We start from the raw sequence: 72089 nt of genomic DNA on the forward strand, positions 1-72089 counted from the left end.
ATATGAATGAATGAAATAAATGCCCACTCTACTATGAGAAAGCAGCTCTCTTCAAAGCTTTGAATTACCATGTCCTTTGGAAGCATCACATGGCTCCTTGAAAAGTTATCTGAAGGTTTGCTTATGTACAGCCGCTTGGGCTTACATGCAGAGTAATTGATGAGTAGGGCAGTTTCTTTAGCACTTAAGCAGGGATACTTTGCTAGTGTTAACAGATTTTCCCAAATAGTTCTTTTGCTTTGTGCAACTTATATTTAGGCAAGGTTGGTTTTTATCTTCAAAACACTTGATTACATTGTTGGGGAGGCTGCTTGAAGAATGATAGTTACTTTAGATGAGTTGATGACTCTTTAAGGCTGTGGTATCTTTTTTAGATTTAGGTAGAAGACTGAAAAATAGGCTGCATTAAGGTATAGAGAAGGGCTCAGATCATATGTGGTCTGAGGTATTTTTTGCAAGTCATTTCTAAAATGCACAGCCCTAACATTTAAATTATGTTTAAAAAAAAAGGATTTAAAACAAACACACATGGGCAATTTATTTATTTGCAATGAAGGAAGAGCTGAATTTCTGTTTCTGAAAACAGCAATGTTCAAAGGTTGATTTATATACTTTTTTGGACAGAGGGATGTAATTGAATGACAGATACAAAAGGAGGGAGCCATGGTTATTATTGCCAAAGTAGAAAACAAAAGGAATGAGGCTTGAGCGCATATTGAAGCAGAAACTAAAAGGAGCCAGGAGTGTACAGTATTTCCAAAGCAAAATAAAACAGCTTGACAGCATTAGAATGCCTTGTTCCTTCAACAACAGAGGTGCTAATAGGTACTGAACTTGAGGCATTGTTACAGTCAGGAAAATGTTAAACCAATTAACTCTAACATGGTGAAAAACTTAAAAGTCAGGAAAGGAAGGAGAATTACAAAGCGTTCCTGATAAAATAATTGACACGGGAGACCTAACCAAAAATGGAAAGGAAAAAGAGCTCTTTTTTTGGGGGGGGAAAGGGTAGCACATTTATTTTTAGATTTCTTCATTTTATTTCAGTTCAAAATGCAAATATTAATAATCACTTGGATTGACTTTTCCCCCCCACAAAGGCAAAACTATACAGTAACTTATCCCCTTAAAAAAATAATGGAGTTTGAAAAAAGTAGTCAACTGGCTCACAAAATGATCTATGACTTAAAAACGTTTTTAACATGATTAAAAGGACTTAATGAAAGACATAGACGCCTCTATATATTGCCTGCCATAAGGAAAAAAGCAGTGGCCCCAGCTCAGGCTCGATGACGGCTATTCTACAATCAAGATGCAACTAACCTGCCCTCATAATCCTGTTCCTTAGCCATCAGCTGGAAGATCCAACTAAGCCTGCTTTTTGTCCCTGGTTAATTTTCTACTGAAGTTATTTGGGAGGAATTATACTAAGATGGTCCACGTTGCAGAGCCATGTTGGTATGGAAAGCTGATCTTACCCTTGGCACAATTTGGGAAGGGAGGTAGAATTATCACGATCTACAGTAAATCATTACATTTCAGCAACTGAAAGTTACATGGTCCAACAGGTATAAATAACAAACACTAAGAGTATGATGACCGCTGAAAGCGCTACAGTCTTCCGATTCTCATGACGAAGCACTTTGAGCTCTTTCTCTGGAAAGACAGAAAAACAACAAAAAACAAAACACATTGTAAAGACAGGATAGACTCCTCAGAATAAAACGTAATTTGTTTTAAATACTAAGGTTATCGGTCTTAAGCATTTTGCAGTGTTACTAAACCTGATTTTAGGTATTTCTTTAAGTGCCATAGAGCAGGACAGTAAAAGCGGCATTTCTTAATGTTAGCAAGTTTCCCTTGTCTTTGCAGTATCATTATTAATGTTCTATTCTTTTTCCGTAGTAAATTTCCTACTACAGTATAGTTTTCTTTTTCTGTCATGTATTTTGCACATGGGTAAATTTTCCATGGCACTTGACTCGTAACAACCTGAATAGGGCTCAGCATGAAATCTAGGAGCCTTATTCTAAATATTGTGAGCTTCTGGTTTACTTTGTATGTACTGTGTGTCTGACTGGGTATCTTACATCCTGCTCTCAAAAGATGAACAAGGTTAACCGACTGTATTTCATGAAAGGAAATCTCAAGATGTTCAAAGTATCTTTATATAATTAAAGCTGGAATACTGACAAAACTGGGGGCTTCTGCTTAATGCTTTTAAGATTAAGTAGAGAACATTAATAAAAAAAACTACAAAATGTAGTATTTTAATTTAAGCCATTGCATGATTTAAAGAAGACCACTGATTGACTGATAGTAAGATTACTCTGATTTACAGAGAATGTTTACATAATATTCACAGGGTTGAAATTTCAAATGGTTAAAATGTATTTTTAGGGCAGCAACTTAGGGGATGGGAGTAAAATAAAATATAACAAATGATTAAGATGTCCCTCATAAATTTAAACCTTTGAGTCAAGAGTGTTAAGGTTACCAATAGAATAGAATGAGATTCCTAAAAACTTAATAATTGAACATGATTTTTGATCTGAGCTCATTCATACACAAGCATTTTACCTATTCACATGCCACAAACCATCTTGAGTAGGGGGAAAAAAGGTTACTTCAAAAGGAATTATTGTAGGGAGGTGGTTGACTGAACTGTGCAGGCTGATCTATATAATCTAGGTTATGAGGGCTTGCCAAAAGGAAAAAAGAAATCCCATTTTATAGTAATGGTGCTAGATTCCATTCTGTGTATTCGGAGTTCCTCAGAGGAAGGGTGACATACAAAATGTAATAAAAAAGCTACTTTAAAATGAAGTCAAAGGCTATTCAACTTCTGCACTCTACCGTTTTCATATATCTATTTTTCTGCTGCTATACAGCAATCAAGCCCATTCAGAGCCTATTTCAGTGCTTTTGTAATTTCTGGGAGAGGTCAGAGTTTGGGGACGGCTTATTTGACAACAAAATCATTGTTACTGACTGCAGTGGCAGCAGAGGTCAGTGCGGTTCAACCTGGGACTGCCAGAGGAGTATGATTTTAATGGGAAGTCTTGGGTGTTAATATAACAGCTCAGGCAGATGTCCCTTTATATTTGCCAGCTCCCTAAGGGAGGCAGCTTTAGCGAGAGGAGCTCGGTGCATTAAAACATGGGCAAAAGGTCGCTAGCCCTTAGCTGAATGGCAGCTCCAGATTTATTATGGGATGCTTTCTCCGAAGCTTTTGAATGCTGACTCTTTCGCAATGGAGTATTGATTGTGGGCATGAAAATACTGCAAATTAATTGTTAGGAAAAAAAATCCAATCCCAAACTATACCTAGATTGATATTGCAGCAAGGTTATTAATTTTCTTAGGGTTTTTAAAAACAAGTCTTCATATAGCATATATTTACTATTCATCGAGTAGTTTCAGCAAGGACCAGGGCTAAATGTCTTCCTAAGTACGAAATTCCACAGATGAGCAAAAAGAGACAAAGTTACCCATGAAACAAGCAGTGCAATGAAGATAAATGATTGCATAGGAAATATTAAATATTTATTTTTGAAATGTACAGAAACCCAAGGAAGCTTTTATATAGATAGGGGCATGATAAAATACAAAGATGACAAAATTGTACTGTAGATAGATACAAAGAACCATGAGTATATGGAAGAGTAGTGTAAAAAGATTTCATATAGTAGTTGAACTACTAGGAAATCTTGAAAGTAGTTAATTGAGCCCTAGAAAATATTGCTAATGACCAGTAACATGGTTTAAAATGTTACACAAGATGTTTCAGTTAAAATGCCCCAGATGTTGTAATTCAGATGATTAATAACTAATGAATTTTCAGGGAGGCTACGGACATTTATAAATATGGGTGCTACTTCAGATTCTAACATATAATCTTATGTAGTGAAAAATATTTTCAAATGTGAAAAATATACTGAACTTTTCAATATTCCAGCAGGTGGCAGTGCACCCTAAATAGCCAAGGACAGATAGTAGGAAAACACAATTATGCATTGGGACCTTTCCATATAGCAAAGTGAAGCAAGAATTAAGGCAGTATTTACTCTGTCAAAGGTAGTAGCCTAGTGCTGCATCTATGGAGGAACAAAAAGAAAAAAAAGGTAGGTCTGGAAATGAATTTGCTCTGACCTTTTTAAAAAAGAAAACACCACCACAGGACAAATTCATTTTTCTTTGTCTAAATCTTCAACACTTGGTTACTGGGGAAATGCAGCTATTGCTCAATTAGTAATGCATTTTACAATTAAATTTGCTGATTTACAAAGATAAATACCTGACCAATACAGTCTGTGCTCCTGTAGGTATACAAGTTAAAAACTGGTTTAGCCTTTCAAGTACTCTTTCCAGCTGCAGGCAGTGTTAACTAGTCTGTGCCCTTCTGAAATGCAAAAATAAAAATACACTCCCTCGCATGACTACATACACCTTGTGTTAGCGCTCTTCCCTGCAATGCCTTTGAACTGAATTCTGGACTCTAATGCTTTTCTTTGATAATTTCCCGCTATAGAGAGACACTTTTGAAGGAGGGAGATATTTTGTTTCTTCATGGCAACTACTGACTGTGAATTCCTTTCCAGGCATTCTGAGACTTTTCTGTTTCTTCCCAATTAGGCTGTATTGACTTTATCTTTGTACCGCTTGCTGCTGTCGCAGCCAATTACTCAACTCTCTCTCCAATCACCTCTTGATCCTCAGATATTGTGTTCCTTTCTGGGGCAGGAGATTTTAAGATATAGTCTTGATGCAAACGAAAATTTTAGTTTAGCCAGGAGCTGCGAACCCACAGCCCTCCCGATGCAACTGAAGAAGTGCTCTCGGCAATGCCCCCCAGTGTGTCAATGATTAGGAATGCACTAAATTACATTACCCAACTTGTAAAATGATAGCTCCTCTTCAACCATAAAGCTTTACCCTGCGACTTCCTTTTTTAGCTGCAGTCTCCGCAAATGAAAACATGAACACAATTTTGGAAGAAACGGGCTCTTATTTTGTCAGGAGGCTACTCTAGTTATGCTGTTTAATGTTTTATGCAGAACCTAACATAAGTGCAAGAATTTCACCACAGGGGCATCCAGAATTGGGAAGACTCATCACTGTTTCTATTTCTAGTTCTTTATGCTGGACAAATCAAAGCTGATAGAAGTGTACCCTGTACAAACCAGTCTCCCTAAAAGTATCACTAAAACAGCCATTTCCCTTTGTTTGGACAAAAAGAGTGTCAAGATATGACAAGACTATTTTGTACTCCCTTTAGTATAAAGAAGACCCAATGTGGGATTTCTTTGCAGTGAACTTAATTTAGCTTCTGAAGATAGTCTATAGCAGTGATGCCAAAAGGTGGCACGCGAGCCATTGCCCTAGCTCAGCTCTAGCACGCATGTACGCCCTGGCCAGCTGATCTTTGGCTCATACGGAGGCTCTGGGAGGACATTTTTTTGTTTCCGGAGCGCCTCTGGGGGGATAGGGGAGGCCCACCAGGTTGGGAAAAGGGCTGTTTCTGACCTACAGAGGGTCTCGGGGGGGGGAGGCAATTTTCACCCTCCCCAGGCATTGAATTATGGGTGTGGGCACTCACACAGGCGAGATAGTGTGTGTGCACACACTTTTGGCACCCAAGGGAAAAAAGGTTTGCCATCACTGGTCTATAGCCTGTTTTCTCAAGATAGGTTAATGCCCTTAACTTGTAGAAAGCTTTATTAAAATCAACAATTCTCTTCACTTGTATTTTTAGAGCAGGCACACTTATTTCTGATATGGAACTAAAACCACTTCACTACAGAAGAGGTCAAGTGCATCTGGTGGCACACATTATTTCAGATATTGAAGTGTCAAATTACATTTGTCCCGCACAAGTACTCAGAAATGCATTTTAAGTCCGCTCTGGAGCAGTGTAAAAAAAGGAAGAACCAAATAAACGAGACAGATAAAAAGCACCTGTTTTGAATATCATAACACAAGTGAAACTCGAAAAATTTAAATATCGTGCAAATGTCTATTTATTTCAGTAATGCAACTTAAAAGGTGAAACATAATATATGAGAGAGACTCATTATAGGCAAGGCAAGATAGTTCAAGCCGGGATGATTATGGGGTACAGCTCATGAAAACCCCAAATCCCACATTTCAGAAAATTAGAATATTACATGCGATCGATAAAACAAGGATTGTACATAGAGAAATATCGGACCTCTGAAAAGTATAAGCATTCATATGTACTCAGTACTTGGTTTGGGGCCGTTTTGCAGCAATTACAGCCTCAATGCGGCGTGGTGTGGAAGTTATCAGCCTATGGCACTGCTGAGGTATTACATAAGACCAGGATGCTTCAATAGCGGCCTTCAGCTCTTCTGTGTTGTTCAGTCTCATGTCTCATTCTCTTGGCAATGCCTCATAGATTCTCTATGGGTTTCAGGTCAGGAGAATTTGCTGGCCAATCAAGCACAGTAATCCCACAGTCATTGAACCAGGTTTTGGTGCTTTTGGCAGTGTGGGCAGGTCCTGCTGGAAAATTGAAGTTAGCATCCCCATAAAGCTCATCTACAGAAGGAAGCATGAAGTACTCCAAAATCTCCTGGTAGATAGTTGTGTTCCCCAAATCAACGCAAACTGTGGAAACTTCACACTAGATTTCAAGCATCTTGCTGTGTGTGCCTCTCCCTTCTTCCTCCATACTCTGGGTCCTTGGTTTCCAAACCAGATGCAAAAGTTTCCACAGTCTGTGTTGATTTGGGGAGCCATGGCATCTGCTGGTGTTGGTCCACTGTGCTTCATGAAGTCCAGGGTCAACGCAGCCGTCTACCAGGAAATTTTGCAGAGTTCATGCTTCCTTCTGAATCTATGGGGCATTTCCAAGAGAAAGATGGGAGATATGAGACTGAACAATGCAGAAGAGCTGAAGGCCACTATTGAAGCATCCTGGTCTTCCATAACACCTCAGCAGTGCCACAGGCTGATAGCTTCCATGCCACGTCGCATTGAGGCAGTAATTACTGCGAAAGGGGTTCAAACTAAGTACTGAGTAGATATGCATGCTTATACTTTTCCTAGGCTACTGATTCCTGGAACTCTGACACTGAGGTTTTGTGGGCATTACAATGGCTCCAATATGGCACCAAAGTGTTGATTTTAACCCCTGCAGATATTTTTGGCTTGGCATCTGCAGGGCCTTCAGATATATGTTTTGAGCTGGGATATTGAGGGCCCTTCCCTCAATATCCCACCTCAAGGTGGGGAGGACAAAAGCATGATGTTTATCCGTATCATGTTCCATTCCTATGAAACTATCCACAGAGATACTGATGGCATTCTCCCTGATTATATTTAGAAGCACAGTCATAACAGTGTCTATATGGAGATGTTTTATTAAGTAATTTTAAGTGATATTACCAAGGATTTTCAAACAAATGGTGATCATTTGTTGGCATACTGGGACAGATTTTTGTATCTCGCTTTTAGTGATTATAAATTGTCTGTGTATTCTTGTAAGCCTTTGAAAATCCATAGAGACTCACTAGTATACAAATATTGCGTGTAAACAAATAAGAACAGATGATCTTCAAATTCTGCTACTGGGGCACACAGCATAGTGTTTTATCTTTAAATGAATACAAATGATAAAGAAATCACTGCACGTCTCAATCTAAGTAGTCCCGAGAAGTCAATCTTCTCGATTAGGAGACATGCATTTTATTTATATTTTATTTAAATATACTTTGTTTTATACATTGCCCTGGACAGAAGGACAATCAAATTTAAAATGTAATAAAGCCATTTTTAAACAATTCCATTGATGATCTTGAATTTTAACACTTATAATGGCATATTATAAATAAAAAAAGACTTACACTCTGCCTAGATTAAAATGAGTTTCTTGGTGTTGTGGTTAGCTCTGGGCCAGCTCCTGCCCCAAGGACTGTGGATGTGGGAGAGACATCCACATGCTGCAGGCCTGTTTTGCCCCCGGTGGAATCTGCTAATGAAGGCTCCTCTGACCAAGAAGACATGAGTGACAGGGAGGAGGAGAGTGTGGCAGACAGCTCAGAAGGAGATCAATTATCTAGCTCCTCCTTGGATTCAGAACAAGAGTTAATGATACAGCCACGAATGCGGAGAGCGATGCATAGGCAACAACAACTGAGAGATTATTATCAAAGAAAATGAGGCCACCAGTGGTTGGGTGGGGCTGTGGTAATTAGTGAGGCTGCTATAAATAGCAGCCTGTGGGTTTGGCCATTGTGGAGGATTATCTGATTGTTGTGTTTCGTGACTGCTTTACTGATTTGACTTTTTGTGTGCTGATTTTTCCCCGTTTTGAAACTAAACCAGAGCAAAGTGTGTTTCACTTTGTGAAAGAAGAAGGACTGTGAATTGCCTCACAGCTGCAAGCTAAGTATCACAAAACTGATAAGGGACTTGTACAAATTACCAGTTTGTTTGGAGACGAGTGCTCTTTGCTATACCAAAAGAGGGCTTAGTTTAAGTGAATTTTCATGATAAAGAACATTGTTTTGAATTTTCAAACGTGTGTGTGTCTGAAATTTGTACCTGTGAATTTTTGGGAGGAGTCTAGCAGAGAGCCCGACAGAACACTTGGCAAGGGACCCTGATAAGTAGAGCAATGCTGAAGAAAAGGCCCTATGTCACTGGCATCAAACTCGATCGTGTCACGTGGCATATGATATATTGTGACTTTTTTCCCCCTTTGGGCATGACCTGCCCATGACGTATCTGGCCTGCGGGCCACCAGTTTGATGGGCCTACCCTAGATCAAGAATCTCCTCTCAAAGATGAGACACACAGCACAAGCAGTGAGCACAGGTTACGTAGGTATTTCAGTTACAGCAAATTTAGAACAGTTGCTTTCTGCTAGAATAGGCAGAAACCACAAGCTGTCTTCTTTTGCTTCTTCACTGATTTGTGCTGTATATGCTGACAAACCTCCTTACCTGCTTCTGCACCTACAATTTAAATGGAGGGATCGCTTGAACTTTCCAAATGTGACAAAAATAATAATCATTTTAACAGTCTCTTCTGCACCTTTCTGGATTGTAGTTTTTATTTACTTGCAGGGTTTTTTAAAAAAATTAACTACACAAAAGTGTAGGCAGGCAGATATATATGGCCACTATCACAAAGTGTGTGATTTCTAAAGTATCAAGGAATTTGTAAACTTTTAGAAACACATTATAATACTACTATTAAAAACCCCAGGTAACTGGTTTTTCCAAAAGGTAACCAAATCAGGTAACTTTGAATTTTTTTAATTATAAAATTATCTTAATTACTTCCCAAACATGATAGCCTCCAGCAATGCTTGGCTGGGAATTCTGGTGGGTGACATCCAAGGCATCTGAAGAACACCGTAATAGGAAAACTTACTGCAGATATGTCTTACCATAAATTTCGGCCTTGGTTTCTAGCATGTTTTTCTCTTTTTCCAGCGATTCTCTGCAAGGAGGTGGGAGAGACAGATACTTAGTAAAAAAATAAAGGTTTCTGGCCCAGAAAGATCTAGTTAAGGTAGCTTTTATAATGGCAGATGAGATGACAACCTAGTAATTATTTCAGTTTGCTGGAAGATGGGCATATGACTAAGTGTTCCTATGAACATGCTTGCATTTTACTATGTTAATTTCCCCACACTTTAAAAAAAATCAGTATTATGATTCCTTCTCTGATTTAGAAGTGACATAATTGTCTTGTGAATTGTTACAGTATTTGCTACATGTAACAAATTCAAGTTTGTTCATCTTCTTAAAAGAGTTTTTACAAAGCCATTTTGGTCCTGTTCTTTCATTTTTAAACTCTTGGCTGCTCTTACATTACGAAACATTCAACTTGGAATTTTAGTGTTTCTTCATTTTTATAAAACTTGTAGCTAAGTAAAAAGCTCCATTTAAAAAAAAAGGAAAGAATTCAAGATTGATATTGTTAGCAGAAAGCATAAGAACAAAATAAAGCATCTGAAAGTAATATCTCTAGTAACAGATCCATTACAACAAAGAAAACACAGCAGCACTGGTGTAGTTGGAAATAAATATACACTAGCTATTTGTTTGCCAGTTCCAAGTAAGCTCTCTAGTATAGTTCGGAAAAGCAGTAAGCACAATACAGTTTGTCCCTAGAGAATAAAACAAGACCCAGAGTGAAAATGGTGCCAAACTAGATTACAGAATGAATTAAGGGCGAAGTACAGGATAAAGTTATATTGGAAAAGCAAAAGCAGGACTTTTAGAAGTGTAGCTGAAGAAAGAAAACAGACAAGTTCAGACAATTTTAGAATTACTGAGTGTCTCATACACACACACACACACGTATGTATGTATGTTTTTGCATATTCGGGTTTCTTCCAGTGGATCCAACAGAAAAAACATGTAGCCCCTCCCTGGTACAAAGCTGAAGGGATCAGATCTGGTGGCCTAGAGGTTAATTCTCTGCCTTACAAGGCAGAAGCCCCAGGATCAAATCCCAGTAAGGGTATGGCTAGCTGATGAGGCCAGAACAAGGCCGAAATAGCGCTATCCTAGTCTCCCTTAATTTTAAATATTCAGCAAAAATGTTTTATATATATACACATACAGTATATATCAGTACATATATACACACACACGCATGCACACACACACATATGTGTATATATATATGTATGTATGTATATATGTGTGTGTGTGTATGTATGTATGTATGTATGTATGTGTGTGTGTGTGTGTGTGTGTGTGTGTGTGTGTGTGTGTAAATATATACTGTATCTTGAGATGATGAGTAATTTGAGAATTAGAATGAAACAGAATCTCCATTTTGTAGTCTGTATGCCTTCTAACCTGGGCGTCATAGGAGGATTAAATTATTTGTGATGGCTCTGTACTGTTTTCAGTATCACCAAATGCCCCTGAATAAAATTGCTGAGGAACATAAAGAGAGGAAGATTAATTCTGTAACTTTTCCATAATCAGGGAAGCGGAGAGCAGAATAAAGCCTTTAGTCCAAGCCCACAGAATATTTCATTGTGGTGCAGCTACCTTTCAATGTTTGCTAATGCCAAAAGCCATAATCTGTCCTGAGATCTGAATTACAATGGGCAATTTCAACATATCACATTCTTCAATATGAATACTTCGTGGAGAGGAAGCCCACAGTGCCAGCAGCAGTTTTCTTGTCCTGACATAAGAAATTACACCAGGTGACAAGATGCTACTGGTACAATAAGAAGCCTGGGAACAAATAAGAACAGAATAGCTTCTGCTTGGACTGACAGGACTTTAAATCTCTACAATTACTGAGGACCAATTAATTTACTTTTATAGCTTTTCTTCTTTAAAAGTAGCAGTCCCACTTTATTCTATGCTAGCACAAACTTCAATGAAGTATTCGTTCAGTGTGGGGTACTTTAGGACAGATACACTGTATTGTAAATAAATTGGCACAGGTTCAGAGGAAGGTAACAGACATGGTGGAAAATTATGCCAAAATAGAAAAGGAGTTCCTGGGCTTGTATTGTAGGTGAATAGAGCCCCGATAAGCAAAGTCTAGACACTTTATATGGATTAAAAGAAAATGTTTTCTGCTGATTTAGAAGGCAAAACTATGCCTGGTGGGCTTAAGGTATAGGTAGGTTAATTTGGGGGGGGGGGAGGGCACATCAGAGGAAATTTGTATACAAGTAAAAATTTTTTGAAAAGGAAAAATATCTGTCAGGGAAGTTCTAGCTTTGGATTAGTTCCCTTTAATTCCATAGTTTATGTAACATAATCAAGTTTTATTACACTTAGAGGAAATAAAGTGCTGCGAAATTTGAAATTCTAGGCAGCTGAGGGGCAGAAGCCACTTTAAATGGCTTCCAAGTATTAACGGGAACAAAACATCTCAGCAGCAGAAAGATGGGTTTTGAAAAGAAACTGTGAGGGAAAGAGTAGCGTGGTTGAAAGTGCTCTTCTGCACTGGAAAGATGAGTACTGAAGTAGCCCTCTTCTCACCTTCCCAAAGCTGAATTCAGCTGATTTTTCCCTCGCTCCCCACCCTCCTCACGAGAAAAAGGTGTGAGAATGATCATGTCCTGGTTTTGCCAGAAAGGCAAGGAGCTTTGTTGATGGGCTAACCAGCAAAAGCCCATTCACAGGCATTCGTTAACTATATCTCAACCAGCTAGTTGGCCACATCCAGGTCTTCTGACAGGCATAATATGGTATCAAACACAGCTGGCTAGTTTAGTAATACTCCAGCTTGTTCAAAAAGAGGCTGACATCCCCTAACCCAGTGTTTCCCAACTTTGGCAACTTGAAGATATTTGGACTTCAACTCCCAGAATTCACTGGCTGGGGAATTCTGGGAGTTGAAGTCCAAATATCTTCATGTTTCCAAGATTGGGAAACACTGCCCTAACCAACCAGAGTATTCTCAGCTTTCCCCAACCATACCCTCAGCACAAAGTTGATCTACAGATTACACGGGTCAGAGGCAGCGAAGGACTGCCATCTTCAGTGCTACCGGTGTGCCCTCCAAGGCCGTTGAGGGCATGTTCATGCCCGGATGGCATGCGCACACCCATCGGCATGATATTTGGCTTCTGCACATGCTCAGCAAGTGAAATCTTGCGTGAGGACACATGCGTGAAGAAGATGAACTTAATCTGTATAGTCTGGAGGACAGAAGGGAAAGGGGAGACATGATGAAAACATTTAAATATGTTAAAGGCTTAAATAAGGGAAGTGTTTTTAATAGGAAAGTGAACACAAGAACTAGGGGGCACAATCTGACGTTAGTTGGGGGAAAGGTCAGAAGCAACGAGAGAAAATATTATTTTACTGAAAGAGTAGTAGATGCTTGGAACAAACTTCCAGCAGATGTGGCTGGTAAATCTACAGTAACTGAATTTAAACATGCCTGGGATAAACATATATCCATCCTAAGGTAAAATACAGGAAGTAGTATAAGGGCAGACTAAATGGACCATGAGGCCTTTTTCTGCCATCAGCCATCAGTCTTCTATGTTTCTATCTTTCTAAGAGTTTGGCGATTTTCGCAGAAGCAAAAAAGTAGCGAAAATCACCAAAATCTCACTCATGCGAGCATCTTCACACAAGATTTTGCTTGCTGCACATATGCAGAAGCCAAATGTTTGCATTGGGGCGTGCACGCGTGCGTCGAGGACGCGCAACTGTGTGCGCATCCTGAAAATAGCTACCGCAGCGTAGCACCTGACCATTACAGTAGCAGGCCATCTCTGGTCAGAGGGTCAGCAAAAGGAAAGATGCAATGGGATAAGGAACTGGGAAGCAACTGTTGGGCAATTTCAGCAACAACAAGTGCTGATATCCAGCTACAACAGCCACAATAAGCTTGATCCCTGCTAACAGCACAGTCTGGCAATGCAGCCTGATGCTCAGCAGCAACTCTGCTCACAATTTGGCCCCAAGCTTGGCAACAACTTTGCTCTGCAGCGTGACATACCCAAGGAACAACCAAACTGAAGCTGTACAACACATGTGTGCAAGAAATTTTAGAGGGAGACAAAGATTATATCCCATTTTAACCTATGAGAAGTTGCAAAGACAAAAAAGGCCAAGTACACCGAGATCTGGTTATCAGCTCATTAGAACTTGGAGGGCAAAGTGAACAGTATACAACTAGAGCAGAAATCATGCATTGGGAACATGTGGAATATAATACAGTGTTGGGCAAAGTTTTTATTCAACATGTGAAGTGTCCAATCATAACAAAATCAATCTCCCCAGAAACATTTAAATGGACTATCAGCAATTAAAAGTATAAAGCAATATTTCCCAATAAAGAGAATTCAATGAAGTATTTCTGTGTCTTTCTCCAGATTCAATATACTCCTTTTAAAAACAAGTATGAGCTTATTTTTATCTCTGCTTGATCCAGAATAACACACAATAATCAAACCAACATACTGCAAGAGCCACAGATACATGCAGTTAAACCCAATACAGGTTTTACCAGAGTACCTTCGTGCAGATGTTAGTTCTTCTCTACGTAGCTTAAAATCCACCTCTTCCAAGGCTTGCCTGCAAAGCGTCAACTTGTCTTCTAGGCTCTCTACCTGAAATACATTAGACAAGCAGGAATGACAAGATATTTCATCGATGTCCATCCTATTAAGCAGCAGCACTTGACCAGTGAGTGCATCTCTTGCATTTTAGCTGGAGGATCTGCTGCAATTAAATTTCTCACGACCTTCAAATTTTCTGAGCAAAACAGACAAAGCCCTTGAATTGAAAACATCATCCTTACCAAGAAGGCAGAGAATATTGAGTTGAGCCCATAACTTTCCGTTCCACCACCTCTATGTCAAACTGCACTTTCTTTTTAAAAAAATAACTTTTAGAGTTATTTAAATTTAAAAAACAAAATACACAAATTTTTTTACACAAAACAATACATAACCTCTAGGGTTAGTACAGCAACTTATACCAACAATAATCTCATGCTTATATAACCTTTTTCATTTACATACTTAGTTACTATTCATTAATAGAGTTTTCATTTTAATATAGTTGAAAATCATCATTTAATTGTTTACTAATTAAATTATTTTGTTTTACCTTTTTGAGTCAATCATATAATTTGTTCCAAATTTCATAGTATTCTGAGTCCTTTCTTTCATTTAATTCCATCATCATTTTGTCTAATTCAGCACAGTCAATAATTTTCTTAATTATTATATTTTTGGTTGGAGTATCCCTTTGTTTCCAGCATTGTGCAACGCTAATTCTAGTTGCAATGAGTGTGTGTAATATAATGTAATAGTATTTTTTTCTCAATTTTCAGGTCCAGAATTCCCAGCAGAAATATTTCCAGTCTCATAGTTATTTTCTGTTCTCTAATTTCCACTAACCATTTCCAAATTTCTTTTTAACAGGGCAAGTCCACAACACGAGGTAATAAGATCCAATTTTATAGTTACATTTCCAACATTTAAAAGCTAGGTTCAGTGGCGATAAATGCCATTGGTAGTACATTTTATATACAGTGATCCCCCGCTCGTTGCGAGGGTTCCGTTCCAGGAGCCCCCGCAACGAGCGGGTTTTCGCGAAGTAGCGATGCGGAAGTAAAAACACCGTCTGCGCATGTGCAGATGGTGTTTTTACTCCCACAGCGCTAGCGAGGAGCCGAAGATTGGGGGCGGCGCGGCTGTTTGCCGCCGGCATGGAGGGCTTCCTAGCAGCCCCCCAAACCCGGGTTGGGGGTCCGGGGGGCGCTGTCTCTCGGCGCTTTCGAGCCGAGTCCGGGAGCGAACTCGCTCACGGACTCGGCTCGAAAGCGCCGAGAGAGAGCGTGGACAGGCCCGTTCCTTGGCGCTGTCTCTCGCCGCCTTCGAGCCGAGTCCGGGAGCGAACTCGCTCACGGACTCGGCTCGAAAGCGCCGAGAGAGAGCGTGGACAGGCCCGTTCCTTGGCGCTGTCTCTCGCCGCCTTCGAGCCGAGTCCGGGAGCGAACTCGCTCACGGACTCGGCTCGAAAGCGCCGAGAGAGAGCGTGGACATCGCCCGTATCTAGAAGAAGTTGCCACCCGAGCGCTCTTGCCCGGCGGGAGGCGAAGCATATGGGTGGGGGGGCTGTCAGGACACCCTCCCACCCCAGCACTTTGCATCCCGCCGGCAAAGAGCAATAAGGCAGCAGCTTCTGCCGGACACGGGCAATGGGCGGGACAGAGAAGCGGGAAGAATCAGGAGGTTCCTTTGGCGGCTGAAGCCTCCGCTACCCGTGCTCTGAGGAACAGGACAAGCTGATTGAAGAAGCGAACAAGGGGGGTAAGATTTCCCCCGAGTCCTAACGCTCGTCTTTTCTCCCTCTCCCACTCACTCATACGGAGGGGAGGCGAGCGAAGGGCAATAAACAAGAGGAAGCGCCGCGCATCACTCGCCACTCGCTGTCTGCTTCACTATGGACAAAAGCCCCATCCTGCCTTCCTTTTTGGGGAGGTTTGTTTTGGCACTAGGCGACTGGAGGGTGGGGAAATGCGAGTCATTAATAAGACGTTTCTCTACCGGACACCCAGCCCGCCTTGGAAAAGGGAATTGGAAGGTTTTCTCAAAAGCAAAAAGCGATTGAAAGACCGTTTTGTTTTCTGCTCCGCGCCCGCGCCTGTGCGCGCGCGGCGCTGTAGGTATTCCGATGGGTAATTCGCTGCTCTCCGCTCCAGCAGGGAGCCCAGGAAGAGAGAAAGGCAAAAACTGGCGAACCGTTTCTCGTGTGATAACGGCGCTGCTGGCTACGTGTGATCGGGAGGCAGGGCAGGAGAGAATTCAGAGAGAGGGTGGGAGGGAGGGAGACAGAACAATTTTCACTTTTTCCTCAACTGGATTAGGATTGCAGCAGTTAAACTGCGCAACGGAGAGCAACGAACCCTCCTGCTAGGAGCATGAAAGCCTCCGAAATGCCAGGTTTCCAGGGGGCCCATTATTAGATCAAATATTCCAAAAGCGCTAACAGACATTTCCAGGCGAAAATAGTAATTTGCGTCATTATTCACTTAACTTCGGATCGAGCTGGCTGCTTAAATACCTACGCTCGGCAGGCACGCTCGGAGATCGAGACGCGGCGCGCTCCCGGGTTTGAAAGAGTGGGGACAGCAAAGGTGCGCCGGGGAAGGCAAGTTTATAAAGCGGCCGGGTGGCCCCGAACGGCTCAGCAAGCTGGACAGACCTGTTTTATTGGTGACAGCCGCACGCGACTGAAAGGAGGAATTGGAAGTTTATTACTGGTGGCACAACACATCCGCCGCCATCCACTTGTCCGGCGCTCGCTGCATCTCGCTTGCTGGGAATATCTAGAAGAAGTTGCCACCCGAGCGCTCTTGCCCGGCGGGAGGCGAAGCATATGGGTGGGGGGGCTGTCAGGACACCCTCCCACCCCAGCACTTTGCATCCCGCCGGCAAAGAGCAATAAGGCAGCAGCTTCTGCCGGACACGGGCAATGGGCGGGACAGAGAAGCGGGAAGAATCAGGAGGTTCCTTTGGCGGCTGGAGGCTGCCTGGCACCCGCTGCAGCCAAAACAACAAAGCCAGGCAGCCCCCAGCTGCCAAAGGAGCCTCCTGATTCTCCCCGCTTCTCTGTCCCGCCCATTGCCCATGTCCGGCAGAAGCTGCCTCCCGTGCCGATGTTCCCCGCCAAGCCCAATTCGGCTTCCCTGGCTGCTTGGCCGGAGGGGGGGGGGCTCGGCCAAAAGGGGCTGGAGACGCAGCGATTTGCCTCCCGCCCCTCGCCCCTGTGCCACCGGCACGTCATCTTCCCTCCCAGACAAAAAGGCCGGCCTTTGGGGATGAAGGGGTGTGTTCAGCTCTGCGTCTCCAGCTCCTTTCGGCCGAGCCCCCCCCCCGGCCAAGCAGCCAGGGAATCCGAGCCAGGCTTGGCAGGGAACATCGGCACGGGAGGCAGGAGACGATCGGGCGACCGGAGCAGCAGCCAGGGAAGCCGAGCCGCGGGCGGGACCAGGTGGGGGCTGGAATTTCTCCGCCAGGGCGAAGGGCGGGCGAGCGGGTGCTGGGGAGGGCTTCTCGCCCTCCCGACAGCAAGAGGGGGGAGCGAACGGCGTGGGCAGGCGAGCGGCAGCGAGGAGTTTGCGTGGGCGGTGGGGAAACTCCTCGCTGACGCCAGCAAGAGGGGGAAGACCCAGGGAAGCCGCTGCCATCTACGCATGCGTGCCCGGCACGCATGCGTAGATGGTATTTTTGACTTCCGGGTTGAAAAATAGCGAAGTACCCTGTTCGCAATGGTTGGGGACGCAATAAACGGGGGATCACTGTAAATTTTCTTTACAGGTAGTTGCTATTGTAAGTTTATAACTTTTATTCCAGAGTTTGTACCATTGTTCTATAATTATGTTACACCCAAAGTTTTTGGCCCAACTAATCATATTTCCTATTACTGTTTCTTCCTCTATTTTATATTTTAGTAGAAATCTGTATATTTAGTCCCCCCCCCCCCGTACTAATAAAATTGTCTAATTCTGATCGTTCCCTTTGTATACCAAATTGTTTCCTATCCTCATTTAATTTTGATTTAATTTGAAGGTATGGCCACCAATCAATCTTAATTCCTTGTTATTCCAGTTTTTGCGTTGGTTTTAACTTTCCTCTTTCATCTAAAATTTCTGAATACCTCGCCATTTTGTGGAGATCCATTGTGTTTGGGTGTGTCATTGCTTCTATACTTGATAACCAGCTCAGAATTTTCCTATAGTGATTTTTAAAATCCAAATTCTAAATAATGATTCCCTATTCATATGTCTTTGAAAGTATGAATGTGTCTTGTTTTACCCATACTACAGGAATCTGTGCCAGCCTGTTTGTAAATCATATCCCTCAAGCATTAATGTTCTTTTATTTTTTAATTGAATCCAGTCTTTCATCCATGTCAAAGCAGATGCTTGATAATAGAGTTCCCATTTTGGAAGACCAAATCCCCCTTTATTCCTATTATCTTGTAGATGCTTCAATTTAATTCTTGGCTTTCCCCCGCCCATATAAATTTGGATGTTATTTTATTTAAATGCTCAAAATATTTCTGGTCCAATTTGATCGGTACTGGTTAAAATTTCAATGTTTATTAAGTTGACAGCATCCTGGCATGAAGACGTGCCCATGGTATGATAGATAGGCATGATACCATCTTTCCAAGGAGCTGTGACAGTAGAATCAGAGAATCTATCTTCTTGGCCTAAATGTGGCTTACCAATGCCTGCAGACTGGCTTGTCTTTCCAGGGAAAGAAATACTATATATGCTGAAGCATCTATGACTGCTCCCCAGTAGAGCAATCTGATTGTAGGTGAAAAGTGGCTCTTCTCAATGTTTCTTGAGAAGCCATGTTCTTGGAGTACCTGTATTGCTGTTTGTAGATCCTCTCTTGCCTGAGGGTCTGAGGATGACTGGATTAAAATGTCATTCAGCTAAGGCTGCTAACAACTTCATGAATGTCCAGGATGCCTATGAGAGGCTGAATGGCATGGCCCTGTATTGAAAGTGTCGGCTGGCCAGGGGTGGGCTACTGCCCAGACAGGGAAGAACGCAGTGGGGTAGTGAAAATGAAGCTCCACCCCAGAGGACACAATTTGCACTGAAAGATGTTGAAAGAAAATGCAGGGAGTCCTGCCTAAGCCATGCCCACAGTGTGGTAGTAAAAATTTTGGTAGCCCTTCATTGCGGCCGGCATAACAAAATAGAAAGAAACGTCTATGATTTGATAAGATGGGCACGTATAGGCAAGCCTAAGTCAAATCAATTGTTCTCCAGCCCCCTCTTCCCGAGTTCTTTGGGATCATGAATAGGATGGAATAAAACTGGGGAAGAACCAGACAAGGGAGGCGTAGCTAAAAAATGACTTGGTCTTCGAGGAGCAGGCTTACCACCTATTCCTAGATTCTCTTTCCCAATATAACGGAGAACTCTTCCTTCAGATAAGTCTCAATCCGGCCAACAGTGTTAAAGCATAAAATAATGCAGAGCTGATATGGATGCACAGCTGGATCATCATCAGTTTTTCACTTCTGCTCTCCAGATGTTTGGGGATTAAAATACTCAGAACAATTTGTGCATTCAGCTTCTCAGTCCACATTTTTTTGCATCAAAATAAATACTTCTGCTTCTTAAAACCGATAGTATGTGCATATTATCAGCTATAAGGAAATAATTAATAAAACTCCTGTGTTATTATTAATATAAATGTTACAAGATATAGGTATGGAATATAATCATATTCATCAAATAACATACAGGTGGACCAACCTGTGAATGTCCTTGTGGAGTTGGGCAGCATAGAAATCAAATAAGTAAATAAATAAATAATGTTGACATACTTTTCTGCTCAACTGCTTGGTCTTTCCCCTCTCACTGAAATAAGACATCACCTTCACTACCTTTACTGCTTTTTTACATCTTCAGGCAGCCATGTCTTCAAAATAAAAAGCTGACACTGGAAGGGGCCCAGGGACTTGCCCCAGGTGGAGCAGGCAAATTAACTTGGGCAATTCTAAGTCTCAAGTGGATACTTTTAACTGCTGTGATCATCTTGTATTCAGCTAGAGTTGTGGCAGGAAGCAACTGCTGGCTGCTTAAGATAGTCATCTAATTAGTCTGCTAATTTATTTTTCAGTAAAGTGGAAAGACAAGAGAGGGAAGGAACAGCTGAAGCAGGCTGCATAGGCAATCAAGGTTTTGAAGAGGGAAAGAACGTTTCAGAAGAGAAGTCACGCCAAAGGGGAAAGGGCTCTAGGGATTCTCACCGGTTTGGAGCCCAAAGTAAACCACTCTTGTTGTAACTCTGGGTAGAAAGAATGTGGTCTTTGCTGGCAAGGAGAATATTGACTTTTAAATTACTGTCCATCTAGCCACGCAGAGTGCACACAGTCAGACAAATGTTTTGCTCTTTCCCTTTTTTAAAAAAAAAAATATTTCTCTGCTCTGCGCTGTAGTCTGAATACAGAATGGTGTGTTCTCTGTGCAGAAACTAGTCCTTCCCTTGCAGGAGGAATAACGAGGAGAAGATAAGAAAAATGACAAATTCATGCCAGCTTCCTTTCCAATTCATTCTATCTATCTATCTATCTATCTATCTATCTATCTATCTATCTATCTATCTATCTATCTATCTATCTATCTATCTATCCATCTATCTATCTATCTATCTTGACGTCTATGCCGCCTAATCCCGAAGGACTCAGGGCGGCTTACAACAATATAAAATTATAATATAAAATTACAAACAACAATAAAAAGAAGTCAAGAAAAAACAGTCTAATTATTAAGACCCTATCTAAAACTCGTATTGGGACAACTCAACAACATGCGTACATACCATTCATCCACAATCATATTCATACAGATGGTCAAGTTAGTTGTTAATTTAGGGGCCCCTGGGCCTGCCGGCATAGCCATGTCTTTGTGGCCTTACGAAAAGCCAGCAGGGTAAAAGCAGTACAGACATCGGGGGGAGTTGATTCCATAGAGCCGGGGCGGCAACAGAGAAGGCTCTCCCCAGAGGTCCCACCAGTCTATATTTCTTGGCTGATGGGACCTGGAGGAAGCCAACTCTGTGTCTCTAATGGGTCTCTGGGAGATATGTGGTAAGAGACGGTCCCGTAGATAATTCTCCCTTTCATTACATACGGTGTGTCACCCAGGCACCCAGAAATCAAGGGAAAAATGTGATTGTTCACCTGGTCAGCGTCTCCCATCAGCCTGATGAGCAGGGGTCGGCTGCTAGCCGGAACGTCTAATTAGGCTCACCTCCACGGCTCTGGAGATACCATGAGTTTGAGCGGAATTATGCTTCTGCACCTGTGCAGGTAGCAAAATCGCACATGCGCGGAAGCAAAAAACCTTGCCAGAACATGGGCGCATTTGTGTCTCTGCGCGATTTTGCTACCACATGGGCACAGAAGCATAATTCCGCTTGAACTCACGGTGCCTCCAGAGCCGCGGAGGCGAGCCCAATAGGCGTTTTGGCTAGCAGCCCACCCCTGCTGATGAGATACATGGAATTGTAAGAACTGCCAGACATTTCCTACCACATCACATATCCCTTTCACAAGTAATATTTGGAAATCAATTCTACTGATCCCTGGTTAATCACTTTATGGGTTAATTCTGAGCTAATTAGCAATTCTCACACTCTGCTGTGGGAAAGAAAGCAAGGTTAGCCTCAGGCAAGGGACAGGAGAGAAAAACAGAGGTGGGGGACTAATTTATGCCAAGAAAAGCAGGCTGCTATGGAAAAAAAAAATACTGTCTTCCCTTGAACATCTAAGAGCTGATGACAAAATACATCAGTTGAAATGCCATTATGTAAAGTACTGGTGTTTAGCAACAATAATGGTAAGGGCAGAAATCTTCAAGGTGCCACTAGCCTTTGCTTTTGCTGCAAAAGGCAAACAGACTACAAAGAATAATTATTCAGGATAATACCAAAGGTTCAACTAGTCCAGCATCCTTCTTGCCCAAATGATCAAATACTTATGGAAAGCACACAAACATAAGGGAAAGAACTACTCCTGCTGTTCTTGCTGCTTAGCAACCAGAACTGAGTGTCATCATATCTAATAGATCTTTAAAGACCCTTTCTGCACAAATTTGACCATGCTGTCACAATTTTTCCTGTTCTGAGAGCAGATGTTGTTCTCAGATACATGCTATTTCTGTGGCTATTATGAGAATTCATATGGATTAAATTTAATATGAGCTTAATTCCCATCATCTGTAAGAGATACTTAGAGGGATGAGATCCCAAGAAAAGATGAAGATTTTTTTTCTTAAATTGGTACTCTCCCTAAACACACCATTCTTCTCTCCTTGAGTTCAAGGTTCTAGCAATGTTACTGTCTTCTTCAGCTGCATGTTTTGCTGAACCCCTTACGCATCTAGAAATACCCAAGCTCAGTCATGAGAAATTGTCATATTCAAATCCCTTCTCATTTTACCACTTTCCCCCCACTCCAGAATCTGCTGAAGGGAATGGAGGACAGAATACTATTTACTGCTTACTCCTCCATATCCCATGAGCTTTCCCCCCTTCAGAATAAATGTAGCAGTGCCATGAACCTTTTGGAAATAAGTATTTAGAGTTGTGTTAAGATACAATGACAACTTCTGAAATTTGGTTTCCCTTGAGGGATTTTGAGACAATTGCCCCAAAAGATAAGCTGGACTCACAAAAGAGAAAAAATTCATAGCCCCGAGAGCATAGTTCCCTCTAAGCTGAGCAGTGAGCAATCGCTCACTTAAAAATCATAATCAACTCAGAGTTTTCCAAACCTGCCCAGAAGCCGAGAGGGAAAGAGTGAGAGGGAAGGAGAGAGAGAGGAAGAGAGGAAGAGAGGAAGAGAGAGAAACAGATAGAAAAAAGAGAGGAAGGAAAAGAGAAAGAAAAAGAATGGGAGTAAGGAAGAGAGAAAGAAAATCAAAATCTAGTTTGAAACTAGCTCAACTATTTAAGTGGCATTTTGATATTGATAGAGTTGCCCTATTATGAGCTCACTGTTATAGACACACAGTACAGTATTTTATTTTGAAATTCTCTGAGGCAAAACAGGGTGGGTTTTTTATTTATTTATTTGTTTGTTTGTTTGTTTGTTTATTTATTTATTATTTCTGTGCCGCCCAGTCCCGAAGGGACTGCCGCTCAGACACTATACTTTTACGCCCACCCCCAAAAAAAATTAGAGGGAACACTGCCCGAGAGATGTACAATGTACACAATTCTGATATTAATTTATATAATCTTTGGTAAAAAGACTAAGAATCAGATATCAGAACTGATGAATGATATTTGAATGTGCGCTCAAATATTTTGAGATTCCAAAATAAATATTTTTTTCTAATGAATTAATGAAAAGCACTGTTCCTTGCACAAAGGCCATGAAAAGATTTTAAGAAAAGCTTTTCCAAAACTCTGTAAATGAAGTGATATTTGGCAAAATAGATGGCTCAGTTCAAATTGGATCTGACCGAGATGTTGGCTCAGCAGAAGCACCTCACTGAAGAGTACTAGCATAGGCTTTCCAAGTAGAGAAAAGACCTGCGGGATGAAAGGCAAGGTACCAGTGGCTGGAGGTTCAGCAGGCTGAGATGGTCAGCCAATTCTAGGCCTTGATATAGGCCCACTGGATCAAGACCCTCTCTGGCTCTTTGCTACAGTGGCATTTCTCTTTAGCCTTCACCTAAAGCACTGCACCAGGAGGCTGAAGCAGACCCTGTCAGAATTTTTGCACGACCTGCACGAAAAAAACCCCAAAGGAAGAGACTCTCTGTAGCAATATGCGTTCATTGCATGTACTTGGCCCAGAGGTCGTACTTTGAGAATCCTTGATTTAGTGCAATATAAAAAATGCAAATAATTTTTTTGTGGACTAACAAAATGTTCTCGTCGACCACCGGTGCTCTAGTAGGTAGTTCATACAATACAGGGGATTTGACTATCTAGCCTAGTCCTTCTTCTGGCAGGAGCTTATTTAACTCCAAACAACAACAGGTATGTTTGGAGTTAAATTTAGTCTGCTCATGCTTAAATGACTGATCAATTCCATTGGGGAGTTTATTTGAAATGCTTATTTTACCCTCTCTTATCCGCCTTATGTGAATAATGTCACAATACTTCAATATTGGTTGAATTTATGACTGCAGTGAAGTATTTTTTATACAGATAGTATCTTACAATACAGCCATAAAATCAGTATAAACATTTGAGATAAACATATTCTCATGCCAGGGAAATTGTGGCAAAAGTTGAGAATGTCAACTATTACTTGTTATGCAGATGTTCAACACAGAGAGTTTATTTAGGATACAAAAGAAAATACAACAATCCTAAGAAGGCAACAATTTAAAATTCAGCAAAAGAGTAACTGGAAAACAAAGATTAGAAGTAAAAGCAGGGAGGAAAATTCAGATTTTTAATTTTATGTATATTTTAAAGCTCTTTTTTTTTGCCTTCCCTTTACTTGTTTAATTGAAACCATCTGCTGAGAAATGTGTGCCATACTTCTGTACTCAAAAGAGCCCTTGGTAGGTTTAGTAACAATAGGGAAAATTGCTAAATGTTATTCTTAGTAGACGATCCCAATACAATCATGTATTTTGAGTCAAAATGCTATATTGCCAACATGTAACAGTCCATTTCCAATTGTATAATTCATATTTTTGTTTCACTGTCTTTTCACTGAAATAATTTCATTGTATTTAGTAATACCTTTCTCCAAAGAATTGTTAATGAACAAATAGGGATCATAACTTTTCAAAAAAAATCTTAAAATTTTGTCTAAATAGCAGATAATTTGAATTAATGATGTCAAATTGGCACTCTTCACATTGACTGTACCACAGATTGCCATCAGTAGGGCTAATATACATTATATGGCATCTTGAGTTTTATAAAAGCTGATATCCACTATAACTGGACATTACTCAGGAAAAAAAGTAATTTTTAGGTCAGTGCAAACATACACTGGTATTAAAGAGTGAGTGGGAGTCCCTTGAAAGCAGAAGAATCCCTCTGATGTAGACATCAAATGATACCTTGATGAATACATTAGTGAAGAATAATTTATAAATGAATAAATTATTACTGCATCCCACAATTCATGAAAAAGATACAGCTCTTTTAATGAGTTGTAGAAAGGTGTTTCATTTGTGTTTCTGCATTTTCCAAAACTTCTCTTCTGAATTTAATTAAGGATATATGACATTAGGTTAGATTGCCCCATTAGATTGATTTCAGGAATGAGGTGGCTACAACTTTCATGATTCCATTACATTGGAAGATGTTTTTCCAAGGTATCATCTGCCATCATCCATAACCACTAAATGTGCTGTCTAGGAATGATGAAAGTGGCAGTTCAAACCTACTGAGAACATTAGATTGTTGGTTAGGCTGCTGTTTAAAAAGGATATATATTTTTAAATACCAAATCAACATTCTAATTCAATGAAGTTATCAAGTTTGCTATTAGGGGGAATGATTGCTGTGAGATATAATTTTCTGGATGCATGAACTAAAAATTACTCTGATAGTTCATTGGGAATTGATTAGACAGCTTCAGATTCTTAAAAGCTTTTTGTTTATACAGATTCCACTCTTAATATTTATGATGTGTTTAATAAATTGTTCGTATAGACATCCTTTTTACCATTATGTGCAAACTGTTCTAGGAATTAGAAATCATACTATTGTATTGGCAGGATACTGGGAATAGAAACATTTAATAAAAAAAGTTTTTGCAATGATTTAAACAAGATTTCTATGCAACAAAGGAAAACATTTGCCAGTATTATTGAGAACTAAAGGTACTGCAAAACAGGCTGTGTCACTTTCATTAGTGAAGCTTGAAACCTTACATTCTCATTCCAGGATTTCCCATTTGTGAACATTTGGTAGCTCTGCTCAGATCAGCAAGTTCTTTTGATTAAATCAACATATCACTGCCTCTCATTGAGGCAAGTTTTTAAAAGCTCAAAAGGAACACAGCAGCCTAGTGAAGGTTTTACAACACAAGAGTACGAATGTCAATGAGTTAACTCCTGAAACTGTAAATGTCAGTAGTGGGAATGGTTGCCGGAAGTGTGGAAAAAGCAGAATCATCTGATTTTTTTTAAAAAAAAATTACACTCTAAATTTTCACCCAAGATTGGAGGTAAGAAATGGCAATCAAAACAAATATAGAAGGAAAAAAGACTTAAGACTGTACACTATTTTGATCAAATATCACATATTTTGATATTGACTCTAACTCTACACAACAAATAATGCATAGGAATCCACGGTTTATTTCCATCCTTATCTCAGACATGCAGAGACATTTAACATTTGAGTATATAAATATGGATATAAAAGCAAATGGTTTAAGTAGCTAAGGAGGAATGCCAAGGAAGTGCTTGTCAATTCTCCTCCTATCTGCCCCCAAATAAAGTTCTATAATCAAATAATCTTCCCAGAACAAACAAAAAAGTAATAAAATTACGCACTTGTAATTATAACAAAAAAGAGGGTAATATATGCATGGGTTCTAACCTAAACTTTGTTTTTCAAAACTGGATAAAATATACATTTATATAAAATGGTAACTAATGAAATATTTTTATAAGCCATGCCAATTCCCATAGGTTAACATATTGAATCCCTATTTTACTATCCTAAAATGGTGAAATGGACTATAATGCTCCTTATGGAATAGAAATAAACTACTGGGAGATCATATAGAAAGGACCTACTAGTTATTTTTTTAACAATTTTCAGAAAGGCTTAGCATGGGATAATTTTTTTAAAAAACCCTCTCCCCTGCTACAGTCTGAAACCAAATAGTTTATTCTAATATCTATGCTACTGCAAATATCAATTATGGCCCTTTTCAAGTTCATCACCTGTAGCTTACAGGAATTCACTTGCCGTTTTTCCAAAGTGGGTTGCTCAGTATGTCCAGTAAGTAACACTGCATTATTATCAGAACTAAACAGGACTTCTTGATTCTCACCTAAAATGGTTGCTAATTTCTACACTCTGCAATTTTTACCAAGAAAGTGTTTTATTCTACTTTAACATTGTCAATTAAAGTAATACAGTAATGCAGGAAACAAACTTCAGAAGGTCACAAACTAGTAAGTAAGAATATTGTATCTTCTGTAATGATGCATTTAAACAAAAATAAGAGCCATTAAATTTACATTGAAGCCACTGCATTGAATTATAATCTCCAGTTTATAGTGACCACAACATCTAGAAATGAAATGAAATGTTGTTCAACTACAAGCATAACAAATGGTTATCCTAGTTGGGAATAAGGTGAGCCAAAATCCAATCACAGGAAGCCATGGATTGGACAATCTAAATTCATAAAATTGATTAATTAACTGCCTACTCCTGTTGGGATAGATAAATGGAATCTGTGTTTTATTTTCCAAATATCTGTGCAGACTTATTTTATTCTTCATTTTTATGGCTTTAAACTGTTTATATTGTGTTGCAAACTTTTTTGGAAATTGTTTTGAATGTGTTAATTAAAAAGGAATTATCCATTTCAAAATGAAATAATGCCTCCATCAGTATTTCAAATGGCAGATGAAATAGGAAATTATTAGACACTACACTATACTAATTCTGCTTTATATGGCTATGCTAGAATAAATTGAAATGGGGCTGTGTGTTTTAGAAAATCCAGGAACCAATGGCTTACTTTCCTTGGCATGGGTTGCAGTGGGAATGCATTAAATGTGTTTTGCTGGCTGAGTCCAGAAGGATACTTGTATTAGTCTTTTTGGTTTTGTTTTTAATCCACCCTTTCCACAGGGTGTGTGTGTATGTGTGTGTGAAAATTCTGTTATTCTTCAATCTGCTCATCTACAAAGAGACAATAAGAACAGAATAAGAACATATTAACAGAGTTGGAAGGGACCTTGGAGGTCTTCTAGTCCAGTGGTCACCAACCAGTGGTCCGTAAGAAAATTTTGGTGTTCTGCAGAAAAATTATTTGCACTTTTTATATTGCATTAAATACTTATCTTTTTCAAATTCATATTGGTGGCCTGCAGGATTTTAAACTATGAATTTAGTGGTCCCTGAGATCTGAAAGGTTGGTGACCTCTGTTCTAATCCAACCACCTGCCGGGGTAGCACTGCAGGCTACTTCAGTAACTGCTAGCAGTTCAAATCTCACCACTGGCTCAAAGTTGGTTTAGCCTTCCATCCTTCCAATGAGGACCCAGATTGTTGGGGGCAATATGCAATATGCTTCCCTAAATATGCCCATGTCACACCAACACTCCGCAGTCTGCATTGGTTGCTGATCAGTTTCCGATCACAATTCAAAGTGTTGGTTATGACCTATAAAGCCCTTCATGGCACCAGGCCAGTTTATCTCAGGGACCGCCTTCTGCCGCACGAATCCCAGCGACCAGTTAGGTCCCACAGAGTGGGCCTTCTCCGGGTCCCTTCAACTAAACAATGTCGGTTGGCGGGGCCCAGGGGAAGAGCCTTCTCTGTGGCGGCCCCGACCCTCTGGAACCAACTCCCCCCAGAGATTAGAATAGCCCCCACTCTCCTTGCCTTTCGTAAGCTCCTCAAAACCCACCTCTGCCATCAGGTATGGGGGAACTAAGATAATCTTTCCCCCTAGGGTTCTACAATTTATGCATGGTATGTTTGTACGTATGATTGGTTTTATAACAAGGGTTTTTAACTGTTGTAGTATTGGATTTTTACATTGTTTTTTGTCACTGTTGTTAGCCGCCCCGAGTCTACGGAGAGGGGCAGCATACAAACAAACAAACAAACAAACAAACAAACAAACAAACAAACAAACCTGTAAATTGCTTATATATAAGCCTAAATGCTATTGTTATTGCCCCTGCCTACACCATTTCAAATCCAATCTCATCTTAAAAAGGACATCTTTCCTTTTTTCATTTTTTAAAAAGAGCCCTGGAACTACTGCTGGAAATTTGACCTATCAAGCTGGGTTATTCCAAGGTTCAAATTCACTGGCAAGAGTTATATACTCCAGGTTTTTCTTTCTTTAAAAACTAGGGAAGGTAAAATCTGGGTGGGGGGGGGGGATGGCAAAGAAATCACTACTGTACATTTATTTTCATTGTTATTTAAATACTTGATTTGAATCATGACATTTGATTTCTGCTCACAGGAAAGATTTGGGTAATGTGGCAGGGCTTGAGTTATGGCAGGCTTCCTCAGCTTACACACCTATACAGCCAAATACCCCGCAGCTCCTTCTCCTCACAGGGCCTCTCTTCACCCGGCCTTCATTCTCCTTTCAGGCTTTTGGGTAGGTAAAGTTGGATCTTCTATGACTTATGGACTTCGACTCCCAGAATTCCTGAGGTAGCATGATTGGCTGAGGAATTCTGGGAGTTGAAGCCCACGTGTCATAGAAGAGCCAATTTTGCCTACCACCTGAGGAAGACAATTCGCCTCCCCTCATTGACCCCTTAATAAGGCCTCAACCAGGTCCTCCATCTTTGCCCCGTGCCTCCCCGGGGTCGTTGCCAAGGCAGCGTGACGCTCTCCTCACCTGCTGAGCTATGCTCAAACCCTCCGTTTTCTCAACCATTTTCCTCCCTCCGCGCGGTCCGAGTTGGCTCATGTGGACGACGGCGCTCCTCTCTTGGCCGGATTTTTTCAGACGCCAAGGGCTGACGTAGGATCTCTTCGGGTGAGGGAAAACCTAGGCTTGACCACCGCCGCGGCCATCTTTGTCACGGGCAGCGCTGCCCTTTCTTTTGCCCAGGCCCCGCTATGTTTGAGGGGGCGTGGCCAGGCGTCGGCTTTCTCTGGCTGTCCCACAGAAGCATCAGGATTTCAGAAAGGCGATTGATATATAATTATATATGTACAGTATAATCGTTGACGTTTTGTTTTCGGGGAGGGGGGCTTGCATTTAAGTCGCTTGAAAATAAAATCATTACAAACCCCATCGGTGTGTGTGCATGCGTTTTTCTTACCGTTTTTGTTATTATTTAGCTGGCGTCTCCTCTCGATTACCCCAGAGTCCCGTTGGTGGCTCTTAAAATTGAAAATATTTTACAAGTGACGTGGGATACTCTCTTGCCAAGCTAATAATTATGAAAGTGCTACTGAACTATTGTGATCTGCTGTCCTTTCAGTTGTGGAATGCGGGGTAATCATTAGGATACCTTATAAGTTTTATATAGCCTGCAAAATAACTTTTTCACGTGTGATTATCAAAATAAATAAAAAATTAAGAAAAAACAATGAAATTGTCCCCTACAGTGGTTTCAAAATAAAATCAACACAATCAATGTAGTTAAACTAGTTACATTACCTCCTTGAAAATGCTCTCGGATTCTAGCTCAAATACATTGGAAATCTATTACTTAGGCCTTTTGCAGAAAAATGTGTTTGCAGGTCATCATTGTCTTTTTCTTCATTTTACACTCCTTTAGTGTTAATCTGCAGTTTTATAATTGGGAGAATTAGGTGAAAACTGGACAAACTTAAGTGAGAACTAGGCATTTTGGAGAGCCACTGTTGCTTTGCTCTATCAAGTTCAATGTTTCAACTTCGATAAACTATTTCTAATCATCAAAAGTAAAAAAATATCTATTGGGGGATACTGGTAACAGTATCTTGGTTTGCAAGATAATCTTTAGGCTCCTAACTTGCATAGATTATCATGAGCATAGTTTGATTAAAACTGGATTGTAAAACTAGATTGTGGCTCTGCTTTGTGACACATGCATATGGCTACAGTAAGAATGATGTTGGTAAACAAGTCCAACTTGAAGATGACAACTTGAATATAATATAGACGCAGTGTTTCCCAACTTTGGCAACTTGAAGATATTTGGACTTCAACTCCCAGAATTCCCCAGCCAGCGAATGCTGGCTGGGGAATTCTGGGAGTTGAAGTCCAGATATCTTCAAGTTGCCAAGGTTGGGAAACACTGACATAGAGCATGGATTAACAAATACACATTGTTATGTAAAACTAAGGGAAAGGGGAATAGGACCTATAATATAGAACCTATAGCCTATAATAGAATTGAATTAAAATTGTCTGATGTTGTGGCATAATTGATGAATATATATTGGAAAGTTAATGTGTAGATTTAATTAAGATAAAACGGACCAAATATAAGTCAGAATGTATGAATTGATATTGGATATGAAGAGAGGATTCATAGCAGGAGTGAAATTCAGCAGGTTCTAACAGGTGGAAAGTTTGAATAATTTGGAGAACTGGCAAATACCACCTCTGGCTGGCCCCAGAGTGTGATGGGAATGGAGATTTTGCAATATCCTTCCCCCAGGAGTGGGGAGGGAATGGGGATTTTGCAGTATACTTTCCCTGCCATGCCCATCAAGCAGAACCCTTAGTAAAAAAAAAAAAAAGGATTTCCCCACTGATCCAAAGTTGATGATATGTGCACGTTGCAGTCCAGTTTCCAGTAATAATGAAAGAAATAAGGATGAATTATGTGCCAATAAGACCGGGACAAAAATAGGTGATATGAATGAGTGGGAACAAAATGAGAGAATACAAAAGGTGATTGGGCTATTTGGAGATTTAAGAACACATCAAAACGGTGATTTTCATGAATAGCGGTTTAGAAAAAGGTCTATTTAAGTATGTCAATTCATTTATACATGGAAAATGAATAATTCAAAAACCTGTAATTGTGATTAGTGAAGATTATGGGGGAAATGAGAAGTTCTGCATAGGACCGCTAGACCATTATTTGATGGTATAAGGAGTGGATGTTGAAAATATGTGGTATGGTGGTTTATAGAGAATGGTGTTTTTCCATGTTTCTCAATCGGTTGGGGGTATTGTTGGTAACAATATTATGACTTCCACACGATAGTTTCTAGAATTCTGCAAGCTGAAATTCACACATCTTCATGAGATTTAGCTGAATTTCCTTGTCTTTTTTCATATCCCCCCCACATATATTTTTTTAGTTTATAATTTCTTATTTTTATGGGCATGGGGAAGCTAAATTAGATTCAGAGGAGAATTGCCAGAAAGTTAAGGGGGTTAGAGATCCAACCTTATGAACAAAGTTTAAAAGAACTTGGTGTGTTTATTTTGCAAGGAGTGTGTGTGTGATATGATGATCTACAAATTCCTAAAATAATAATAATTATTTATTAAATTTGTATGCCGCCCCTCTCCGTAGACTCAATGTGTCAGATGCAAAGGACCTGTTCTGTTTAGAACCATGCATGGAAGACATTTCTCCCCTTAATGCCTTCTCATCTGATAATCTTTTCATCTAGTAGATACTTCCATATGATTTCCTTGTTTTTCTATGTTTTATTTCCATGCAAACCATATTTTGTTACTTCTTTGGGGCAAAACAACTTAATTCAGAAAGAAAATCTCTAAGACTTGATTTCAAGCCAATTAAATCAAACAACCAGGTGTATCAATTGTGTAGGACTGTGTTTTTTAATGAAATAAGATGGGAAACATGCTTTGTTGACCGTTTTGTATTCATGCAAAAAACAATGCTCTGAATAACCATTTTCCAAGCAGCCTGTGATTGAGTTCATTATTTATTTAAAGCTAGATGGCATTTATGTGTAAGACATATAAAAGTATGAAGAAACTGCAACAACTAGACTCGAGTAATAACTAGAATTCTGTGAACACATCTGCAATGTGCCATTTTTCTAATTGCATATTACTAATTGCAAAAGATAGAAGAGATAGAGTTAACTGTATTATTTCATTTGTCTTAATAATAGATAGAAATTTAATCTAATGATGTTAAATTTTAATTGTTGGATCTTGGAATTAAAGGCACTTTCTTTCATTTTAAAACTATTTATTCTGCCTTATTGCTGCAATATTCATAACAGTTTTTCAATCTCAAAATGGTTGGTGCTGTATCTTCATTCCTATACAGCAGCCAAGCTAAATATTTATGCAAATGCAGAAGAACTTACTTTTCTTTTAGTTTGCAACCCTTAGTTCCTGTCTCTCCTTGTATTAAAAAGATTTGTAAACATTAGAGTTTGGGGTTTGGTTTTTTCTGAGTTTTTTTGTTTAAATTGAATTCTATTCTTGAAACCATATAATTGAGTGGGGGGTTTCTACCCACGGGCCATGGGCTACATACAACCATGGACAGCTTGTAATGAAACCCTGTAAGATTGTAAACTTTTAACATGATTGTGTGCTTTTATATTATAAAACCATATTATGTTTTAAAATATAGTTTACTACATTACGTGGCCCAAGATCATTCCTTTTCAGTCAATGTAGTCCAAGTAAGCCAAAAGGTTGGGCATCCATGAGGTAGAGGTAGAAAATGGCTGCATTTTGTTTTTCCACAAATTGGACATGTTAAAAAGTCTCCGGGACCGCCTTCTGCCACACAAATCCCAGCGACCGGTTAGGTCCCACAGAGTTGGCCTTCTCTGGGTCCCGTCGACTAAACAATGTTGTCTGGCGGGACCCAGGGGAAGAGCCTTCTCTGTGGTGGCTCTGACCCTCTGGAACCAGCTCCCCCCAGAGATTAGGATTGCCCCCACCCTCCTTGCCTTTCATAAACTCCTTAAAACCCACCTCTGCCGTCAGGCATGGGGGAACTGAAACATTTCCCCCTTGCCCATGTTGTTTTTGTGTATGATTGATTGTGTGCTTGTTTTTTATTTATATTGGGGTTGCTTTTATAATTTTTTTTAACCTAAAACTGTAATTAGATTGGTAAATATTAGATTTGTCACTATGTACTGTTTTTGCCATTGTTGTGAGCCGCCCCGAGTCTGCGGAGAGGGGCGGCATATAAATCTAATCTAATCTAATCTAATCTAATCTAATCTAATCTAATCTAATCTAATCTAATCTAATCTAATCTAATCTAATCTAATCTAATCTAATCTAATCTAATCTAATCTAATCTAATCTAATCTAATCTAATCTAATCTAATCTAATCTAATCTAATCTAATCTAATCTAATCTAATCTAATCTAATCTAATCTAATCTAATCTAATCTAATCTAATCTAATCTAATCTAATCTAATCTGTTGTTTTTCCCAAAGACAGCAAGCACTTCCAACCACTGCCAGTGTTTTCGCTGTCCATATTCTTTACAGCATTTTGAAGAAGGTCCACAAAGCATCTCAGACAAGAACAAAAATAGATTAGGTTGTTGCTTGACATGAGCTGCAGCTACTAAGAAATGTTGGGAGATAGCAAACACAACCAATGTTGGGAGATAGCAAAGGTCAGCAACTGCTTTCAAACTAACGTAGCTTTTTGTGTGAAAATGCCCCGAGTGCTTTCCATTCCTTTTAGAGAAAAAAATAAACAGCTCAGGTTTACATACTTTGCAGGGAATTCAGTGACACCAAGTAGTGTTTTCTTTCATTACTGCAATGAGAGAGTGAGATACTTTGTACATAAGTAACATTCAGGGTCACATTAAGGCAGTACAGTATTTCTCAATTATTTTCTGTTACGCCCCCTCCCAGAAGAAATAAACATTTTGCGCCCCACAACTCTCTGCCGGGATGATTGTTTGCAATATTTGCTTGTTTTTGCTGAAAAAACTCAAGCGGCTTATCAGCATGATTGGGGTGTAATATATTTAAGTGAGACCTTAATTTATTTGACTTCATGCTGTTCCCTGCCAACATTTTTAGACACAGTAAACATAGCGGTCTTTCCTCGTCTCCCACTGTAGTCACAATGAAGCCAAGTGCTACATATGCTTTGTCATATTTTCTCATCTTAGCTTTCGGGAGACTTATGATTGTCTCATTATCTCGGTCTCTCTCCTCCTTTCTTTTCATCCCTGTTAAATATTTTTCCATGGTGTCTCTCAAAGACTTGTTATCTGCACTGTTAGCAGCATATCTCCTGCTCTGTGCTGTGTGCTATTGTTCTGTGCCAAAACCCCTACTCCCTGCGGCAAAAAGGGACGTTTTCCTGGGGCCACGCGCCCCCTGGCATTGCTCTGTGCCCCCCCCCCCGGGGTGTGTGTGTCTGTCTCACTATTTGAGAAGCACTGCACTAAGGATTTATAAAAAGAGTCTTAATGACACCTCTGTGCTATTTGTTCCTTTTATCCAAAGACTCAGACTTATAGAAACAAATGCAAATTTACAACTTCTATTATTTACCCTCTGACCTTCCACTCATTCTTACAATGAACACACTTGAGTCTATCTAATTCAAAGTCTAGCTGGCTAGGCTAGGTTGAAATTCCAGGAGAACAAGGTGACATTATAGGTATTTACTGCAACTACCCTGTTTCCCCCCAAATAAGACATCCCCTTATAATAAGCCCAATTGAGCTTTTGAGTGTATGGCAATAAGGCCAAGGGCTTTTTCCAGGTTCAAAAAATATAAGACAGGATCTTATTTTCGGGAAAACACTGTACACTGATATTGAAATGTGATATGTGCCTTATGATGTCGTCGGAAAAATAATGCAATTATGAAATTTTTGTCAGTTGCATCATGATGTCCGAAGTATGAAAATCATATAATTTGTGTGAAAATGTGGTCACAAACATAGAAAGAAATAACTTATGGAATGATCAACAAAAATGTAATTTTAAAATGAAGGCTTTTGTTGTATGCATGATAATCATGTAATATAGAAAACTCATTTTCAAAAACTGATCAGTGCAGAACAAAGGTATTCTATATACATATATTTGAAGTGTCTGATGGAACACACACATACACATATACACACACACACACACACTGTATATATAACACCCTAGTGTTCGTCCTAGCACAAGGACAAAAGTACCAGCCTGAAGATGATGAGTGGGACCTCGTCGAAACGTCGCCAGAAATCTCTGAAACTTACACGGGAAGAAACCTGAATATGCCAAAACCTTCTTACCCGTACCTGTGAAAATCTACAAAAACATATACAGTATATATATATGTCGAGTATAATTCTGGACAGTATATTTTAAGAAGGTCTCAAGCTCAAATACAAGAGAAAGGGTAACAAGATGATAAGGAGACTAGAAACTAGAGATTGGAGGTACTCAAGTTGTTTAGATTTAGAGAAGAAGATTGAGGAGTGATATGATAAAACTGTTTAAATATTTTAAAAAACTGTCATACAGAAGGACATAAAATAATAGATTGACTTTATAGGAAGGCAGATAATCTGAATATTAGGGTAAAAAAAATCTCTACAAGAGCAATTTGATGATGGAACAAAATATCCAGAAAGGTAATGCCTGCTCTCTTGAAGGCTATTTTGGATTCTTGCATCAAGTAATAATGGGATCTGATAGCCCTAGGATTCTCTGTACTATGAATACATTTCACAGACACGCAAAGACATATTTGATATTTATGTGCTTGTTCACTCAAGCCCTAGTCAGTTGGACTATTGCAATGCGCTCTTCATGAGGCTACTTGAAGCGCATTTGGAAGCTACATCTAGTACAGAGTATGGTGGCACAGACAGTTCTTTGGGCCCCTAGTGTGGATTGTTTTACACCACTACTTCGTGAGCTGCACTGGTTGCTGGTTTGCTTCCAAAGGCAAATCAAGATGTTGGTAATCACCTTTAAGCCCTGCATGGCATGGGTCCAGGTTACGTGAAGAACCATCTCACTCTGATGGGACTGGCCTGCCCTATCTGTGCTGGCAGAGGGGGCACACTGTGGATCCTGTTAGCCAGGAATTTCAACTGGCAGATCCAAGAGAAGAGCCTTCTTTGCTGTGTCTCCTGCCCTCTGGAACACCTTAACCCCTGATGTGAGATTGACTCTCACCCTCCTGACCCTTCACAAAAGACCCGGTTCTTTCAGGTGACCTGGACACCCAATGGAGGAACTTCATACTGGAGGTGGTTGACTATTTAAAATTAGTCAATTTCTTCTCCCCCAATATGTCCAGCTTCCTCCTTTGCCATCTGGTGTTAATGCTTTTTATTTATTCATCATTTTATTTTCTGTTTTTCTATGATTGATGATTTTAATGTTTTTTAAATACTTTAATGCTTTTGTTGTAAGCAGGCCAGTGTCATTGGATATGAAGTCGGCAACAAATAAATACAATTTTGAATAGTTGGCTGATACATTGGTGGATTGGAAATATATGTAGAGAATGTATGTAATCTGGATAAATTGGGTTGAAGTATAAGATGATAAAAGTCAATATCCATTAGCCTTCCATAGTAGTCTATACAAAAAGCACATCTAGAAGTATTGCTCTATCTTTATTATAAGGATATATTAACAGAATCTTGCAAGTCTGAAAGTACATCGCTACATTCTTTCTTCGGATTGTCTTTTCCTTCTGTCTTCAAAGGTATTTTCCACATTTCATTACAATATTCCAGGAATCAAAGACTTCATGTTGTGACTGTAAGGCACAAAAGTAAAATAGCAGCATGCAAGATATAAATTATTCTGTAGAGCATTCAAGTGTTTACCTCTTTTGACTGCTGGTGGGTCAGGTATACAGTATAGTCATTTCAGTGTTATTACATTTAGCAATAGCGTTTAGACTTATATACCGCTAGTGTATTTACAGCCTTCTCTAATCGGTTTACAGAATTAGCATATTGCCCCCAATAATCTGGCTTTGACCCACCTCGAAAGGATGGAAGGCTGAGTCAACCTTGAGCCAGTGGTTCAAGATTGACATTATACATTTGATTAACATTGCAGCAAAGTGAATGGAGTAAGCAATAAGAGAACCAAGTGAAATTGGGCTTGAAAATAAACTCCAAACGTTGTAAATGGGCAAGCCAGCCCTTACAAGAAACAGGTTTGCATTAAAATTCTTTTTCTTAAAAAAAAAAGAAAAATCTCTTCATGTTTATGTTTTCGGTTCCTTGCCTTTAATATGCACCGCATGGATCTCTCCCCTGTGACCAGTGCAACACAGAATTTTTAATCGAATATTTATTAAAGGAAAACCAAATTCACAATCTCTTTCTGCAGATTTCTTATATTTCTAGCAGCCTACAAACTCTCAAAATTATGGGTCTTATAATTAAACCAGACAGGTAAGTACCTCTGGGTATACTGGGAAATCTATCCAAAACAACACAAGCTGCCACTAAAATACAGCCATCTTGCGTTCTTGGGCAGAACTTAATCAGCTGTTATAACAGACGGGCCAAAGTAGGCTGAAATGAAAACATAGCAATGGTATTGCTTAAGAAAAAAAAAAGGGAAGGATGTTTTGGCAAAATGAAGGCGAATCAAATTATTGGTTTCATATAACCAGAACAGCTATTGAAACATAATTCTGATTAACATCTCATTAATATGTAAATGCACACATTATGCATTTATTGGTGTTTTTAAAAATGCACCTTGGGGATTTTTTTCCCTTTATACAGCAAATACCTTCTGCAAATATCTCTTTCTCTCTGTTCCATAGAATGTTTCATTATAATAAATCTTATGTGCTTGGCCTTGCATTTGAATGCTTTTTCTTTATTTACTAGATCTCATTACAGATATCTCCTTGACATATGACTGTAACAGAACCTGATCATTATGGTCATGTCCTGATGATTGTCCTGAGTTTGACTCAATTTTACAGCTTTTTTTTTGCAGTGGTTGTTAAGCATCTGCTGAACAACTGCCGAGTCATTAACTGAACCAATGTTTAGTGGCGGGCACAGTTATGCCAAAAACTGGAAGTAAGTGCCAGGTTTCTTTTATTTTCTTTTTGGCAAAGCTGGCGTAAAATATGATCACATAACCATATGATGCTGCAAATAGCCATAAATGTGGCCTATATTGCTGTGTGCCCTAACTTCGGTCATAAGACTAAGGAAGAGACCTGACCATTGGTAGTTTGGATCCGGGTCCTAAGTCACATTTTTGGGATCTGCCATAACTTGGTCTGTAGTGGAACATATGGATCAAATTATAGTAGTCAATAATGTGTAATCATGGTTTATTTGGGCAGGGAGCCTCCTTACAGGCTCCCGTTGGCTGAGCTTATACTGATGTAAATATAATTAAGAAATAAACAATCCTGTTTTTACCTGCGAGTCTCTGCTGACTACATTGTACGCCGCCCACGGAGAGGGGCGGCATATAAATAAATAAACAAACAAACAAACAAACAAACAAACAAATAAATAAATAAATTGCATGTATGGCAGCCAATTGTAATTCAAGGACTACATTGGCATTTGCCTTCCTCAGTTTGGCTTCCACTAATTAGCTGTCAGTACAGCTTTTCTCATCTCAGATCAACATAATGGGCAGTTGTGAGTTCGACTTACCTTTGCAACCGGAACGAGAGTGCAATGTTTCTGGGCAGAGCATTTTTGATAACATCCGGGCGGATGGATAGAGCCTCCTGCCGCCACCATTACCAGTTCGCAGAACTGATCTGAACTGGTAGCAACCCACCACTGATAGCGGTTGACTTCAGTGGTGGGATCCTGCTGGTTTAACCTCCATTTAATTTTTTTTAAATTTTTTTTAAAGAAAACTTTATTGATTTTTGAAATAATTTCCTTTAAAAAAAATTATACTTTTAATCATTCTGCGTTGATTCATAAAGAAAAGAAAAATAAACAATTACATATCTATATTTTCTCACAGTATTTCCATTCAAACCTTATTTCTTTAACACAATAGTCAATATAGTTATATATTCCTGTTTACAATTACATAATTTTTATCTCTTTTTGTTTACATACTTACAATTTACATTGCTACTAATTCTGACTGTTACCTATAATTTTCCTGTTTGTTTTTCTTAATTTGATCCATTTGTACCACTGTTCCCACATTTCATAATATTCTGATACCTTTTAACAATCATTTTAGTGAACATGCACTTCACATGTGCATGTGCCTGATGCGCACTGCGCTTGTCTGCACAGTTTTATGAAAACTTACCTTCCGCATTATTGCTGGGGAGAAACATAGCTGAGGTGTGGCAATCTGCTTTGCTGCGCAAATGAGAAGATATAGGTCAGTAAAACCAGTAATGGGCAGCCAATTTTTTTACTGCCACATTGTGGGTGTGGCTTATTTTGTGGGCGTGGCTTGATGGTCATGTGACTGGGTAGAAGTGGCTTGCTGGCCATGTGACCAGGTGGGAGTGGCTTGAATGATCATTATCGTTCAAGTGAACTGTTAAGTCACTTACAACATTATCAGTGTCGCTCGCTAGGATGACAATTTGCTTAGCGTTTCCCGCATTCTACTTCCTTGGTCACCCCCTGCCTCAGGCTGGGTAGCTAGGCAAACAGGTGCCGATCAGCTCTTGAGAAAAGATGGGGGAGGAAAAGGACCCCCTGCAACTCCTGCCAGTGCTGGTCTCCCTGCTGCTTTCCGAGGAGGAGGAGGAGGACAGGAGAGGGGATTTAAAAATATCAGAAAGCCAAGGGAGAGTCACAAGGTTATTATCGCTGCATGATGCCTTTTCATCTCAGCTGTGGGTGGAGTGAGGGCTTCGCAAGGGGAAAGAGACCGCAGCCCAGACTGCTTTGGCTCGGCTCAGCTCGACTCCTTTTTTCCCCTGCTGCTGTTGCTGCTGTGTGCTCCTCGCTTTTTTCCTCCTTTCTGGCCTCAGGAGGTGGCTGCGTGAGGCTGGAGGGGAGCCAGGCAGGAGTGAGGGAAGCTTGTCTGAGGCCAGGAAGGAGGAAAGAGGAAAAAAGCGAAGCACACACAGTAGCAGCAGGAAGGGGGAAAAAGAGAGCCGAGCTGAGACTGGTAATCCAGGAAGTGACTGCTACCGGTCAGCTGGAGCTGTGCACGCAGCTTCATTTCTGCCGGTGGAACTATGTTCCACCCTGTCCTGCCTGCTACCCACCCCTGAGTAAAACGTACTGGCAGACAGGCGCACCTGATCATTCACTCCCAGCTGTTTGTCAGAGCATCCAGTTCACCCAAACCAGTCCAAACTGGTAGAATCCCACCCCTGGGATGCTTATAACTTTCTTCTTTTTCTGGCTTTGCTGGCTGGGGAATTTTGGGAGTTGAAATCCACCAAGGCTTAAAGTTGCCAAGGTTGGAAACCCCTGATCTAGACCTCATTTCTAATAGACTTCCCGCTGCCCTCCTCTTGATAGCATTCTTTTCATTTCCCAGAACTAGAAAAAGGTTCAAAAATGAAAACAACGTTTAGATTAGCGGAAATGTTAATTGCAAAGTAGCTGAGATGGTTAACGAATCCTTGCAGAGCAAGAGCATTTTCGATGCAGATAACATCAGCTGGAAAGGGTGAATATTACTTGAAAGGAATTTCATTCGTTCCTCCCTTGTGTTCCTAAGAAAAATCACTCTGAGACTGCATCGAGAAAAAATAGGCCACTAGCTGTGATGATGGATGTTCCAACTAATACTAGTTCTGAAAGATTTTTAAGATCCAAGCCAAGCTGTTGAAAAAAGTATTAAACAATTCATCCTTCTTGCTTCTATATTCCTAGGAATCCCGCCCCCCCCTTCACAGTGTTATTCACATTCTTAAAAGTGCATACCTAAATTAAAAGATGTATTTAAGATAGTGCCTTGTTTGCTCTTTTACTATTTGTTTTGTTTCACTCCTTCTTTTATGTCTGCTCCCCTCAGTAGACATAACAATAATACATAAAGCCTATTAGCTCACTCACTAAAAGGTTTCTCATATATATTGGATTTACAACAGAGCTTAACTTTGTGCAAATCATAAAACTGTTTTGTCTTACCAATTTGCCAAACAGCTTCTCGGATTCAGGTTCATGAAACACTGACTTTTTGAAATACACTGTTTAAATGAATAATGCCGTGCCATGTTTCTGGCTTTATGTGTACTGTACCATGCATCGAAATGTTCCTTCCATAAATCTCTCCTCCTATTCATAAAAAAATCAGGAACCAGGATCGTGACTTGGACCATTATATTAATCTTAGAATAGGAGATGAATGAACGAACAAGTCTGCGGCTGAAAACAACCTGCAGTTGTGATTCTTTCCATGCTTGTTTAAGAATCCCATTGAAGAGTAGGATTTTTAAGGGATTCAAGTTGGATTCGCTATAGAGTAGGTGCAGAGGTCCTATTTTTTTTTTTTGGCTGCAGTCTGTTTAATAAATTATGAGAACTGGAAGCACTATTTCAGTCCAGTTTGGTAAATCCATTTTGGTAAATTCACTAGGTTTTGCGTTAAAACCAATCTGGAATTGCAACAATTATTTTAAAGCATATACACGAAGAAGGAGTTTTGCTTCAGATGCTACTCTTGTTTAGGTCACAGTTTTTAATAGGGCAAACCATCCATCAGTTCCGTAGCAACAAATTGCTGCATTAGAAAAGTCAGTATTGATTCAGTGGCGATGGAGTTTCTGTAATGTCACTAGTAAAAGCATACGTGTTAGCGTTGTCTTCCTCTTGAAAGGCTCAGGCTGAAAAAAGTGGGAGTATCTGATTTTCCTTCAAGGTGAAAGAAAAGAAATTGTGTGCTGCATCTAATAACATATTATTAATTGGTCCACCCTCAAAAACTAATAAGAACATAAGAACATAAGAAGAGCCATGCTGAATCAGGCCGAAGCCCATCGAGTCCAGCATTCTGCGTCACACAGTGGCTCACCAATTGTACATGGGGATCTTGAGCAGAAAGAGAAGGCAAACCTCTCCCTTTCCCTTGACCCCCAACAAATGGTACTCAAGGGAATCCTGCCTGCCTCAACCAACATAGAGGTGGCACATGGACATCCGTTTCAATAGCCACCGATACAGGTGGCATCCATGAATCTGTCTAATCTTGCCTTGAAGCTATCAAGGCTGACAGCTGTCACAATCTCTTCTGGAAGTGAATTCCATAAACAAATGACCCTCTGGGTGAAGAAATATTTCTCTTTATTTGTCCTTGCTTTCTTACCTATGAGCTTTAGGGAGTGCATCCTCATCCTAGTATTGTGTCCACCTTTTCTTCTAGTATTGTGTCCACCTAATACATCCACCTTTTCTTTCCCATGCATGATTTTATACACTTTGATCAAGTCACCCCTTAAACGCTGTCTTTCAAGACCAAGGCTGGTTTTATAAGGGAGACCAACCTGGTTTCATAAGGGAGGTGCTCCATTTCCTTGAACATACTTGTTGCCCTTTTTTGCACCTTTTCCAGTTCCATTATATCCTTCTTGAGGTGAGGTGGCCAGAACTGTATACAGTAGTCCAAGTGTGGTCTCACCATCGATTTGTACAGAGGCAATATAACACTTACTGACTTATTTTCGATTCCCTTCCTAATCATGCCAAGCATGGAATTTGCTTTTTTTTTTTTTACTGCTGCTGTGCACTGGGTTGACATCTTCATTGAGCTGTCCACCAAAACCCCAAGATCCCTTTCTTGGGTTGTTTCAGAAAGCTTGGTCCCCATCAGTTGGTATGGACCTGCAAGGGTTCCAGAAGCAACTTGGGGTTGTTCCTGATAGTCTGCTTCATGGTCTGGTGCAGAGGTGGGTTCTAACCTTGCTGCTGGTTTGCTTTCTCCTATGCCGCATGACTGTGCCTCGTGGGCACATGGGCACTTTGCTTGGGCATGCACATGCGCAATGGCAAAAAAATCCAGTCCCCCCAAAAACTGAAAACAAGATGGCAACCGTTGTGAGTGCTCCTTGTCCACCTTGGGTCATATCAAATTCTGAGAAGGATGAACCAGGGCCCTCTGGATACCCTGGGCCAGGGGGTTTGCCAGCTGATGCAGAGATCATGAGGGAGGGAGAAAGTGACCTGAGTGAACCTGAGGAACCACTAGAGGGGGCTGATATGACAATGGGGGAGTGGTCCTAGTCAGAGGATGAGGAAGACATTAGAGTGGAAAGTCAGTGGATAGACTCTCACTATAGGAGATAGCTCAGTAGGCGAGAGGAGTTGCATAGTGTTCTGTCTGGGTCACTCCAGAACAAATACCAACCCAAAAAGAGAAGCCAGACACACTGGTAAAAGGCAAAGGCAGTTTATATAATTCAAGGAAAACACAGGGAACAGAAAATGTCCTTACAAACAGGAAAAACGCTGGAACTTCAAATATATACACGAAGGGAATAGTCCATGAAGCAATACCAGATTCTTGCTGCCAAGACGAAGCTGTAGATAGCAAACAGACGCCTCCCACGAGTCTTCCAGACTGTGAGGCCACAAGCCAAGATCAGAGACGCTGAGAATCAAAACAGGTCACCGCAACTCCAATTGATAACACTCCACATGGCTTCAAGGCCTTGCCTGCCTTTTAAACCCTGCTGATGAGGACCACACCCAAACCCAGCTGTTTCTAATTCAATGGTGAAAATATTTCTTTAACTGCTCCTTTCGTTGCTCTGAACGTCTCTGTCTCATGTCAATGACAGCTTGTGCGTCATCACCTAATGACTCCAAGCTACTGGCTGGGGAGAGCCCCCCCCCCGGGGCTCTCATGCTGTTCTCCTTCATCCCATTCCTGACTCTCCTCTCCCCCGTCCGACTGTTCAGCCCCCTCCTCTGCGCTGTCATCCTCCTCCGGGCATGGAGCCAGCAGAGACACAGCTGGTCCCTGAGCAGCCTCAGGCTGAATCACAACACATAGTAAAAGGTATTAGAGTACAGACATAGCCTCTTTTGATGCTTCCAGGCAGTATAAAGGCAAAGGATCTTGGGAAATTGGGTTGGAGTTTCAATGTCGTTCAATGGGAGAGATGTGAGACTGGGGGTGTGATTGAACAAGGCTTTAAAAACATGATTTCTGCTTCAAAAAGACATTCTCTGCTGGATGCCTGTTGGCCAGGACTTCTGTGAGCAATGATGATTAAATGATGAATGGACTTGTTATCTAAGAAATGCTGATTAGGCTAAGTTTGGCATCTTTCCTGGACATTGTTTATGTTCAGCTCTGGAAAAAAAAGATAACTCTTTTTCTTTTGCAGTTTAAAATCTGCTTTTTCATAATATTATGAAATATGGGAAAATTGGTATAAATAGGTTTCACAAAACATATACCAAAATTATATATTATAAAACTACCATTTTATCAAATTATTAACCACATTCCACCTCAGAACGTCTTAATTAAATTTAAACGAATGAAAAGACTTAGCGCCCAAAACCAACTAATTTGCAATAAAATTTATACCATATCTCTTTTTATCCGTCTTTAAACTAATGCAATACATAGTACATAACATATTATTACTAATATTTACCAACACATAGAATATATCTATTATACCATCCGTATACTCCTCATATTACCTTTCTACAAAAGTCGTCACTAAAAACGTCTGCGTCAAACGCAGATTTTTTCTTTCTTCTTCCCACTTCTCTCTTTCTTTTACTTACCCTTTTCCTTTCCCCCTTTTTTTATTTTTCAATTTTAGAAAATATTTTCATTAAGTCACTATTAGTTAATATATGTTAATAGGAGATGTAACATTTATTATTATACTATAACAAAATTTTTGATACTCTTTATTTATTGTTTATTTACAACGTTTAAGAAATATATCATCCCTATTAACTTATACCCTATATTGTATAATTGTGTCGCTTACCTGAATTGTTCAAATTTGTATTTTGATTCATTATCCCTTTCCACACCTTCCTTTTTTTTCTTCCTTTCTGTACATTCCTTCCTACCCCTCCCCCCCATTTCAGTATATTTATAAATAAAGTATATTTAAAAAAAAAATCTGCTTTTTGTTATGTGTGCTTATATCAATAAAGAGTTTGATCTTTTCATAAAATAAAGAATTTTTGAGTCGGTTGGGTCGCTCCAAGTGCCATGCACAGAACAGTAACCGCATGCACAGTTCTGGAAACTCAGCTTCTGCATATGTGCAGAAGGAAAAAAAACCCAGTACCCCCCCTCCCCAAAAAAGAAAGAAAAAAAGATGGTGGTATCCATGAACTGCGGCACCAACTGAACTGGTTCTGTGATATCACCAGTGGGTTGCTACTGATTTGGGCGAACTGGTCCAAACTGGAAGGAACCTGTTATGTTTGCAAGTTGCTAGAATAAAGGTGATCGCTGATTGGAGCAGGGTGACCAATAAGAAGCCTGCTAGCGCAACCAATGGGAAGCCTGGGCGCGACCAATAAGGAGCCTCCGGGCTCAACCAATAGGAAGCTCCAGTGCGAAGTCTTGAAACATTGTCACCAATCCCTGTGCTAGTAACAATGTATATAAGGTGCGGTTTTGGCCGCTTGTTTCTTAAGTCACTACCTGCTTGCGAGCTGGTCACTTTAAATGTTCCTGCTTATTAAATAAAGAGCTGTTATCCTCTTCATCGGCCTCTAGCCTCTGATTTAACAGAACCCACCTCTGGTCTGGTGAAGGTCTTTAGTCACCACTTGGAACAAGAGGGTGGCTGTAGCCTTGTTTCAGATTACACCCATGAGATCTCTGCCTTCTTATTCATCCTGGCACTCTCCGTGATTTACAGAAGATCTGAGGGAGATGAAAATGGGAAGAGATGTGTAGCGTATTACTGGAAGTCAATGAGGGATGAACTTGATGGAATGCAGGTGAGAGCTGCTATTAAGGCCTGCTTTGTGGCAGTAAGGGTGGTAAAGCGACAACATTTTCTATGGCTTATTACATCAATGGATTGTTACCCATTGTTCCAAGTGACCTGAGCCCTTCTGAGCAAAGGTGTGGAACTGAGAGATTTCCTTACAAGGCCATATGGAAGAATTTTCAGAGCACTTGTTGGACAAAATTGTTCAAATTTGTTCCCAATGTCAGCCTTGGAGCAAGTCCTATGACAATATCCAGAGCACACTCTTATCCAGTTATATAGGAACAGTTTGAACCTATTTGGCCTCTGGAAATGGAGGTGATCCTTATGACTGTGAGCATTGTTCTCTGCTTTTCAGACCCATGCCCTTCTTGGTTAGCCAATGCTACCCTAGGGGTGATATGGAGGTGTGCTGGTGTGGTGGTGAATTTATTTTTGCAAGAGAGGGGTTGTCTCTTTACCTCTTAAGAAGGCATTGGTCTGGCCTTTGCTCCTAAAGAAGCCATTGCCTGATCCTACCATACTGGACAACTTTCAATCAATATTCAACCTCCCCCTTTTGAAAGGGTTAAGCAAAGTTGGCCCTTCTATGACATGTGGACTTCAACTCCCAGAATTCCCGAGCTAGCATGATTGGCTCAGGAATTCTGGGAGTTGAAGTCCACAAGTCATAGAAGAGCCAACTTTGCCTACCCCTGCCTTAGGTATTGACTATAAACTCTCTCAGTGGCTGGAATTTTACACGAGCTAATTGGAGCTAGTTAAAAGGAAAGATTTCAACAAGAGAATGCCAAGGAACACACATACACACTGCCTTGGCACCAATTTGAGAATATTCTGCCTGATCATAGACTTTGTAGAACCAGAGTTCATTTCAAGAAAGGAAGAAATACAACCTGATCATTAATCTCATTAAAAGTGGAAATAAGCTACTCCAGGACTCCTTACTCTTAATATTTTTCTTCATATTTCCTATTCTTCTATTATTATCTATGTTGTGCTCTTATCTTGTTTGTGGTCTGGTTTGTGGCAATTTTACCAAAAGCAGACAGAATTACAACCTTGTATCTAAGTGTAGCAATTAGTAAGAATGCCCTCTGAGGCTGTTTCTTATGGATAACCACTGCTTTTTCACATTTCTTTCTATTACATTTCTTGGTTTCACTGTTGCCAATGTCTTGCTTTTTCAGTCAGTTTATGTTTGGCTTTTTATTCAAAGAAACATGGAATGTCACCTGGATGAAGGTGCTCAGTGCTGCCATCTTCTAATGGGACATTTCACCATTCAATCATCACAGTATAGTTTGGGGCATACAGCCTATATTCAATGTGTTTCCATTTGTTTGCAGAACAGTGCCTCAGTGGTGCAAAGGACCTTGGAGTAATGCGATCCTGTGGTTGCTGGTGATGTTGTGGCCCATTGGTGGCTAGCAGAGCTAACAGCAGAGTCGGACAGTGAGGAGGTTGGGGAGGAACATGGACCAGTACTGGAGGCTGGGGAAAATTTGGATGAGGGATCTACATCAGAGGCAGAGAAGGCGCTAAACACAGTGAGGCAGCGGAAGAGCTGGAGCCTGTTACCAGTGTGGGCATGCCAGAAGATAAGAACAACTCAAGCAGGGTTGACTTGGGAGTAAAGTCACACCTTGGAGATGATTGGTCCCTCCCATAGGAAACAAAAGAGGAACGAACAGGGGGTGGGATTTTGCAGGAAACAATTAGTCAATTTTGGTTGTTTCTAAGATTGGAAAGTTCTGTTTGTGACTCTAATAGACTCTGTGCCAACGTTTGCCTTGCCCTGCATTTGGAAGCTAGTTCTTAGTAATGTTTGCCAAGCCTTGCGGACTATGAATGAAAGGAATTCACAATCGTGTAAATAAAAGAGGTTTTGCCAGGACTAAGACTCTGCTTCATGCTTTCTAAGGAAACCTAGGTCAGAACAGGTGGTAATAAATGAAATACTATGTCCAACCCTGTTGAAAGGTTATTTGGAAATCAGACACAGTTTTTCTAAAATTCTCTCTGCAATGTTTCACTTTTTCTTCAGAGAACTGAGACAGGTATCTGTCTGTCTATCTTATATCTATCCATCCACCTACCTCTGTTGGAGACATGGTCTGATCCCATGCTTTTACTCATCAGATCTTTCCTAAAACAAATAATATTTTAATAGGAATATATGAAGCAGTTGCTATTTCTCGGATAATGAAATCTTTTATGTATGTATGTATGCATGCATGCATGCATGCATGCATGCATGCATGTATGTATGTATGTATGTATGAATGTATGTCAGTCAAATGGAATATTGGTAATGTACAAAGAAATAACACTGTGTTGTTTTTTTGTTTTTTTTGCTGAATTTGAAAATTAAGGGAGACCAGGATAGATCTGTTTTGGCCTTATTTTGGCCTCATCAACTAGCCATACCCACTGGGACTTGAACCTGAAACCTTTGCCTTGTAAGGCAGAGAATTAACCTCTAGGCTACAGTATCCAATCCCTTCAGCTCTGCACCAGGGAAGGGTTACATATTTTTGTGTCAAATCACCCTGGTGTATAGTGAAGGAACATCACAGCTCCTTTTTTTTGCCTCTCGGCCCAACCCAGGGCCCTTTCCAAGGCAGTTAATTTTATTGATAGCCGACAATTCTATCTATATGTGTTTTTTTTTTGGTTTTTTGCTGAATTTGAAAATTAAGGGAAATTAAGGGAAATTTGAAAATTAAATAACACTGTTTATATACATGATATTGGTACTAATATTTGGCATGAATTCATTGATGAAATCAATGAAATAGCGGTAGAGAAATGGATGGGGATAATATGCTCAATAGGCATATTGAAGCATTTTAACAGGAGTAGTAAAACAGGTGCGTATCTGAGTATGTGTGGTGAGAAGAAACATTAAGTGGATTGATTCAACTCCTTCCCGCAATGTTGTATGTAAGGATTCTTCTTTAGATGCATATCTACTGAATGTATTGTATGCAGGGAAAGCGGGTGTGTATTTCAATGCAGGCTAGCTGGATAATATTTGAATATTTCCTGCATTAAAGGAAGATAATAAGCAATATGGTACTGGATTGGAACATGGAAGAAGGAAGCCAGGACCAGATTTTATTTTTTTTAATATTGAAGCTTACTTGGTGACTAATCCAATCACTAGGTCTGAAGATAAACTACCTCAGGGAGCTACATGAATAATCTGGCCAAAGGTTATTGGGTGCTGTGATCCTAAACCCTGGGAAGTCACATGGGAGGCCAAGGTAGTATATAAATACACATAATCAGCTCAATATGTTAACCATTTTGAATTAACCACCTGCAATCATCTACAGCCAGTTAGCCCTATTAATAGATAATAATGGAACGAGTCCAATTAAGCCTGTTTTTTGGGGGCAGGGGGGCAAAAATTTGATATAAAATGTTGTGTCTACAGGACAGTTTGATATGGGTAACCGCCCCTATTCCTTGGGCGGGAAAATACAGAAACAGGATTGGTTGGCTCAGCCTGGCAGCAGGCATATAAATAGCTGCCAGGCACGGCCATCTTGTTATTGTTATCTTTAGCCTAGTTAACAATAAACCACTTTTAACGGTTCCGGCGCACGCTGTCTCATTTCCTGGACTGTCATAACATAAAATATGCATGCATTTGCAATATGTTTCACCCCTGGCCACACAGGAAACATTAAATAGATGCTGTGACTATGGAAATGGCAGAAAATGACAGTGGAACTCCTCCAGCTGAGATGGTACAAAACTGGACAACGCTCTCTCCCAAGCCCACTTATCTGGGTGAGATAAACATGCAGAAATCCTTGAACTCGGTCCCTGATTTGTCACCTTCGGTGCTTCCAAATTGACAGCTGTGTGCAGGTTTTAGGAACAGCTTGAGATTAGAGAATTAATTAGAATTAAATTAATTCACCCACCCACCATGAGGCTGCCTGGTTCCACAAAGTGAGCAATTCTCTTAAGAGGTATTTCTGTAGACAGGGCTGATGTTCATCACACTTGTCAACACCTCTCATTTTGATGAAGTTTTGCCTCTTCCATCCTTGGAGGGTGTGTGATGGGGACTGGAACTCAAACACTTGAAAAGGTATGTGACAGCAATGCTTTCCGTGCATTGGGGGCACGATGAGATGTAATCATTTCAGGAAAGAAAAAGAAAAAGAAAGGCTTATAATTATTACGCCTTCGGCTTCGTCTGTAACTCAAACTTATTTATGGACAGTGAATATTAATTTCAGCTGCTGGGAAGAAACATCTGGATCTTTCACAACAACTATGTCAGCACCTTCAGAAAGACTTTCAATCTCCAAATGGTCATAATGAGAAACAGAAACTGAGAGGAAGCTGCTGTTAAAATGATGTATGGATGTTCTGTTCAATATGGCTTTTCTGCGAGAATTACAAATGTGAGTAATGTAAATAATATTCTTGGGCTAGAAACAGAGTAAGGATCCCTTGGGGTACTTGAGTCACTTCAGCATTAAAAATGCAGGAGAAAATTACATTCAACTTCACTTGTGCAGAGGGTCTAAAGTTTCAGGCCTCTCTAAGCTTAATAAATTTGCAATAACTTTTATAGTTGGTTAAAAAGAAGAGGCTGGTTATTGGATATGAAGAGGCTCAGAGCAAGGTTCAGAGTATCAGAAGATTTACCCAGAGTTGCTCTAAAAGTGACCATATCTTTCCTTTGGGGCTATTAACAGACAGACAGAGATGTTTGTTCAAAGCTCTGCAATATCAAAGGCTAAAATTCAAATTTCCCCTTCCATACAAAGGTGACAAGTGCAGGCCTATCTGATACAAGCCTGCTTAATCTACTTATTCCAAGGATACCAAACTCTTGCGTATATTTTGTAAAGCTCCAGTATTGTTTATTCCTTTTCCTGATATTGCACGGCCGGTGACTCACTCCCCGGCCCGGATTTGCTGCAGGGCCAGGGAGACACGGCCCTCGGCGCAGCCGCCATCTTGAAGGCCGGGATCTCGTGAGATCTCACGAGATCCCGGCCATTTTGGGCTCCATCGGCTATTGCCGATGACGTCATGGGGGGGGGCGGAGCCTGCCAGCCCTATAAAAGGGGCTGCGCAGGCTTTGGGCCTCCTTTTCGCCCCACGATGACGAGCAGTGGACACCCACCCGCCCTCCCTATCTCCCAGTGTGCCACTGTGGGTCGCCCTTAGGGGAGCCGAATAGGAATTTTTGGCGGTCTCAGTATTTTCTGTGACCGTTTTTTTCCTATTCCACACTGTGGTGACGGATAGGCGGTTAGGGGGTGCTTCGCCCCCTGTTTAGGCTAATTGGCTTGCCTTTGGTCGTTTGGGTAGGCAGGTTAGGGGTGGAAAACTGGGTGGTGTTTAGCAACTGCGTGTTCTCTGTTGGGCATCTTTGGTGATGATTGACATGTTCTCTCCAAAGGTCATGGTGCCTTTAGCTCGATCTGACCATTTGGGGGGAACCCGTCTTTGGGTCCCGCCCATTTCTATCCCCTTGTAGGGGTTAGACGGCAAGATCTCCCACATGCATGTGCATGGCAGAGATCCAGGTGAGGGCGGGGCCCTTCACCTGGATCAGCATGGAGCTACACCCATAAGTTGCCCCGGAAGTTTTTCTGACATCATTTTCCGCCCCGGAAGTAATTGTTTGACCCTGCGGGTCCTTGTTAGGGTTTATTTAAATTTATGCTAATTTAATGAATAAATTATGCAAATTTAATTAATAAAAATGACCCATTTTAAATCTAGCTCTCTGTGTCTGTGTCGTTACTCCGCCTCTGCTGCAATAATGCTTTATATTTTCAACTCATATGAATGGCAACTAAAGAGATAATTTTTTATAATCTGTACAGTTTTACACACACACAAACACACATTTGCACACACACACACATTCCTGAGAAATAAAAAAAAGGATCTGTGAAAAAAGCTGTAGCTTAACGATCATATGTTAGTTTTGTATGTAGTTTTTGTCAACCACAAAGTTAGAAACTGTCATCCTGCAGTTTGAAGCAATAGAGTCCAGACAGGGTTTCACCTAGTCATCAACTATAGCCTGTGTGAACCAAAGTCTTAAGTATTTTGTGAGTCATAGAAGAAAACAGGAGAATAAAGAAAGGTGAGGTCTAAGAACAATCTGAGTATTGTATTGGCAGTTCTGTGTTAGCAAAAACTTCAGAAGAAAAGGATTTAAGGGTAGTGATTTTTGACAGTCTCAAAATGGGTGAACAGTGCAGTCAGGCGGTAGGGAAAGCAAGTAGAATGCTTGGCTGCATAGCTAGAGGTATAACAAGCAGGAAGAGGGAGATTGTGACCCCGCTATATAGAGTGCTGGTAAGACCACATTTGGAATACTGTGTTCAGTTCTGGAGACCTCACCTACAAAAAGATATTGACAAAATTGAGCGGGTCCAAAGATGGGCTACAAGAATGGTGGAAGGTCTTAAGCATAAAACGTATCAGGAAAGACTTAATGAACTCAAACTGTATAGTCTGGAGGACAGAAGGAAAAGGGGGGACATGATCGAAACATTTAAATATATTAAAGGGTTAAATAAGGTCCAGGAGGGAAGTGTTTTTAATAGGAAAGTGAACACAAGAACAAGGGGACACAATCTGAAGTTAGTTGGGGGAAAGATCAAAAGCAACGTGAGAAAATATTATTTTACTGAAAGAGTAGTAGATCCTTGGAACAAACTTCCAGCAGACGTGGTAGATAAATCCACAGTAACTGAATTTAAACATGCCTGGGATAAACATATATCCATCCTAAGATAAAATACAGAAAATAGTATAAGGGCAGACTAGATGGACCATGAGGTCTTTTCCTGCCGTCAGACTTCTATGTTTCTATGTAACACCGAAGCTATCAACGCAAACCACTCTGCGATCCATGATGGCTCTTATATTTTCTAAATAGGGCCGAGTAATTACATCCTTCCAGGCCTTTGCTGAGCTCTGTGGGAATGCCTGGTTCACTGTTTCCAGCTGCCTCTGATGAAGAAGTTAGTGGGGGGCCTGAAATTGTATATTTCCCCCGATATCATTTTTCCAGCTCTGGACGCCTACGATCCAGAATGATCAACAGCGACAGACGTGCTTGAAAATGGGAAACTGACAATGCATCTTAATGTCCTGCAGCTCACAAAGCTGAAATCTACCTTGCTCACGGACACAAACCGAGTTTTAAATGAATGGAGAAAATCCTGCCGCTAGCACTTTCTCAGAGTCCTAATGAATCCTCCCCTACTTTCCCTGGAGCCTGCAACTATTACAAAATAAAATATGCAAATCGTTAACCAAACCCAAGTTCTCCCACTATCTAGCTAACCTGATTCTTGATCAGTTCTTTTATGACCTCATTGTGCTTACCAGAATGAGCTTTTTTTGGGTACAAATAGATCAATATGTGGACAGATGATGGACCTAATGCATACTGCATACTGCCTGGATGTTCCTTATCTCATCCTCTCGATGCAGGTATGCTAACTAAAATCTATTCTAGCACCCATTTGCTGGGAGACAGCATAGTCTCCTGAATTTTTTATAGCTTCACTTAGTTTGGAGACAATCCAAAGGTCAAGCAGTGTGCTATATCTCCAGTCACCTTGCTAGTCAGCACAGATTGCAGGACAATGGGACTGTCTGAATCCTGATTGCCTACAGGGCACTAAATTACTGCTCTTATGCTGCAATTTGCAATACAATATTACTCTTTGATACAGTACCTGTCTTTGTCTGTCTGCATAGCGGCAAGGGCTGTATGCATTATTTACCAACGTAGGCACCGTTCCGCAGTTACTGCAGTTTCCTGCTGCACAAATAGAACTGGAAAGTGAGTTTGAAATAGAAGAAAATAGGATACGGCAAATTGGCATCACATCTCCAATGAAAAATAGTGCTGGGTTGAGTTTGAGGTTGGTGGTATAAAGCTGGACTTTTCAACCACTGAACACTGAACGTCATACTGAATCCCCAGCAGATATTCCCCCCCTTCAACCATTTCCTTCTGGAGCAGGAGTGTTGAAGTTCAATGACAAGCAATTATTTCTAATTCCTGCAATTATTTGGACACACCGTGCCTTTGCAATGCTTCATTTTTATATAATTCAAAGTCTGAAAAACCTGTGGCTATGTTGTACATATTCTAATTTAAGAAACTATAAAACTGTATGAATCCAGAGAGGGGAGTAAAAGGATGGGGCTTACATTTGCAATGCTGTGTCATTGTGCTGATTTTGACATATACACACATGCCCGCCCAGTCTATGCATGAAATATTATCCAGAGAATATAAGATATGGTTTGGCTCCATTGAAGTCAAAACTACTTAGGCACACTTAAGCACTTTAAATCATGTTGATTTCAATGGAACATAACTGATTTAATTTTTCTATGATTTATGCCTGGTATATTAGAGATGACAATTGCAAACTGCATACGCCATCTGTTTTGCCTCTTTCCTTAGTATATTGGGACATATAAGATTAAACTGTTTTTGTGGGATAGGGATAACACTTTAGGGCGAGTACCTACAACCTCTTTTGGAAAGTATCTTCAAATATTTTATCCAATATAGTCTGGTTCCAGTGTACTGTATGGGTCACCCATTCCCAAATAAATATCTTAGTTTACTTAGATCACTGAGGAACATTCAATATTTTGTAGCTATATGGCATCAGAGAATCTTCCAGATCAAAGAGACAGATTATACTTAACAGAGAAAAGTTTGACTCAGTCCTTTTTGTGGCAGCCCCTGAGTTATTGGAACATTGCTATCATGTCACTCCTATCCTTTTTTAAATTAGACTAGACATACCCAATTCCAGCAACCGTTCGTTTTATGTTTTAGCCTCCAGTCCTGTAATTATTTTTGTTGCTCTTCCCTGCACTCTTTCTAGAGTCTCAACATCTTTTTTACATCGTGGTGGCCAAAATTGGATACAGCATTCCAAGTGTGGCCTTACCAAGGCATTATAAAGTAGTATTTAACACTTCATGTGATCTTGACTTTTTCACTCTGTTTATGCAGCTTAGAACTGTGTTAGCTTTTCTGGCAGCTGCAGCACACTACTAGGTCATATTTAAGTGATTGTCCCCTAGGACTCCAAGATCTCTTTCACAGTTACTACTATTGAGTGAGGTACCACATATACTGTACCTGTGCATTTTGTTTTTCTTGCCTAAATGTAGAACCTTACATTTTTCACCATTGAATTTCATTTGTTAAATAGCAGCCAATGATCAGGTCTATCAAGTTCTTTCTGTATCTTAAGTCTATCTTCTCGAGTGTTGGCTATTCCTAATAGCTTGGTGTCATCTGCAAGCTTGATGAGTTCCTCATCTATCACTCACCCAAATCATTGAAGATGTTGAAGAGAACTGGGCCTAAAAGAGAGCCTTGGGGTACATCACTGCATACTTCCCTCTGTGTAGATGCAATGTCATTAAGGACTATACATTGATTGTGTTTGGTCAGCCAGTTAAGGATCCATCTGGTGGTGATGCTGTATAATTCACATTTTTTCTATTTTATCTAGTAATAGGTTATACTCTACTTCAGGGATCCTCAAACTATGGTCCGCAGGACACATCAGGCCCACCACACACACTATTGGTCCATCCAGTGATGGGATTATGCCCCGCCCCTCACCTCCCAGGCACTCTTTGCAAGGCTGGCTTTTTTCCGCTGCCCACATTGCCCCTCCTCCAGCCTATAAGACCTTGCAGATTGCAGCAGCACATCTGTGAACTTCATCTCATTGCTACCCGCATCCTGCTTTCTTCCTGGGCTTTGCAGAAGCTGCCTTAGTCCTAGGTGGGAGGGAGGAAAGAGGGGACAAAATAGACTGCTAAATTGGCCACACCCACCCAATCACATGACCACCTAGCCATGCCCACCCAGCCACCTGATCACATAGCCACGCCTGCTCCCAACAGTCTGAGGAACCATGAATTGGCCCCCTGTTTAAAAAGTTTGAGGACCCCTGGTCTACTTTATCAAATGCCTTACTGAAGTCCAAGTAATTTTGTCACTTTGTCAGAAAATGCAATAAAATTAGTTTGGCGTGATCTTTTTTTGACAAAACCATGTTGGCTTTCGGTTACTACTTTGTTTGCTCCTAGGTGTTTGCTGATTCGTTGCTTGATTATCTTTTCCAGAATCTTCCTGGTATTGAGATCAGGCTGATAGGTCTATAGTTTCCTGGATCTATCTCCCCCCCCCTTTTTTTGAAGATAGGAATTACATTAGTTCTTTTGCAATCCTCTGGCAGTTCTTCAGTTCTCCAGGATCTTTGAAAGATATAGTTCAGTGGTTCTGAGATATCATCTGCCAGTTCCTTCAGAACCGTGGCATGTAAAACATCTGGTCCTGATGATTTGAAATTATCTAGGGTAGGCAAGTGCTCAATTACCATTTTCTTCCTTATTTTAACTTGTGTCCCTAATCTGTTTTTTGTAGTGCTGTTTTTGATAGGTTGGATTTGTGTAAAAACAGAAGCAAAAAAAGAGTTAAGTAGTTCTGCTTTCTCCCTATTACTTGTCACCCTTTTGCCCCTTTTTCCCAGCAATGAACCAATTGTTTCATTTACTTTTTTCTTGTTTTTAACATCTTAGACAATGTTGACAGTGCAACACCAGGGACGGCCAATCTTAGTGCTTTTGAGGGCCACCTTCAATTGTGCATAGTTGATTGGGAGCTACATGCCATGGTTTACTGCTAAGAATGGGCTGAAACAAATTTAAGGAAGGGCCAGAAAAATATTCATTTAATTTTACATATTTTTGAAAATTATATAGTTAAAAAAAATCCCTTGCTTGTAGCAGGAAATAGCTGAACATGCTGTTCTGACACCTTCCATTTTCCCTGTCTATTGCATTGCACTTTTTCTCTACCTGCAGCTGGCTGCCAAGAAAAGAACAAATCACGCTTGCTGAAGGTTTCAGTTATTAACACACAAGTGATTGAAGAGATTAAGGCAAGGGTTGCAGTAAGACCTTTATTCTAAGTAATTACATTAATTAACACCAACATTTTGCAAGTCTCACCTTGGATTTTTCTGCAAAGTGAACTTTTGGCTGTTTTGTCATTAAACTGGAGAATATTGTATAATTTCAAATGTAATGCTATCATAAAGGAAATATGGCTTCTGATGTGTATACAATTAGAAAAATTATACACAGAGATCTTTTGGTTGTGATATACTGATTTTTCGGAGTATAAGACGCATGAAACTATAAGATGCACCTTAGTTTGGGGGAGGAAAACAAGGAAAAACGCCCCCTGCTTCCCAGCAAACAGCAAACAGCACAGATGAAAAGAATCAGGGAAATGTACATTATGGCAGTATATTAATGCCAGAAAGTTTTCTTAAACGTACTCACAATTATTTAAATAAATCTGTTCCAAACAGGGCTAAGTCGGGATGTAACTCAGCCGCCTTATCTTAATACTACAATAGGAAACTGTTACATTTCAGACTATACTTTTACAGATCTTTAAAATTGATGTGGCTTTCTGGAAGTATTCTCTGCCATTTAAAAGAAGATAAAAAAGCCCTGAGACTCTTCAGATCAAGCATTTATTTTAAAAAGCATCTTCATTTTAAGTTGTCTGGAACAATAATAAAGCAGTCTTTAAAAAGTAAGTCTAATAATTTGAACATTCTATAGACATTTATAGTTATTGACTTACCTCCTTACATCCAGATTCAGCAATCCAACATTGCCAGCAGTCCACCTCTCAGCAATTTGCCTCCTTGCAGCTATTTTCACTTTCAGTTCTAGCGCATGGCCTGCCTGTGCTGAATCAGCTGTGTGTCGGGAGGCTGACAATGAGTTGCTTGTGCTAATCAGGCTCTGTGCTGTTTGCTGCAAGGAGGTAAATTGCTTGGAAGCAGAGGCCAAAAGGTGGGGGTGGCTGAGTGGGGCTACATTCGGTGTATAAGATACACCCAAATTTTCACCCTCGGGGGGGAGGGGCAAAAGGTGCGTCTTATACTCCAAAATATGGTAATTCATTGTTTGTAAGAAGATAAAGGCAATTTGGATAAGGACCTGTCGTTTAAAATGGAGAAGTTATGAAGAGCTAAACTCTACCTATGTCCAGTAGGAATCAATGAGTGTTGTATATTGGGGCAATCGAAGTATCAAAGTACCTGAACAACATCCAGATGACATAATAGTATTTTATTGCTAGTCAAACAATACATTAATCTCTACCCACATCGACACCAAACACCACCAGTTTGACTGGACCAACACAACAGTCATCAGCCATACTACCAGCTGCTATGCTCATGAGTTAATCAAAGCCTAGCACTCCACAAGTAATTCCATGAACAGGCACATTGACCTACAATCAGCCTATGAACTCCTCAAATTAACCGCATAGCCAACCAGAGACAGCACTGACCCTCGACCAACTCACACAACCCCCCAGCAGCTTCCCAATGACCCTTGCCTGATGTAATCTTCTTGTCAAAAGACCCATAACAAAACCCAACACAAGACTCGCTGATGACTGACAGCTTATCCATCACAAGACCTCAATTGACACACACACACAACCGAAGCCCTTATAAACAGAAGAACTCTGACATTGACATCCCTTAAACTCCACTGAAGATGCTATTTAGCCTGGTAATGAAACATTTGGAAACCAATCCATAAGCTTGGAGAATGAACCTTCACCCTCAAATGATATATATACTGAGAAGCATACAAAACATGGAATATGAATGAACTATTCCTTCTTATCCCCACTGATTCAGAGATCATCAGGCTTTGAATACTTAGCCCAAAATGAAAGTGAACCAAAATAGAGAAAATGGATTGATGCATACCCTTTCCATGGTTGCAGATGAAATTTCTGTTGCATTAGATCTCAAAAGTAGATATTTTGTTGTATGTAGCTGCTCTCAGCTGGCTTGTCATCTTTTAGAGCCCAATATTTCAGCTGCCTCTTATATCATATTTGCATCCCAGACAAAAAACCCACCTTGTTTATGTTGTGGTTAGCTCTGGCCCAGCTCCTGCCCCAAGGACTGTGGATGTGGAGGAGACATCCACATGCTGCAGGCCTGTTTTGCCCCCGGTGGAATCTGATGATGAAGGCTCCTCTGACCAAGAAGACATGAGTGACAGGGAGGAGGAGAGTGTGGCAGACAGCTCAGAAGGAGATCAATTATCTAGCTCCTCCTTGGATACAGAACAAGAGTTAATGATACAGCCACGCATGCGGAGAGCGATGCATAGGCAACAACAACTGAGAGATTATTATCAAAGAAAATGAGGCCACCTGTGGTTGGGTGGGGCTGTGGTAATTAGTGAGGCTGCTATAAATAGCAGCCTGTGGGTTTCGCCATTGTGGAGGATTATCTGATCGTTGTGTTTCGTGACTGCTTTACTGACTTTGACCTTTTGTGTGCTGATTTTTCCCTGCTTTGAAAATAAACCAGAGCAAAGTGTGTTTCACTTAGTGAAAGAAGGACTGTGAATTGCCTCACAGCTGCAAGCTAAGTATCACAGAACTGATAAGGGACTTGTACAAATTACCAGTTTGTTTGGAGACCAGTGCTCTTTGCTATACCAAAAGAGGGCTTGGTTTAAGTGAATTTTCATTATAAAGAACATTGTTTTGAATTTTCAAACGTGTGTGTGTCTGAAATTTGTACCTGTGAATTTTTGGGAGAAGTCTACCAGAGAGCCCGACAGAACAGTTTCCATGCAGATTTTTGAGTTTTTAACCGGTTCCCTTTTCTATTCATTAACCTGGTCATTTGACGGTTCTTAAAACATAAAGAATCCACCCAAATATAAAATAAAATATGAAGAAAGCAAGGGGGGAAAAAAGCCCACAGAAAGAAGTATCCAGAGTTCAGGTCAATTGTGCTTAGAATGCAATCCACAGATCAGATAATATTTCCTCAGTAGGTAATTTTTGGGATGGGAGCGAGGAATTGAGGCATAGTTAATATTACAGTAGAGATCCTTAAAATATGAATTGGTTGGCACTTTGGTTAACTATACGATGGTTTTCTGACCTCAGACTGTGCTGGTGGGATGCACTTGCTCCTGCTGATTTCGTTGGCTCAGGCTGGTTCCATTATTATTTTGCCTTAGGAAGCAGATTGCAGGCTGCTGTTCTAACTCATTCCCAAAAGCAGCCCTTAAAAGAAACTGCTTTTTCATTGAAATACAGTGATACCTCGTCTTACAAACTTAATTGGTTCCGGGACGAAGTTCTTAAGGTGAAAAGTTTGTAAGACGAAACAATGTTTCCCATAAGAATCAATGGAAAAGCAATTAATGCATGCAAGCCCAAAATTCACCCCTTTTGCTAGCCAAAACGCCCATTTTTGTGCTGCTGGGATTCCCCTGAGGCTCCCTTCCATGGGAAACCGCACCTCCGGACTTCCATTGTCAGCGAAGGGCCCATTTTGCGCTGCTGGGATTCACCTGCTGGGATTCCCCTGCAGCATCACAAATACACAGAAGTCTGGAGGTGAGGTTTCCCATGGAGGGGAGCCTCACGGGAATTCCAGCAGCGCAAAAACGGGTGCTTCGCTGGCAACGGAAGTCTGGAGGCAGGGCATACAAGCGGCAGCGGTGGGTTTGTAAGGTGAAAATAGTTTGTAAGAAGAGGCAAAAAAATCTTAAACCCCGGGTTTGTATCTCGAAAAGTTTGTATGACGAGGCGTTTGTAAGACAAGGTATCACTGTACTCCCTTTCAATTGTTGCAGAGACTCCTCAGCCTTACCGGGGGCACCTTGCAGGTGAAGTTGCCTGTGCAAAGAAGTTGCGGGTGAAGTTGCCTCCTGCCATCTGCACTGCTTTCATACCACGGTCTGCCTTTTTTTGGTGACCTCGCCCCTTCCTTCTGCTCTCTTGATCCATGAAAGATAAATGGCAGGCATAAGTCTCCTTCTGGAGCCACAGTTTGCTCACGAAGACAAAAAGTGTTTTCTTCCTCTCTCCTGATGCATTTGTGGCCTTTTGCACCTTTGCCTGCAACACAGGGCAGAGCTAATTTTCACCGTAAGATTGATTTTCCAGCATCTGCAGTTTCTACTTACATTTGCATATTTTAGAGGTTTCCCCCCCTGCTTTTTATTGCCTGTAATCGAGTTGGTTTATGTATTATTTTTGTAGGTGAAATACCTTCTCTTTCAAAATGGGAGCTGCTTTATAGCAGGATTCAGCATTAGAAAGATTGGTTTTCCCACTCTGAGCAAAAACAACTTGAAAATAAGAACCGTTTCCCTTCTTCTTCTATTGCAGCCGCAACAGTGGCTGGAAAAACAACCCATAGGTGCTGAAATTTGGTTGTCAGGTTTTACGGAGGTCTGCCTTGGGCAACCCAGGACAGATTTCAGAGCTGTATTATTTATTTTATTTAAATATATTGCCTATTTAACTATTACCCCATAGTTAAATAGGCAATATCTGTTCCCCATATCTGTTCCAAAAGGAACAGCACACACACTGTTAGAGAGGAATTTCCTGAAGATCCAGCACACATCTGGAAGCTTAGAAGAATGAAACTCTGGTCCCAGTGATTGACTCAAACTGGATCTTGCAACATTATTCTGAGATATGTATATTCGCCTTCATTTGTGAGTTCCAAAAAACCTCTAAAATGAAATACTGTAATTTTAAAATACAAAGCAATTCTTCTCTGGCAATATTAAACTGCTAACCAGAGCATACAAAACATTTGCTAGACCAATTTTCAAATATAGCTCACCTGTTTGGAACCCGCACTGCATATCAGACAGTAATACAATTGAGAGAGTCCAGAAATATTTCACAACAGTTCTCCACTTCTCTGCTTGCAACAGAATACCTTATTTCACCAAACTTGAAATTTTGGGCTTATGTAGTTTAGAGCTGTGTTGCCTTCGATCTCATCTAAATGTAGTTCATAAAACTATCTATCACCTGTCAATGAATACTTCAGCTTCAACTGCAACAATACATGAGCACACAATAGATTCAAACTCAATGTAAACCAGTCAAAACTCGACTGCAGAAAATACAACTTCAGCAACAGAGTGGCCAATGCCTGGAATGTACTACCTGACTCTGTGGTTTCTTCCCCAAACCCCAAGAACTTTAACTTTAGACTGTTTACTGTTGACCTCACCCCATTCCTAAGAGGTCTGTAAGGGGTGTGCATAAGCGCACCAGCATGCCTTCTGTCCCTGTCCTACTGCCCTCATTTATCTGTATTTACTTTGTCTATGTTTATGTTTATACCAATACTTGTTATCTTGTAGATCAGAGGTCTCCAAACTTGGCAACTTTAAGACTTGTGGACTTCAACTCCCAGAATTCTGGGAGTTGAAGTCCACAAGTCTTAAAGTTGCCAAGTTTGGAGACCCCTGTTGTAGATGTTCTGACAAAAAAAATAAAAAAAATAAAAAAAACAGCTCTAAAAGCAGATGTAGGTATCTCAATGGCTTTCTGCTGGACACTATAGAAAATAGATGAAGGTGAATCTTTTTCCCAGTGGATCCTGAATTTGGGTAAATGCCCTCCCGTTTAAAGGAATTTTTGGGATCCCAATCAGAGGCATTTTGAAGAAAAAGAAAGCTTCAGATCAGTTCAAATCATTTCCCATCTCTTCAGTGGAACAAGCCATTTGAAAGCTTATAGTTTCCAGAAACCATGCTGGGAGGCTGCCTTGTTGCCAGAGCTGCTCTTTGCTGATGAAGTCATCCCCTTCCTATTCCCTCTCCAAGGGTCTTCAGAGGAGATTAAAGTGCTCGGCCGGTTGTCTAAAATCAAGCTACACATTCAGTCTCTGAAACTAGTAACATAACAAAAAAGCAGCATTTTGTAAATTATATGAAGAGCAGCAATCTTTGGCTATAAAGATCATTTTAGGTCTTTGGCGATTCTTTTTCTTTCGCCATGTTTGAACTTTAAGATTTTTATTTATTTTATTATTTATTAATTGGATTTGTATGCTGTCCCTCTCCGAGGACTTGGGTGGCTCACAACATATCAGAACAACATAACAGTACATTTAAAAATCCAATTAATATAGCTAAAAAGACTTTAAAACTCTAATATAATTTGAAAAAACATTCATCATCATTCACTTAAGCATTTGTTGACCAGGGGGCTAAGATCTAATGGCACCAAGCATGGCGGTATAAAATTTATTATTATTATTATTATTATTATTATTATTATTATTATTATTAATTAGATTTGTATGCCGCCCCTCTCCGAAGACTCGGAGCGGCTCACAACAATAAAGCATAGTACAAATCCAATTATTAAAACAGTTTAAAACCCTTAATGTAAAAACAATCAAACATCCCAAACATACCATGCATAAAATGGACTGGTCCAGGGGAATCAATTTCCCCATGTCTGATGGCAGAGGTGGGTTTTAAGAAGTTTGCGAAAGGCAAGGAGGGTGGGGGCAGTCCTGATCTCCGAGAGGAGTTGATTCCAGAGGGTTGGGGCCGTCACAGAGAAGGCTCTTCCCCTGGGCCCCGGCAGACGACATTGTTTCGTCGACAGGACCTAGAGAAGGCCAACTCTGTAGGACCTAATTGGTCGCTGGGATTCGACAGCAGAAGGTGGGCCTGGAGATTTACAGAAGGCGAGGACGGTGGGGGCAGTGTGAATCTCTGGGGGCAGCTGATTCCATAGGACTGGGGCCCCTACAGAGAAGGCTCTTCCCCTAGGCACCACCAAATGCCATTGTGTGGTTGACGGGACCCTGAGAAGGCCGACTTTGTGGGACCTGACCGGGAGCTGGAATTATATGCCACCAAGGGGTGGGTTCTAACTTACCTCGCTGCCGGTTCACTTCCTTCTGTGCTGTGTGGACATGCCTTGTGGAGGCTCATGTGCTTTTTGCATACATGCATGTGTAGTGGCAAAAAAATCATTTTTTTTAAAAAAAGCAGAAAACAAAATGGCAACCGCATGCACAGTGCCGGAAACTTGGCTTTTGCTCATGTGCAGAAGAAAGAAAAAAAACCGTCCCCGAAATTTGAAAAAAATAAAAAATACCCCCCTCAAAAAGCAGAAAACAAGATGGCGACCACACGCACAGTGCCAAAAACTCAGCTTCTGCTCATGTGCAGAAGAAAAAAAAGAGGAAAAAAATCCCCCCCAAATCTAAAAAAAAATCAATTAAAAAAAAGATGGTGGCCCCCATGGATTGAAACCAACCAAACTGGTTCTGTGACATCATCATGATATCACTAACAAGTCGTTACCAGTTCAAGTGATCCGGTCTAAACCAGGATTCAGAAACCACCTCTGATGCAACCTTTAGAAACTTTTTCCATACAGCAGGGACAAAGCAAAATATGATTTTACCAAGCAGTCAAAAGAATGACAATAAATATATTCACAGCTAAGATATTTTTTATTAATGAGAAAAATGTACTGTGAGTTTTATCTAGACTATTAATTTGTCTCCAAATAACTCTAGGAATGGAGAACAACATCTTTACATGTGTCACAGCAATGCATGAGTTATTTGTCCTCAGTGATTTGTAATATTGTCTAACATCATCTGTCAGCATTGAAATTCAGATAGAAATCTTGTCTTCTTTATAGTTATGTAATGATGGCTGGATAAGTCTAGGCGATGTTGGAGGCATTTGTCCAAAAGTAACTCTCAGATGGATATTTTTTTATGTTGATTGTTTCTTTTAAGGCCTTTGGTCAATCCTGAGTTGAACTGTTAATCACCGTACACAGATAAAATACATTGACATGGAATTTGCTGTCCTTAATGCCAATAACCTTGCCTCAAATTCCTGTTTCACTTGACTTTTTCTAAAGTAATGGATTAGAAAGCCTAACAGAATTTCCACACCTTGAAGATCTCTTGGGCAATGTTAGAATAAGGAGGAAAATACTATTTTAATATCTGTGCAGCTAAGATTGATTTTTGGATAGTCACATTCATGGCATTGGGATAAGATGAATGTCATGATGGTACAGAAGAAGAAACAAATCCTGGCATGCAGTGAAGGGCTACAAAATTTTTTACTACCACAGTGTGGGCGAGTGGTTTATTGTGTGGGTGTGGCATTATGGTCATGTGACTGGGTAGGAGTGTATTGCCAGGTGGGAGTGGCTTGACAATCATGTGACCAGGGGGGTGGCTTATAGATCGTGTGACTGGGTGGGAGTGGCTTACCGGCCAAGATAAGGTTTTAAATTGGTGCTTGGACTATTTTTCAGTTGATTAAGTCACATTATTTGAATAGCCACGAAAAGGACAAATGATAGATAGAATTATTTGTGGAGGAGCACAGTAACGTTTTAAGGTTTTGTACTGAACCCACAAGGTTCAGTATAATAACAGATTAGGCAAGTAGGTCAATTTTCTTTAATTGCTATAAAAGTTCAGTTCTAGATAATGATTAAAATGATTAAAGCATTTATGGATAAAAAATACTATTTAATTATTTCCTATTTTAAAAGTAATTAAGGATCATACTAAGGTACTATCGAAGGAAGGACAATTTAAAAAACTATTAAGTATTCAATAAATAGTGCATAAACTTACTACCCCCCCCCCCCCGTGGGGGCAGTAGTCCATCACATAGCAGACTTGTGCCATAGCAGACTTGTGCCATAATTACCGTAAGTATAAGAGAGGAAAGACCTTTAGTCTGTCTTCGGGACTGTTATTGGCAGCATGCATGGATTCTGTGGAATAGATTGGAATTCAATACAAAAGAGCATTTGCATTTTTTCCATTTACCCAAACTTCTGATAAAGCACCTCAAGAGAATAGCCAGACACTTTTGATGTCTCAGTCTCAAGCATATCTAACTGTACTTCATACTACTCTGAATGACTTTTCCCTCCTGGCTAATCTCAGATGATAAGACAAGAAAGCTGTTGGTCTTTACCACAGGTTAAGAGCCTGTTGAAAAATACTGAAGATTTCAGTATAAACCAACTCTAGATTTATATAGCATATGTGCAAATTATGACATTTGTTCTTGATTCCATCTCTTTTTATCTCTATGAAAAGAAACACTTTTTAAGTATTCAATTCCCACTGCATTCAACTTCCTTTTATATTTCTCCTGGCATATACACCTCTCACCTTCAATTCTTTACTTCTACAGAGTGTTCCATAATTCAAGACAGTTCATTTTATCATACGCATTCCCTAAATCTACAAATCTACAATAAAGTTCTCACCTTGATATATTTTTTCACAACCTGCTGAAAGAGCAAACATATGGCTTCTGCCATTATAAAGCCTGATTCTACCTCCAAAATTGTTCTTACTGACACTTCGCTTTTTCAATCAGAATTCTGATAATCATTTCCCTAAGCATATAGTGCTTAAACAACAAATACCTTTATAACTTTTATATTCAGTCTTGCTATCTTCTCTTTGTATTAGAGAACACTAACATCATTCTTCTAATCATTTGCACAGATGCACCCATCGAACACACATTCAACAAGTTACACAACAAATCACACCTATATTTTAATCTTTCTCCAGTTTTGTCATTTATAATTTCACCCTTACTATTTTTAAATATTTTTGTAGCTTGTATAACTTCCTTTTCATTATTTATATTGGATGCTTGCATTTCTAACATTTTTTTTCTTTTCCACTCTTTGACATATTACTATTATTCCAATATAAATCTTTAAAATATTCCCTCCCGGCATTCCCTCATTTCAGATCCATTCCAAATAATTTCATCACTTTCATTTTTTACTTCTGTTCACTTTGCTGGAGGCACCATGTTTAGCTTTCTTCATTATTTTTCAAAACAAATTTTATCCCCGTCAAAATCATATCATGCATTTTCTTTGCCTCTTTTAATCTTAACCATTCCTTGTTTGGGCTACATTTTTTGCAACCATCTTTTCCCTCCCATACCTATTATGCAAAAATTTTCTCTCATTTCTTTTTTTTGCAGAAATAATTCTTTTACATGCACTTTCAGCCACAATCATTTTCATTTTATTATTCTTCCAAAATCCTTTTTCATATTTCACGTTAGTGAAACACCCCACACTTCTGTAGCCTTCTGTAATATAATTATTTTCATGCTGTTTGAGACAGTTTCCACATCTTCTTTTCTTACATCCACTTTCTATTCATTCTGTTGGGAAATTACTCTATCTTCCAATACTTTGTCGTACAGAATTCGTGCTTTTTGCAGTTATTTTCATTTCTTTCTATTTCATATCTGGCTTTTCTCCAGTCAACTTTCATTATTTCCATTTGCAAATGATCTGTCCCATATTCAGAATACCTGATCACCTCTGTATCCTTCATTACTTATTTTAACCATAAAATAAACAACCAATCATGTTTTATATTTATATTAATTTTTGTAACATTAACTTATGTCTGAACAGGACTTTTTCTAAACAAATTAAATATTGACCATTTTAAGTCATTCTTGAGTTTCAAAATGCTCTAAACACTTTTTCTTTACCCTATTGTCTCATTTCCACTCACCATTCTGTCATCATCATCATCATCATCAAACAACAAAATTCCCCATTCTCATTTATTTGGAATGTTGCATAATTATTTTCCCAAAAACTCATCTTCCATTATCACCAATCATTATAGCATGATATCCATCGTTCATGAACTTATGGATATCTATAAGATTAAGGCATTTCCATTTACACTGGGTTTTTTTTCATAGTTTTATAGATACACACAATTTCTCCAGTTTTCTTTCTTTTTTAAAAATTCCATTTGTTAATTCATGCTGCATGCCATTTACCTTCCAAGTCACATTTTCTTTTATGCTGTGGTTGTCATCAAATGCTCCTATAGATGTTAATCTCTGGTTTTAGTCAATAGAAACATAGAAGACTGATGGCAGAAAAAGACCTCATGATCCATCTAGTCTGCCCTTATACTATTTCCTGTATTTTATCTTACAATGGATATATGTTTATCTCAGGCATGTTTAAATTCAGTTACTGTGGATTTACCAACCACGTCTGCTGGAAGTTTGTTCCAAGGATCTACTACTCTTTCAGTAAAATAATATTTTCTCATGTTGCTTTTGATCTTTCCCCCAACTAACTTCAGATTGTGTTCCCTTGTTCTTGTGTTCACTTTCCTATTAAAAACACTTCCCTCCTGAACCTTATTTAACCCTTTAACATATTTAAATGTTTCGATCATGTCCCCCCTTTTCCTTCTGTCCTCCAGACTATACAATCAAGGCTTTTATGTAATAATTTGTAATAGAGTACAGAATTGTATTATGTTTATATCCATGCCTGCAGTGTTTCTTGCTAATGTTAAAAATATTGGCCCATTTTAATATATAGTATTCTATATGTTTAGGATAAAACATATTCACATTATTCCATGCAATTTTAATTAAGGAATTTTAATCAAGATTATCTTGTAAATTAACATACGGTTGCCTGTACTTCAGGGCTATTGACCGTACAACCACAAGGCAATTATTGAATCTAATATTATTCTCTAGTTTGGTTACCTTTTCATCTTTCATTTTTCTTAATCTAAGCTATTTAGAGTCTTGTAGACTAACATCAATACTTAAAACTGGACCAATTTGTTCAATGCAAATTTATTTCAGGACTGGTGCTATATAGATTCTATTAGGTTGCCCCACTTAATTGTGTAATTATGTTCTATACACATTATAGCTTCTAGAAAAAAATGCAAGGGTTATAATTGAGTATATTGTAGTTATCTAATCAAAGAGGATTTGAGGATATAGAGCACTAAGACTAGGATATCATTCATGATCCAAGTAGACTCAAAAATGGTGCAGCAGCCAAAATTGTATCGCCCCCCCCCCTTTAAACCAATCTATGCTTCTAGTGACATATTGGAATCAAAGGAAACCCCCAGGTTATGCATCTGCTCTTTCCACTTGTTTCTCAGGCCAGACCTATCCATAGTTTCCTCATATTATCTGGATTTAACTTTGGTTTGTTAGCCCTCATCAAGTCAATTACAGCCTTAAGGCAACAGTATCCCTTGATTCAGACAGAAATCAGAGACAGCACAGTCTTATCCACATGCTGATAAAAATTTTAGCCCATGGTTCCAATTAGGGCTAGAACTAATTAATATAGTTAAAGGGGAGAATAATTAGAAGATTGCTACTATTATTCTTGGAACGAGGCAAAGCAAACAGGAGGGAAGAGATTAGAAGAAGAATCAGATTGTTTACTGCAGAGAGTTTTGCAATGTAAGTTAAGAATCAGGGAGTGTGAACGCTAATTAGAAAGAGAGCTTTAAAATGAAGAAATGAAAATTAAGAAAAGTAATGAATGTAAGGAAGGGATATAAAAGTAGAGAGTCAGTTAGGAGAGGAGGAGCATGGGAAGGAAGTTTAACCAGAAAGACAAAATTGCTGACAAAATAAAGGAGAAGTCTTAGATTGCAAGAAGGTAAGAATTTTGGTGGGCATTACTCAAATAATGGAGAATTAAAATGACTGGCAAGACTGTCGTGGTTTGCTCCCCCCATGGTTTGCTCCCATCACCCTGAAGCAAAGGCAAGGCAGAGGGGAACAAATGGGGAAAAAATATCCCATTCAGGGAGCCTCATTCTTCCCCATCTCCTCTTCTGCGAATAAGCTTACCTTGCTTGCTTTAGCACGTTTTGGGGAAGGAAAGGCTCCGCCGACTTTTGAGGCCCTGCTGGACCGATTGGCTTGTTTATTGCTGCCTTGTTTATTTATTTTTATTTATTTATTTGCTTGTTTATTGCTACCCAAGGAGCTGCTGATACAGTTCTACAGAGGAATCATTGAGTCTGTCATCTGCACCTCTATAACCGTCTGGTTTGGTGCTGCAACCCAACAAGACTGATACAGACTTCAGAGGATAATCAGAACTGCAGAAAAAAAAACAATTGCTGCCAACCTGCCTTCCATTGAGGACCTGTATACTGCACGAGTCAAAAAGAGGCCGGGGAAAATATTTACTGACCCCTCACATCCTGGACACAAATTGTTTCAACTCCTACCCTCAAAATGTCGCTACAGAGCACTACACACCAAGACAACTAGACACAAGAACAGTTTTTTTCCGAACGCCATCACTCTACTAAACAAATAATTTCCTCAACACTGTCAGACTTTCTACTAAATCTGCACTTCTGTTCTACTTTTTTTTCTCATCATTCCTATCACCCATTTCCTCCCATGTTGACTGTATGACTGTAACTTGTTCCTTATATCCTAAGATTTTTATTAATATTGCTTCTTCATTACTTATTTGACCCCTATAACAATCATTAAGTGTCGTACCACATGATTCTTGACAAACGTATATTTTATTTTATGTACGCTGAGAGCATATGCACCAAGACAAATTCCTTGTGTGTCCAATCACACTTGGCCAATAAAAATCTCTCTCTCTCTCTCTCTCTCTCTCTCTCTCTCTCTCTCTCTCTCTCTCTTGAAGCTTTTATCCAATTAACATATCCTTGACTGGTAGATGTGTCTTCCAGTAAATGATGATGAGTTATGAGAGAGTTAGGCTTAAGCCTATGGTCCAGTGAAGGAGAAAGCACACATCCTGAAGTCACGGACTGAGTCAAAAGAGGGGTAAAAGCTCTATTGCTTTTATAGTCTTGATTTAGTCCTAATTACGTCACTGAGCAGTCATAACCCAAATCACTTGGAGGCTAGCTCCACCCACCTTGGGGAAATGGACTTAGGCACCCATACCAGGAAGAAAGAATTGAGACAGTGGAAGCAGTCCAGAGGGAGAGGAATTTGGGCTATCTGGCAAAGGGATGAGTAGCTGTAGAAAACCACAGAGCTGGCTTTGGGGCTGCTAAGCAATGCAGCAATGATTGCACAGTCCAAAGTATATTTTAAGGCTGTATGACATTGAAAGTGAGAGATTCATCCTAATATCAGAAAGAGGGAGGGGCGAATTTGTTAAGTCTGTCAAGATTCTATCGGTTGTTATTGTTTGTTGAGAAGTTGTGTCAAAAGCCAATATAAGTTGGATTTGTAGCATCTCTTTCCTGGCCTGGCCTCAAAGGGCTGATCGTAGTCTATTTACCTTTAAACGGTTCCTTTGGAAAATGCAGGTTCCCTTGGGAAGATCCACTTTTAGAAAACCTCAGAGGAGATGCTGGATAAGTGCACCAACGTGCCTACCATCCCCTGTACTAATGTTTCTCTCTTACTAGTATAATGTATATAAACATTGTTATATCTTTGTATACTAGAAAAGAATATAATAGAATTTTTTATTGGCCAACTGTGATTGGACAGACAAGGAATTTGTCTTGGTGCATGTGCTCTCAGTGTACATAAAAGAAAATATAGATTTGTCAAGAATTGTATGGTACAACACTTAATGATTGTCATAGGGGTCAAATAAGTAATGAAGAAACAATATTAATAAAAATCTTAGGATACAAGCAACTACTACCAATACGTACTTGACAAAATAAATAAATAAAATAAAAAATAAATAGATCTCACATGCATATGCTAGAGTTGCAATTTCCTGCATATTCCTTCTCTGTAGCCTATGCAGTAAAGGGCTACAAAACTTTTTACTACCACACTTTGGGCATGGCTTCAACATTTTTCAGTGAAAATTGGGTGCTCTGGGGTGGAGATCCAT

General features: G+C 40.0%; 1 protein-coding gene across 1 annotated transcript; it reads right to left on the minus strand.

The window, feature by feature from the left end:
- Positions 1-527: 527 nt before the first annotated feature.
- CCDC167 (coiled-coil domain containing 167) lies at positions 528-29766 on the minus strand. Its single transcript, XM_070734252.1, has 4 exons — positions 29553-29766; positions 13989-14083; positions 9419-9471; positions 528-1656 (listed from the first exon to the last, which is right to left on the minus strand). The coding sequence occupies exons 1-4, from the start codon at positions 29622-29624 to the stop codon at positions 1553-1555; spliced, it is 324 nt and encodes a 107-aa protein (XP_070590353.1). The 5' UTR covers positions 29625-29766; the 3' UTR covers positions 528-1552.
- Positions 29767-72089: the final 42323 nt, after the last annotated feature.

Source organism: Erythrolamprus reginae, chromosome 1 (assembly GCF_031021105.1).
Source record: "Erythrolamprus reginae isolate rEryReg1 chromosome 1, rEryReg1.hap1, whole genome shotgun sequence".
Taxonomy (NCBI): domain Eukaryota; kingdom Metazoa; phylum Chordata; class Lepidosauria; order Squamata; family Dipsadidae; genus Erythrolamprus; species Erythrolamprus reginae.

What these genes read in the sequence shown, in the direction of transcription:
- CCDC167 (XM_070734252.1), bottom strand. Translation starts at nt 29,624, where the DNA reads ATGAGCCAACTCGGACCGCGCGGAGGGAGGAAAATGGTTGAGAAAACG. An exon ending in GTTTGAGCATAGCTCAGCAG is followed by an intron (nt 14,084 to 29,552) that starts GTGAGGAGAGCG and finishes AATGTATTTCAG; the next exon opens with GTAGAGAGCCTAGAAGACAA. An exon ending in GAACTAACATCTGCACGAAG is followed by an intron (nt 9,472 to 13,988) that starts GTACTCTGGTAA and finishes ACCTCCTTGCAG; the next exon opens with AGAATCGCTGGAAAAAGAGA.